At 32.9% G+C, this 72,089-nt stretch overlaps 3 protein-coding genes and 1 non-coding gene across 4 annotated transcripts; 3 read left to right on the forward strand and 1 right to left on the reverse strand.

Annotated features, from left to right (window-relative positions):
• Positions 1-9,554: 9,554 nt before the first annotated feature.
• On the forward strand, positions 9,555-14,389 carry LOC110422413 (Pentatricopeptide repeat (PPR) superfamily protein). The gene is made up of 2 exons (XM_021436301.2): positions 9,555-11,831; positions 11,925-14,389. The coding sequence occupies exon 1, from the start codon at positions 9,928-9,930 to the stop codon at positions 11,527-11,529; it is 1,602 nt and encodes a 533-aa protein (XP_021291976.1). The 5' UTR covers positions 9,555-9,927; the 3' UTR covers positions 11,530-11,831; positions 11,925-14,389.
• Positions 14,090-22,277, forward strand: DPB2 (DNA polymerase epsilon subunit B2). Its single transcript, XM_089784567.1, is given in 15 exon segments — positions 14,090-14,204; positions 14,971-15,286; positions 15,409-15,592; positions 15,679-15,829; positions 15,959-16,090; positions 16,232-16,309; positions 19,947-20,051; positions 20,181-20,261; positions 20,379-20,397; positions 20,400-20,514; positions 20,617-20,711; positions 20,790-20,889; positions 21,153-21,267; positions 21,380-21,490; positions 21,912-22,277. Coding segments are annotated over 15 exon segments (1,794 nt in total). The 5' UTR covers positions 14,090-14,153; the 3' UTR covers positions 22,053-22,277.
• A 20,941-nt stretch (positions 22,278-43,218) lies between these two features.
• On the forward strand, positions 43,219-45,638 carry MYB54 (myb domain protein 54). Its single transcript, XM_021436658.2, has 3 exons — positions 43,219-43,737; positions 44,450-44,902; positions 45,054-45,638. The coding sequence occupies exons 1-3, from the start codon at positions 43,623-43,625 to the stop codon at positions 45,230-45,232; spliced, it is 747 nt and encodes a 248-aa protein (XP_021292333.1). The 5' UTR covers positions 43,219-43,622; the 3' UTR covers positions 45,233-45,638.
• Positions 45,639-69,298: 23,660 nt separating this feature from the next.
• LOC149526786 (small nucleolar RNA R71) lies at positions 69,299-69,405 on the reverse strand. Its single transcript, XR_016351669.1, has one exon. It is a non-coding gene; the product is annotated as a small nucleolar RNA R71 (small nucleolar RNA).
• Positions 69,406-72,089: the final 2,684 nt, after the last annotated feature.

Consider the following 72,089-nt stretch of genomic DNA (forward strand, 5'->3'; position numbering starts at 1 on the left):
AATGAACTAAGTTTAGATTGACTTAATTAAGTTAACTAATTTAAAATAATTAAATAAAACTTACTGATTTCTATGCATTTCTATAAGAACTACGTTAAATTACAATCAAAATTAAGTCCAAATAACTCTATATTAAATAGTTATCAAGCCTATATCTAGAAAGCACTCATCTATCATTGGGGAAGATTTATGGTTTCTACATCACATTAAGAGACAAACTCCCATTGATCTGGCCAGTTTTATTTTTATGGACATGAAGAAAATTATAGTTGGTACTAGATCAAGCCTCATGTATGGTCAAGTCATCACTTGACTTCTAGACCATCTTCATATGGATACATCTTTAGATGATGCAATGTCAAGACCTAAATCTGAGGCACGATCGTTGTAAAGGTATAGATGGGAGTTACCTTCTTAACTCATGCAAGCCTAAGATAAACAACAAACCACTAACCATATGTGCCTTATAAGAACCAACATCATGGAATCATATGCAAACAGATATAAACAAGATTATATCATATAACAGAAATATCATATCAAACCAGCACACTTGTGTGCACATAATGCAAAAGTAACATTGTGAAACTTGTAGTTTATGTTACTTGGATAAATCAGACAATTAACTTGGTGAGCTTAGAAAATGCTTTTGTTGACTTGAAAACCTTAATTTCATCCTTGAGAATTAACAACTAAAAGTTATGGAGGTTGTGGAAGGGGTTTAGAATGGGATTAGGCCTTAAAAGGAATAATTTTTGTAAATTTAGACTTAATAAGTTGACCCTAGTGCATAAAGGGTCGAAGTTGTGAAGTAAAAGTAAGGGCAGTTTAAACATTCTGGTCTAAGGTTGACTATGAACCTTCTATATTCAACCTTGTGAAGGAAAAATAGAAGACATGCAAACATTCTAGTCTAGGGTCAACCCCAGACCATCTATAATTGACCTTAGACTATCTAGTCAGCCTAAAACTAGGTTAAAAGCCCTAAAACTTGAGATTACTTCATTGTTCTCATGTCTCTTTATTCTTCCACCCATTTTCTCTCAAATTTCACATCTTTCAAAACCCTTAATCTCCATCATCAAATCTTGGATTCTAAGTGCTAAAGATAAAGATTTTCACTCCCAAATCTTGGTTTTTCTAATTTTTGTTTTCTCTTTCCAAAAGTTAGGGATTTTTTTAAGCTTTTAAGGTTTGGTTGGATCTATCCATTAAAAGCTTACCAAGGAGGAAAAATAGGTAAAATAGTTGTCTATATATTGGGTATGAGGTTTGGATGAAAGATTGATGGAAATTGTTAGGTAAAATTAAAAACTATAAAGTTTGAAATGGATATTCAAAGTATTATGAAATTATTATGGATTTTTGAGAATATTGATGACTAAACTTCATTTTTAGGTGCTATTGGAGTAATTTGAGTTTGTTTAAAAACCCAAGCATCCTACGAAAGGTGCCAAGAGGAAAAGGCACATTTCAAGATGTGGGTAGATACAATGTTTTTTAATTATTTTGACATAATTAAGCATGCATATTCTATGATAGTATTTTGACAAACTTTGTGATGTGAACAATGGTTTCAAATTTGTTTTAGGAAATCTATGTATATTATGTAGATATGTCATTATGTATCTAGTTTTGAGCATAAGGAATAAACCTTTCAATTGTTTGATGCTCAAAAATTGATATTTTTCTGTGGATAATTGCTTGATTGATGATTTAAAAACTTGGAATGAAAAATGATTAGTTTTTCATAGACCCTAGCATCAAATGAATTTGTCTTTGAGATTGATGATTTTGATTTAGTCTTACTTTGAACTTTTATTGTGTAGATTGAATTCATTCTTTGTTTGGAAATGGACTTTGAACACTTTGACTTCATTTTCTTTTGAATCCTTTGTTCTTGGATGGTAAATGGATTTACCTTTTCATTTGGAAACGAATATTTGGATATTTGGAAACATGGCATAAAAATGTTTTGGTTGAGCCTACTTTAGTTATGGACCTGTAGCTAGTGACAATAACCACTAACCATGTGCACAATGCTTTGTTTTGATTGGGTAGTTGACAGAGTCCTACCCATTTGATTTGGTTTCGTTTGATAATTGATACGATCCTACCACCTTTGATATACGGTAGATGACTATCATGTATTTGACCACTTTGGTTGTCACAAACCAAACTCGGGGGCCGTGATTGGCTCACGAGCCTAACAGGCAAGCCCACTAGACCTGAGCAAACCTCAAAGTACACACTCAAACATACATAGGCCAAGGGATTTAATCATCAAATATTCATAATAAATTCAAGTAAAATACAATATCCCTGGATTAATTCCCATACAATAGTAATAAGGCCATACATTGGCCATCTAAATGGGTTCATACTTATTAAACCTTAATACACCATATAACATGGCACTCAGTGCCTACACATATTATCCATAGGGAAAGGCTTTAACTGACTTAGCGAATTAACCAAAACAGAAAACACACTGGATACCAAAATTGGTCTGTCGCTGGATGACTCTTACCACACAAATCTATGGCCTATTTATCTGCACATGGTATAAAAATGGGTGAGTACTATAATACTTAGTGAATGGTATAGATAAATAAAATCATATATGTATTAAACACATATATGAAATATATGCACTATTCATGCATCTAGATATTCTAGCAAACATTTTCGAATATAGGGTATATCATTATCCCTAAGATCTCTAATGTGAAGGTATATCGTCATCCTTAATGTCTTTAAAGATTATCACACGTATCATTAGGCTTACCCTTGAATTCGATCAAAGTTATTCAAATCATCCTTTATGGCTCACTCTAGTCACCAAAGTATCATATTAAAATCATATCACATTTATCTAAGCCTCTCCATGGCTATCTCACATCATATACAAATTAGATCAATCAGTGGTCCTCCCCTAGACACAATCAGATCACGCATGGTGGCCAATTAGTGGAGAATCAGATCACGCTCAAGGCAAAGCCCCTGACAGAGAAACAAATCATGCATGAACCAATGCAACGGGTGGAGAACGGATCACACATAGCACCAAAGTAGCTGACAGAGAAATAGATCATTGACTGGAGAAATCTCCTAATGTCGGCATCACCTGGAGTAATCTCAATGCATAACTGATTAATAACTTTCTGTTTCAAGCATTGTTTTTGGCTAGCCTCCTTTCAACTAATTAATGCTCCCTTTAACTGATTGAAGATTCTCTCCATTCACCCTTAACTGATTAAAATGGGCTCCAACTAATTAAGAATTCTTTAACTCTAAATCTCTTGGTTTGGCACTTTAGACGATCATCAATATTTTGAATTTGAATTTTGATGCTTCTTGACAATTTAACTTTGACCTTTAACTAGTTAACTCCTTTCCTTTAACTGATTAAAAGGCTTCTACTTTACATCTAACACCCGCTTAACTGATTAAATCTTGTGTTAACCAATTAAGATCTTTTTGTCTATCCTTAACGTAGTGTCTAGAATTGCTTTAATTAATTAAGGATTTGTGTTAATCAGTTAAGACTAATCTATTAACCCATCTTGCAACTGAATAAGCATCTTGACTTGCTTCCAAATACCAAATATATTAATGAATTGAAGCTTTCTCCTACACACTTAAATAATATAATTAGACACCAATGAATGGGAATGTTTTGTTATCATCAAAAATACATTGAGTCAATATTCTTTCTTTCTTATTTTTTATGATGACAAAACACTCCTAGATTAAGAGTGCAATGTCTATGATCAATATGAATACTTCAAATCTTTATGCAAAATGAGGATTGCTCCCCCTTAGTTAATGCATCTAGTTTTCTTTAAAGATTTGGATTAAAATATTTATAATATCCACAACGGCTAAACAAGATATACAATATCCATAGTAGCTAGGCAAGGTATATTGAATATCCATAATAATTAGCACATAATATTCCACAAAACTATAAGTAAGCATCATACACAAAAATTAAACATAAAATCCTGTCAAACTCTATTTAATTAGTCTTCCTTTTCTCTCTTTTTGTCGTTATTAAAAAAGATATTTAAAACTCTCCCTTAATGAGTGCAACTAGATTTTCCTTTAATCTTTAAATAAGACTTTAATGCATGAGAATCATAAGCACTCATACAACTAAGTCATACAAATTTATAGATATAGTTCAATAACTTAAAGACTCAAATTTGTAACTATGTAAGAACAAATGTATGGGAGTTGAATCATTTCACGAATTTGTAAGGATCACTCAAGTAATGTTTAAGCAAATATGATCATTTTATCATAATCAAAATTATAATAATTTTAAAACTAACAAGCTTCCTATAGATAAACAACTTTTTGCTTGAGAACATTTCTTAAGTCTTGGTACCTTTCAAAAGGGTTTGGTCTAGTGAGTTTGATTTACATCCAAGATACATCATAGTGATTGATTTTTAGCAATTTGCAATGTATACAAACATGTTTGAATAGATAAAGCAATTGATAAATAACATGCATAAACTATTTAAAACAAGATTTTAAAATTTTAAATAGTTTTTTCATTACTTTTAATAAAATGATAACTCCTCATATCACCTCAAGATATCTCTACTAGGATTTTCTTAATGGACCAAGATCCCATCCATCTGGTTATGGCCTTGAGTATGCTCAACAAACCATGATAATTGGATTAGGTAGGTAACTGAACTTATCAATTGTATTTTTAAACAACTCCTAGATCAGTTAGGTGACAACACATTGCCTAAACATATCATATATGTTTTTCTTAGCCTTTGCCTCTAGTTTCTATAATAATTAAGTTTCCAAGCATTCGAATTTTATGAAACTCGTTGAGTAAGACCCACCAATAGATCAAACATACTCATGTAAAAATGTGACATTAAGTGTACTGAACAAGTCTCCGATTAAAAGAACAGTTACATTATCTTGCTATATGGTGGAAGGCAACTTGGTCATGCATGGCATTTGACTCAATATATAGTAAGGGATTTTGTTTTTGATTTTATTGAGGTCTCATCTTTCCATGCATAGCATTTATTAAATCACATAAAATAAATCTATCACATGCAACTTACTTTGGATAATTATAGACTTTAATTATACTAATCTCCTTCAGCCATAAAAGGAAAGTAGTTTGGTTAAACTTAGGGGATTACATATAAGAATTTTCAAATGTGCTTGTCTTCCTTGGCGCCTGAGATTTCTATCATCAATTTTTCCAAAATTCAATTCCTAATCTATCCTAATTCTGATTACATTTGAATGTAGAAACCTCAAGTTAAATTAAAGGGGACCAAAATGAGGAAAGAAGTTTATAAACTAAGATAAAGAGATAAGGCAGGACACGTAGGCCTTATTTAAAAAATACCAAGAATATACATTCAACTATAGTGCAATCATATTGGGACTAAGTCAATAATCATCCACAAACATCCATCAATATAAATATATATATGTTTATTTATATAAAATTTAAAACATGTCTTATTCAAATTGCTAACTATTTGAGGTATGTGAGATTAGCAAGTTTTCATTATTTGACTTTGTCAATTTCAAAATTTGAAGTAACCATTTAATTTTATATATGGAAACTTCTTCCATATATGATAAGTGTTACTGATCAAAATTAGTAATTTATCAATTCCTAATCTTAATAGGATTAGAAGAAAATTTTATTATGAATTAAAACATTTTTGATTTGTTGTCCTAAACATTTTAGTGAACTCTTTTACTAATCCAATTTAATTAAAGATTGTATGTCTTCTATTACCTAATCTTCATTAGGTAATTTACATTAAATCTAAGACAAGAAAATATTTAACATAATCTTAGTATCTTATTCAAACCTCTTTCCTTAATTAAAAGAAATTTATTCATGATGAAAGACTTGACTTGATTTATTTTTTACTTCCATAATTCTAGGAATCAAATTCCTTAATTATTGGTATCAACAAAAAGATTTTCAAATATCCTTAATATAAGGAATCAAATTCATTAATTCAAATATCTGAATTTATTATCCTCATAGAACTATTTTCATAATTATTTAATCAGCTTTTGAATATTATTGACTCACATAACTTTAAGAATCAAATTCCATGATTTAAGGGTGTCATAAATTAAATCCTGACATCTTTTATTTAAGAAATCAAATTCCTTAATTCTAATTATGTCAAAATTATCTTTTATGGACCCTTTCCATAAATCTTCAAATAGTCTCTCCAAAATTGTGACTTTTTGCTGCTGATAGCAGCAATGGTGCAGTTATAGTTCTATGCTTTAAAGCAGCTCCAAATCAGGGAGTTTAATCCTTATTTTTTTTTCATGGTCAGCTAACATATGGAGCCTTTCTATATTAATTATTTATAATTTTTGGAAGCCAATAATCTGCCCAAAAAATTCAAAAGCCATGACATATGTTTGTTGGACACAGTCACATTTTCAGCTACTTAAGTGGCATTGACAATGTGAAAATCCTAGGGATCAAATCCCTTGATTTTAAACTTTGAATTGTGGCAACATTTAAACTTTTTCAAAATTTAAAATTTTAGCAAATAAGTGTAACTAATTGCACAAATTTAGGCTCTTTTAAGTTGCCAAAATTTGTCAAAATGGTGGCCTAAAACAGCTATTGGCAATGGTAGTTTTAGCCATGATTTTGTGGCTATTGCACCACCATTCACCTTTTGCCAACAATCCCTCTTGGAACTATTCTAAAGTACATTGCTTCCATGATATTTCTAGAATTTTTAGGGCCATTAGATGCCTTCTTAATACTGAAAACTAAACCAAAACAACTATTGGATATAATCGAATTTTGGCTCTTAAACTACACTAAAACATCATGAACTTGAATCAGATTTTGTGAATTTATGTTGGGCATCTTAATCTAGCCAAATCAGGACACTAAAACTCATATTACTATATCCAAAATTTACAATTCAGTAACTAAATTTGCCTAGAAAATTGAGACAACTCCAAAATAAATTTTAAAAAAATTTAAATCCATACCAACTTAAACTTAAACTCCTAATATCAAATATAAACATTGGATCAACAATAATGAGATGTCATTTGTATTAAAACGAGCTAAGAAAGGCTCTGATACCACTGTCGGAATGGCATGAAACTTAGAGATAACAATTATCGTATGCAATGGAAGATAAAAATTTAAATGTATCATGCCATGCTATCACCCTTGGATCACTTTGGTCATTTTAATACAAACAAAACTAGAAGAAAAGTAACAAAAAAAATAACAATACCTTTACCAAGTGATGTGGATATCAAGCTGGAACTTCTTCATTGTCCAACCCATGAACACCACAAAGGGAATAAACAGCCTGAGGCATTCAAATACTTGGCCTCCATTGGTTGTATACATGATTGCACTTGAATCTTCACAAGAATGGTACGAAGCATGTCATCCATGATACATTTAGCAAGGTCAATACGACAGTCTAATTTGATGTTAAATAAGAACCAAAAGTCCTTTGTGGTGACAGTTGAATAGTTCAAGCTGTGAAGACGAATAGTGTGAGTGATGATGAGGTGCAAGACTTGATAAAAAAAATAGAGCCTTATGCAATTAGTATTGCCTCCATCATTTGGTGGAGTGTGGATAAACACCCACCAAAGGTCATTATTATCAAAGACATAGCGGAGATCTTTTCGAAGGGAAATAAGGTGAAAGACTCGTTCTATTAGGTCACGAGTAACAAGGATTTGTTGTCCCATGACATGGGTGACAAACGTATCGTCATGGTTCACTAGTTGACCTGTTTCTGACTTAGCATATTTTTGTGTTGCATTGAAGTAAAAGTTCTGAACGAAATTTTCATAGTATTTCCTATTCAATTGTAAATAATGTGTTTACCATAAATTTCAAAGTTCACAAGGTTAGGAAATCAATGGACTTTAAGTAATCAAAGTCAATTACATGTCCAGGTATTACCTTGCGTTTGGCGAAATTGGCGTTAAATTTTTCAACATACAATGGATGAGTGAAATTTTACAAAAACGAACTCACGACCGAGATTGAGGATGTTTTGGCTAGAGCAGAGCCACCTGAACCCCTGTTACCAATCACTTTTGTGCGTTATGTCTGTGACTCGTTTTCGGAATTTATGAAATTTGGAGGCTTAGGGTGTTTTGTTCTTAAACAATTCAGTAAAAATGTCGAGGAGGATAAGGGAAAGGATTTAATCAAGAGAATTTCCATCAAAACTCAAGGGAATCCAATAATTGGGGGGATTTAGACCTAGGGTTTTATGAAACCCTAAGCTAAATTTTTAGTGAAATTTAGAAGCAACACTAGATTAATTTGTGAGTTCGAGACCGAAAATAGTGAGGGAAACCCTTCAAATAGTTTAGAATCGAAGAAATTTACTATGAACTTGAGAGGATTTGAGAGAAAGATGGTTTTGGAGATTGCGGTTATGAGAACAAGGAAACGTCATGTATGCTTTTCAGTGAACAATCTATCGATAGATTTTTAAATCTATCGATACATGCCAGTTCGTCTTCTGATTAGTGTACACATCTATCTATAGATATTGATATCTATCGATAGATTTTTAACCATATATCGATAGATATTGTACCGAATTATAAGCAGCAATAGATATATTGATATATCAATAGAGGCTATCACGTGAACATCAAAGAATAATGTTTCACATTCCAACTCATGCAAAAGGGACAAAATTGAGTTTTTGATGAAGAAAAGGTCCAACAACATGATTATTGCATAATATTTTTATATTAGTCAAGTCATAATTCCAAAATACCATTATTATTTTTAATTTTAATAAGTTTAAGCAAAAATAGATATTTATGAATTTTTAAATATTTCAATATTTTAATAGATATTTAAAAAATATTATGTTTTTCTTTAAATGTTATTATTTATTATTTTAATTGCTTAAAATTAAAAAGTTAAATTTTATATTAAAAATTATAAATTTATTCAACTTATATGTTTTTTATATATAAGGGTAATTTTATCAATTTACATTAAATTTTTAGTAAAATGCTTACAAATCAAACGCTACAATGTAATCTTCTTAGCAATCACATTCCTTGCAATTATCACTTTCTGTTATTATACCAAACACTGTAAAATTATATTCCCAACAATCATATTCTCAACAATCACATTCCCAGTAATATATCAAACCTAACTCAAATGTGAAGTTATAATTACACTTTTTTTCATGTACATTTACATTTCACTTACTTTCGTTTCATTTGCATTCCACTTGAATTTTACATGCATTTCTCTAATTTACCCTTAAATCTTTTAATTTTTTTTATTTCAATTAAATCCTTCAACTATTTTTTTGACTTCAATTAGCTTTTATTATTCTTCTTTTATTTATACAATTACAAAATATCCATTTTACACATCATGAATTTATCATAATAATATTTAAATATATATATTTATACTATTATCATATTTAATCATAATTTTTTAATATGTATGTATTATGATGCATCTCATATGCACATTTCTACCAATCATACAAATCACAATCATTCTCAAAATTTGACAACAATCAAATCTCAAATGACCTTCCCGGTGTCTTTCTCAAGCATGTTATTAAGGTATGGGGTGTGACAATTTCTCGACGTGTGAGAGAACAATGGAATCGAAACTCTTTTATCACTGGAAAAGGCAGTCCACCCTTTGTTTTCCCCTTGAAGTAGCTGCCCTATATATGGAACTGAAACTCGCTTGCCTCCTCCGTTCTCGATTTGTTTTGTTTTGTTTTGCTTTGCTTTGCTTTCCGGGGGCTCGATTAGAGGCGTCTCCGCCGCCGCGCCGTCGCCATTCCTATTCCATCTGGTAATTCCGTCTTCCTATAAACCTTCTCTTTCAATACTGTTTTCAACCCAGAAATGAGAAGAATTCGTTTTGCATGTCTATCTGCTCTTAAATCTGCAAACTCCTTTCTCTGCCAAAATAGCCCAATTCCCACAGCTTTATCTAGGGTTGCTCGCCTGCCCATCAATCCCCCTTTTGGGGTTGCCGCATTTTGCTCGAATACAAGAGCATCTGATTCCGGTTTCAGTGATGTGGCCAAGTTCTATGCGACTATTATGGATAACTCTAAAGCATATGACAATCTGGAGAAATCCCTTGACCAACTTGAGCTCCAATTGGCTACTCCTTTGGTTCTAGAGCTTCTCCAAAGGCTTTCTCTCGAGGAGAAGTTAGCATTCAGGTTTTTTACATGGGCAGCCAATCAACATAATTATGCCCATCAGCCTCAAGCTTATAATCAAATGATTGACATTTTGTCCAGTACTAAGTATAAGATTAAACAATTTCGAATCGTTTGTGACATGCTTGATCATATGAAGAGGAGTAACAGGAATCCGGTCCCTGTTGATGTTTTGCTCCTCATTTTGAGACAATATACTGAAAAGCATTTGACGCATCTTCAGAAATTTGCTAAGAAGAAGAGGATAAGGGTGAAGACGCAGCCGGAGATCAATGCCTTTAACTTGCTGTTGGATGCCTTGTGTAAGTGTAGTCTGGTTGAGGATGCTGAGGTTCTGTTCAACAGGATGAAGACTAGGGTTAAACCAGATGCTAATTCTTACAATATATTGTTTTTTGGGTGGTGCAGAGTTAGGAATCCAAAAAGAGGAATGAGGGTTCTGGAAGAAATGATCCAGTTGGGTCATACTCCTGATAACTTTACTTACAATACTGCTATTGATGCCTTTTGCAAAGCAGGGATGGTTAGTGAGGCAGCTGAACTTTTTGAGTTTATGAGAACAAAAGGGTCGACCATGTCTTCTCCCACTGCAAAAACTTATGCAATCATGACTGTGGCTTTAATCCATGACAACAGAATGGAGGAATGCTTTGAGCTTATAGGGCATATGATAAATAGTGGTTGCCTTCCTGATGTTTCAACATACAAAGAATTGATTGAAGGGATGTGTTCAGCAGGGAAGATTGAGGAAGCTTACCAGTTCTTGGAAGAGATGGGAAACAAGGGATACCCTCCTGATATAGTTACTTACAATTGTTTTCTCAAGGTCCTTTGTGATGTTATGAAGAGTGATGAAGCTTTGAGGCTTTATCAAAGAATGATTGATGTGGGTTGTGTGCCTAGTGTGCAAACCTATAATATGTTGATTTCAATGTTTTTTCAGATGGGTGATCTTGATGGGGTGTTTGAGACTTGGCAAGAGATGGATAAGAGGGGCTGTGCACAAGACATTGAGACTTATTGCATCATGATTGATGGGCTTTTCAGCTGTAATAAAGTGGAAGATGCTTGTTTTCTTTTGGAAGATGTTGTAAACAAGGGATTGAAATTGCCATACCCGAGGTTTGACTCCTTTTTGATTCAGCTTTCAGCAATTGGTAATCTCCAAGCCATCCAGAAACTTTCTGACCATATGAGGAAGTTTTACAATCCTGCTATGGCAAGACGTTTTGCACTGAATGAAAAGCGGAAGAGTATGAGATTAAGAGGGAAGTAAGAATATATGACAGCATTTTTGGAACTTTTTCTTTCATCTTAGCTCTAGTCTCTAGAAGTGCCACATTGGATGGTAGTTGGGTACTGGTTAACTCTTTGGAAAGCTTTGAATGAAGAACAGCTAAGAGTTCACAAGACCAGAATAGTAGAAGGATGAGTTGGCTCCAAATGTATCGTGTCTATCGTAAAGAGCTTCAAGCGAGCTCTAACCTTGGACCACAATGTGATTCCACATGGTTGTTCTCATGATCTCTGGCAGAGCTATATAGATCTTATATACTGATTTCATCGGTGATACTACTGGTAATGCCCCCCAAAATTTGTACTATGAGTTGGATAACTGCAAGGAGTTACATTTTGGATTTATTTGTTTTCCCTTTTTTCTTTTCAATTCAGTTAAGGAACCAATATTTCAGAGAAGGAAGTTCAACTTGAAAATTTTGTCATGGCCAAAATTTATTCCTGCAAAAGATTCATGATTGATTCGACATCTATTCATATCTTTTTGAGCCATTGCTTATGTTGTCAGAGCTGGAGAGTGCTTTTTGCAATGTAAGTTAAAATGCATACCTTTTTTCTCTATTATGTCCTAGATGCCACCTTTTTGTTTGTTTAGATCTATTTAGCCTCTGTGTAATCACCTGGCATGTTGTATATTTTGCATTGTAGTAATAGTCTCGTGTCCACTTTATGCATGGAGAAGCTCAGCAGTTGTTTGTGGTAAAATCTTTAATCCTGCATTTTTTCCTGTCATTTCCTCATCTTGTGATGACTAATGAGTTGAACTAATCCCATTAGTGCCACTATTAGGCCAAGTTGTGTTAGAAATGATGCTAGCATACCCTTTGACTGAAATTTATGAAGAATGAGAAGAAGCTAACTGATATTGATGAAGAATGACAATAAGCTAATTGAGGGATTCAGCTACTTGAGATTTTATTTTGTTACTTTGTTCTATTTTGTGGGTTTAATTGTAATTTTCATAAATTTGAGGTTTTTCAACTATTTTGGTTATTTTATTTTAGTTAGTGTTATTGTAAGACCACTAGGTGGTGAGGTTTGTGGGAGTTTTCTGATCTAAATTCTTGATAAAACAAACAAAATTGAATAAAGAAAAGGGCAGAAGAGAAGAAATCCCTAAGCTTCGCACTTAGAGTTCCTTATTAGTCACACCAAAGGTTGATTGTATCACACAATGACGGGAAATATTGCTCAGAAACAGTACATGACTCGTATAGAAACCTAGCATCCCTAATCCTAAAAGAACTAGAATTCCTTTTCCAATTTGGATCCGGCTCCTATCTATTGAAAAGGTTCCATTTATGGGTAGATGTGGTGCCACATCATTAAACTTATAATCAGGGCCTGCAAGTATGCCATGTTATCCAACATAAATTGCAATTTGATTGTTCACAGTTAATAGGAAATTTATTTTCAAGTTTTGTCTCTTTCATAATTGCTTCTTATGAATTTGTTTTTTTTTTAAAAGATCCTTTAATGCTTAGTTACAAACCCAGCCTAAAGGTGAAAATAAGATTGTATAAGTCGCAAAAATTAAAAATTCTAAATGTTCAAATATATATATATATGTATATATATAAAATTTGCTGTAATTTTCATGCTTCATTCTGTTTTTTTCTTCCTGAAATCTCATCTGCAAACACCTGTACTTGGTAATTATATTAGGGTTTAGGATTTAGTTGATAAACACCTATATGATTTCAATTTCAGCAACCATTGATTTAATAAAATTTCTGACAATAATTTTCACACAAGCATTACACTTGTGACAAAGAAAGGCAAAGAAATTGCTTCTTGACGAAAGACTAATTGAACATTACTTACTGCATAATGGAGAATCTATACATTAAGAGTTTCTTGCATATTGATGTAATTTGGTGTTTTGGGGCATAAATTTTGAGTACGGAAATGGTTGCATGACAGAATTTTCTTGTTCTGTAGTACAGATTGTAATTCACAGTATTAACAATGTTAGCACTTCAGACTTGTCTGCAACGACACAAGATTTTGAGCTTAGAAGAAATGGAAAAGGACTTATTCTTGGATTCTGGGATAAATGCAATAACACAGTTGAACAATAGTAATTATGCTAATACTTGTGTGGATATGGTTGCCCAGGAGCCACATGACTTGTTTCTCTTTTTCACCCTGGTTTTTGTTTGTGTTCCTATATGACTGAATCTTGAAATGGTGATCCAAGAAAATAAGTAGTAATAAGAAATGACTGGCGGCAACTTTGCTATTACAGCTCCTTGGTGAACTAATCTCATTGCCAACAGCAGTTGTGATAGTAGTGGCAGATTTCTACTTCAACCATCTTGTAATAGACACAGCAACGGTTGTGACAGTTGTGGTATCTCTCTCTCTCTCTCTCTTTATAAGGTTTCTTTTAAGACCCAGAAGCTTACCAGGATGTCAGGGTTGGGCATGTAAATCCTCCTTTCTTTTAACAGATTTCTACTGCCACCATTGCTATCATGATGCAATCTGCAGCACAGATCCATGACTTTTTTTTTTTTGCATTTATTTTTGTAATGAATTTTACTTATAATAGAAGTTGAAAGAGGTGGAACGGGAGGGAGAAGGGCAGAGAGGAAGGAACCCATGGCCACTGATCTAAATAGAGAAGCAGAGGGAGAAGAGGATATGAAGAAGGTGAAAAGGAAAAGGGCAAAAAAGGGTCTTTAACTTTTTTTTCCTTCATGTTATTTTGTAATTGATGATTTCAATTATTTTTATTTCTTCTTTTTTCCCTTTTAATTAACATTTCAATTATATTGTGAAATTTGACACCTTAAATTTATAATTACTTCTTTTATTCTGATTTTTTTTGTCTCAAAGCTCAGTTTTGGTCTTAATTTTTTGGATCTTGGTGATAGTATATGAATGCCTTGGAAATCAATGACTGGGTTGTACTGAGATATTTTGTATTTAATATTTAAAATTAATTCAAAGGTTTTTTTTTTTTCTCATTAGACTTGTATATATATGAATATTTGATAGATTAAAGACTTCAACGTAGAAGTTTTAAATTTTGGATTTTTAATTTTTCAAATTTATTATCAATTTTTTTATGCTAAAAATTTTAAGGATATATAAATTTATCACTGCAATATACTTCAATGTGTCATTCTGTCTCTATATTTCAATACTTGTTTCAATTTATCTTACTTTTATTTTGATTCATATTTGATAAAAAAGACAAAGAAAAAGTATTTCCTAAAATATTTCACTTATTTGAACTATCTAAAACCATAATTATTATGGCGTAACATCTTAGAAAATAAAATAAAGTTTTTTTTATCTTTTTTAAGTTTTCGCAAATGAAGAAATTTTTTTTTAAAAAATAAATAATAAATTTTAAAAAATAAATAATAAATTTACCATATTAGTAAATTGTCGAGTTCCCGCCATTTTGCAGAAAGGGAGTGAAGATTTTCCCGCCAAAAGCAGCCGCAAAAGTGCAAAACCCTCCTCCCTTTGCCCAATCCCATTTCCGGGACAGAGGGTAAAGAGTGTAAGGAAGAATAAAACTGTGAAGCGAGAAAGAAAGGAAGAAAACAGGGGCGGCAAAATGAGTGGGCAAACTCGAAAGATGATACAGAAGAAGTTGAAGATCAGAGGATACAGCCTGAAGATGGATGGCCTTGAGGAAATTCTTTCCTTTGTTGATCGCTTCCAAGATGCCCAAGATGAAGCCATCGATCTCCTCCTCGATCAGCTCGATCATGAATCCCGTAATTTTATGATTCTGATTGCTATTCATTGTGATTACTGCTCCATCCCTCTTAATTAGGGTTTTTCTCTTTCTTTTTATTTAAAAAACATTATGAGTAATTGGATTTTTCACCGGAAGCAGTGAAATCTTCCATAATTGACAAGGAGGCGGTGCATCGAGTAATCAGTCTTCTACTGGAAGCAGAAGCAGCCGAGGAGGAATGCCCTACTTCTTCAACCTCTCTTTCCCATTCTTCTATTCGCGTTGTTGATGCCTTCCTCGTGCCCAAATTTCGATACGATCCCATCAAGAAGCATTTCTTTCAGTATGTAATGCTTTACTACACTTTTCTTTTTCTTTTCGAAACTATTAGGTTAGATTTGAATTCTAAAAGTTGTTTCATGTTGATAGACATGCCGGTAGTCTGCCGATCCATGGGGATGCCTCTGCGAAATCAACTCTGTATAGAGATAGGTTTCTTTTGTTGTTCCAAAGGGTTTCTCGTGATCAACATTTTATTAAACCCGCATTTGATACTGATGAAACCTCTCAAAATTGTCAGGTGCTCCCTCCTTTTCTTACTCTTCCTTGTTCTATATGTATACAGTGAAATGGAGTTAAATTTCAAAGTTTGTGTGCTCTAAACACCGAGCAAGAATTGATGTTTTCATGTGATAATATTGTTGGACAGCTATCTCCAATACAGTCTCTGGTTGGGCAAAGAGGGAAAAGATGGGTGATGGGTGTCATCTCGCAGCTGGAGGATGGGCATTTTTACTTGGAAGACCTTACTGCTGCTGTTGAAATTGACTTCTCTAAAGCAATATCCTTTGCTTAATTGCCTATCATATCTGCTCATACATTGGTTCTGTTTCATTAAATTTTTAACCGCTTCATAAAATCATTGTTTACTGTAAATCAAAGTGGAAAACAGAAAATCATTGTGTTCTTTGACAATCAATACAAAATAACTACAGGATTTTTCACGGAGAACACCATAGTTGTAGCTGAGGGTGAGATGCTTTCTGAGGGTATTTTTCAGGTGGGTGTTATTTTTTATTCTCTTTACAGGTGCTACATTCATGCTTTACTTTATGATGCCTCCAGGGAAAAAATTTTCCTTCTAAAACTTGTGTGTGTTCTCTGTCTTCTATCTTTTACAAAAGTTTCTGTATATAGAGCAATATATTTTTGGCATGCGTGTTGCGCACCATGTAATGATATTCATTTGGACTTTTATAAAGCAGTCAAAGGAAACTACCAAAGTTGACTCAAACAAGTTCTAAACCATAAAGGGAAGCAAATTAATAGAAACGAACGATGAATCAACCTTTAGACTTGAAATTTTCTGATTTCTAGCTAATTTAGAAGTACCAGAAACGTTTGTGACACAAAACCATTGAAAACAGAACAAAATGTAAAACTTGCAACTATTAACTTGAGGAAACATGAATTGTTTTAGACTTATAATATATCTAATCTAGATTAAATAATGTCCTAATCCAAGCTAATAACAAATAAAGACCATATTTCCAAACCTCCTGGATCTTCATTTTCCTCGAGCACTTTTGTCTATGTCATGCTCCCATTGTTTGAGCATAGTTGTCCTTGAGATGCTGGGGTAGTAAAAATCCCTTGAGCTAATCCTTGCATTCTCTTATGGGTGGGATAGGATGTTAAACCACTTGTTCTTCTTTGTAGATGGCAAACATGCTGATGTCAATAGGGCTATTCTTTTGATTGACTATATGAATTTTTAATTGAAATGGTAGAGTTTATTGTTAGAATAATTTTAATATATAGCCCAATATAATCGTGATCATCGTGGTTGAACTTCCTCATCTCCTTTATTTTCTTTGTTTTTTTGCATTCATCCAACTGTTCTTGGAAAGCATTGGTTGCAGCATCAACCTCTGGTTTCATCTCCTCTTGGGCCTCAAGTTTTAATGGCTTGTAATTCTAGGATCTTTCTAGCTAAAGAATTCGAAACACGTGCAACAGATTCCTTAAGTACTCCAGCTGGGTGATTGAAGCCTGAATTTTTTTGTCATCCATGATTCAACATTTCTACTTTTTACCTCTTATCTTTTGCGCTTGAATTCCTCATGGGCAAAAAGCGGATAGCTTTTCTGGTTTCTTCTTTTCTGTTACTTTCTGATTAAGTAAATCAACGCCTGATTGATGTTGCTGCTGTGCTGGTGAGTAATTGTAGCATTTTTCTTTGGACTTTTTTGAAAAAATTAGTGCAGAAGTTGTTTGATTCATTGAGACTGGAATTTAGATGTAAACTAGAGCTCTAAAATCCCCATTTTAATAGTTATACCTACATTTTCTTTTGATCTGGAATAGTGTAGAACTCTTACAACGTCTTCTGAAGTAACTCATCAAGCTTAGCTTTCTCATTTAGCTTCTAATGATTCTACTTGTACTTATGTTAAAATCTACTTTGTTCCTCCATGATTTTGTTGAAGAGCTTCAACATTGGATTTTAATACATCTTTTGCAGGCATTGTTCAAGAATCCATACCTTTGTTCAATTTAATTTCAAATTTCCCCCACCAACATGCTTTTGTTGCAAATATGACCTCCTTTTTGTCTTTGTGGTATATATTTCTCTATAGGTTTATTGCCTCCCTTGTATGAATTGTTGGCCAACCTAACCTAGTTATACCTCTTTCAAATCCATACCACCATCTTTATGCCAATCTAACTAGTTCTATCTTTGCAAATTTTGTCCTACATGCCTAATCCAATTAATCCAATTAGAAGACAACATAGATCTACCTTTCCTTCAAAATATGGAACCACAATCTGGAATTTTCAGTCCACACTTAAGTCGAGCAATAATTTGTATTTTTATCTCCAATAACCCAACATGACCTTGTCTGCTTCCTGATTTTCTAGATTGTTTACAGACAAGTTTCCTCTTTCAAGATTATAAAATCTATCCCATTGCATCAAGCTGGGTGCATGGAATCTCCCACAAGGTGAAAATGTCCTGGAGAAAGCTCAAGCAAGAACACCAAATTGACATAGGAGGGGAAACTGGGTTGCATCAGGTTAAGAAACATCTGGCTTTAAGGTGGGCAAGAACTTTTGTTTTACGTTATTACTGGATGGTAGAAAGTTATTAGCAGTTGGTTTGTTTACGAAGGCAAGAACTTGTTGCTTTATGATGTTATTGGATGGAGAAGATAATTAGCAGTTGGTTTGATCAGGAATGAAGGCGAGAACTTGTTATTTTACAATATTATTGGATGGGAGAAGATATTTAGCGGTTGATTTGTTTAGGAAGGAACCTCAGTTTTGGAGGAGAAAAAGGGTTAAGCCTACTTGCTCTGGGTGTGAACAGTACCCATGAACACTAAATCAAGGTTAACAGTTAAAGCTCAGATGTTGCTTTGTGTGGATTTGGTTAGAGTTTGATATATGGCTGTTCTAGGGTTTAAAGGGAATGATTTAGTGCTGGTTTTAATCTGAAACGGAGCTGGAAAATAAAGAACAATAAGACCAAGATTCAGGTGTTGCACCTAAGTCCCTAGAGGTTTCACACCTATGGGTAGGAATTTCCTTACCGAATCCCAAAGAGGCCTTAAAATCACAAGATGTTCATAAAATTTATATCTATTCAGTGAGAGACTTATTATGCATCGATTTCAACTATTCTGACTCCCACAAAGATTAGTACCAAACCTGACTCAGAAAAAGCCATTAATCAGAAAGGAAAAGATAACAATGGAAGTAAAACTTACAGAAAGCCTTAGACTTGAATTCTAATATTTCCAGCAATTTAGAATTACCTGAACATCTCTGACATATCAAACCCAAGCAAAGGGAAAATGATAAAACTTGGAAACCTAAGAAACATAAATTAAGACTTAATAAGTAGTATCTTTTCTAGTGTAAAAAGGTCCTAATTCTGTCCAACATCAAAGAAACACCACAAATCCAAATTTTCTTGGAACTTAATCTTGACTTACCTTGACCACTTAATTGTCAGCAATGAATTTCTTAACCGTGGCTTTCTAAGCTATTTCTTCATGGTGCCTAATGAGTTAGCAAATCAACCTGCTGAATAAATTCAGGAATTCCATTTTGGAGCAGTTTTGAGTATTCGTTTCCCTTTTTTGTTTGCTTTGAAACTGTTGGAAAAGAGAAGAACAGAAAATGGAACTTCCTTTTTCTTATTCAACTAGGAAAGTTTGTGTAAAGGGTTGTAAGATTCCTTTTATTGTAAATCTCCAGACATTAAAAGAACAAGTTCACAAGTCACAAGTCAGAGTTTTGTGCCCAGGCAGAACAAGAGGAATTTGTTTTTTAATTTTATGCAAGTTTGTAGACAATATGATTTAACGTAGTTGCATAGTTAGTGAAAGCAGTATCTATGTTTGGTTCAAATATTCCTTCATTGGAGCCTACGAAGATCTGACCTGGCTTGCTATCTCAGCATCCATCTATACTTTTAACAGGGAAAAATGGAAGGCTGGCAATAGAACCCTATTTTTTGAAGCTCAACGCAGACATTGAAAGACATGTAACATCATTGCCCCCCTAAGAAACTATGTAATAAATTTAGTGAACATTTGTGAAATTACATGGTTTTGATGTTATATATAATTTGAAGATATCTATTGAAATTTATTTTTTCTGGATGCGCTAACTATTGCTCTGTGATGAAGGTAATTACATGTGGGTTTCCTCCCTTAGAGGACAGAGATAAATCACTCAAAATACTTGCTGGGCATGACTTCTTTGGTGGTGGTACACTAACAAAAGAGGAGACTGTATCCTAAATTATTCCCTTTTTGATGTTTATTACTTGGAAAAAATGCCTGAACTCTTTCTTTGAAGATTCTTTTAGTGGCTTGAAGTCACTACAAACTGAAAATAGTTTCCCTAAACCCTTTTAATAGCTCAGACTTGCAGATCTGGAAAAGAGAGCAGTGAATGACATGTTTGTCATACTGTCTGACATTTGGCTGGATAACGAAGAGGTAATTCACAGTCTCCAATTCTTTTCCTTCTCTCTTCTTCTATTATTTTAGGGTGCTGAAGGTCTGATTTGTTTGCTGAATAACTTGACATAATTTATAATACTGTCTTGTCCATAGAGAAGGTCATGGAAAAGCTGGAGACTGTCCTTAATGGATTTGAGAGTGTGGAAATTGTTCCTTCCTTATTTGTTTTCATGGGAAATTTTTGTTCTCATCCATGTAACCTCTCCTTTCATTCTTTTTCAAGTCTTAGGTGAGGAATAATTAAACTAAGTCATTCTAGTTTTTCTATACAGTTGTCATTTTGGGGAAAAAAAAGATTGGCTGGAGAAATAATTGCTACTTTGATGTGCAGATTGCAATTTGGCAAATTAGGCCAAATGATTGAAGCCCATCCACGGCTTAAAGAGCAGAGTCGGTTTCTGTTCATTCCAGGTCCTGATGATGCAGGTATATTAAAGTATTACCTCATGACAATTGCTTGTTCCCTAAATGAGTTGCATCATTTGAGGATATAATCATTTTCAGGTCCATCAACGGCTCTACCCCGGTGTGCTTTACCAAAATATCTAACTGAAGAGCTCCAGAAGCATGTTCCAAATGCCATTTTTTCTACTAATCCGTGCAGGTTAATCTCTTTAATCTCAGACTGTTTAACATATGATAAAATAGGCTTAATAGTTTGTAGAGAGCTACGTCTGAGTCCGTGCAGACTTGATAGAATTCAAAATTGTGTTCTGTGATTCAATAGTCAGTTACTAATGGAAGAATGAGAGGGTGATCTTTGAAGAGCTCATTTTTGCACCTTAGAATGCGGGATTCTTATTGCAACTGCTACAGCAATTTGTGTCTTTGATTTCTTAACTTGCAAGTGCTATTGCTTAAATGCAGAATAAAGTTCTACACCCAGGAAATCGTCTTCTTTCGTCAAGATCTGCTGTATAGGATGCGTCGTTCCTGTTTGATTCCCCCTTCTACTGAAGAAACGGATGATCCTTTTGAACATGTAACTTTTCTTCACCCCAGACCTTCCCCTTCTGCTTGTTAATTATTTCTAACTATTCTAATTACTTTTTCTCACATTGACGTGTGATTGATTAGTTGAGTTTCTTTTGCAGCTTGTTGCAACCATAACCCATCAAAGTCATCTCTGCCCACTCCCTCTCTTTGTACAACCTATTATTTGGAATTATGACCATTGTCTCCATCTATATCCGACTCCACATACGGTGATGCTCTTGTAATCCCACTTCTTTTGCTTCTTTGGGTTGTTCTCAGGCATTTTGAAATGTTATATTGGAAAAAGAATGACACTGGGATTTTGTGTTTGCATCATCCTTAAGATCTTGAAGAATAAAAGCAAAAACTGAATGTAACCAGATAACTTTTTAGTTTATGAGAATGTGTAAAAACCAATTGTAACCAGATAACATTTTTATCAGTTGAGCAAGTTCTCATCCTATGTAGAAACTACCCTAGGTCGCCGTTATTACCTTGCCAGATAGATGGGGCATTCATTCGAAGAATGTGTATAATAATAATTTTTAATAGCCGATGAGTGTAATTGGAAGAAGTCAGATTCAACTCTGTTTTTATGATTGATACTGAGAGCAAAGATCTGACAGTTTCCTCCATGGCTTTTCCATGCAGATCATTTTGGGTGACAGAAGTGAGCAGAAGGCATTCAAATACACTGGAATTACTTGCTTTAATCCAGGTTCCTTCTCAGATGATAGCACATTTGTTGCATATCGTCCTTGCACTCAGGAAGTTGAGTTTTCAGCCTTGTGAGTTTCAAAAGTTTCCTTTAGAATGCAGAGAATTGAACATGCGAAAAAAGAAATGCTATCTTTTTTCAATGTTCATTGTCTAAATTGTTGAGATTAATTTATTAATGTCATAGCACTTGCGGATTAACCTGCCAACTTGTCTTTCTGTTGTAAAGTAATCTCCATTGTTTTGGTGGATGCATATTACATCCATTGCCAAAATAGACGAAAATTACATTTTTTATTAGTCAAACTTTGCCAAGTGAATATTATTTATGTTAGTCAACATCAACTACTCTATATGCACTTTAAATAAATTGTGGAATTGAATATGGAAATTTCTATTAAGCTTTTGCTACAAAATAATTATTTCACTTGTAACAAGCACTTTCTTTAACTATTTCATCACCATGCATCTTTTAAGTTTCTAATTTGACATTACATGCATCTTTAATATTCCACTTAGTCATCATTCCTTTTTTTTTTTTAAAAAAAAATCTTTCTTATTGAATAAGAAAAAGGTGTTTGAATTTTCAATGGTAACTCATATTGCTTGTTCCACGTTTTGTTTATTGAATAACTAAGACAAACCTTAATTCTTGTCATGTTCTCAACCTCCTCATGTCATCTGAAGCACATTGAAAGAATTAAAATTTCTTCATCCTTGTTAAAATAAATTTAGGGTTTTAAACAAATTTAACTTTGTTATTTGGATGACTTAGCTTTTCATTTAAATTTAAAATTAATATTTTAATTTTATTATAATAAAAGCACCCTGTAATTAATTGACACCATAATATAATTAATAATAACCTCTTTTATCTCTGCATATTCCTTCCGGTCATTTGTTATTATTTGCTCTCCCTTCTTACAGGGCTCCAGACTACACTTAATTCATTCTTTTATCTCTCTCTCTCTCTCTCTCTTTTGTTTTTTCCTCTATTAGTCTGCTGCCCAGAACCAGAGTTAGGTCTTCTCGTGTCCTGTGTGATTATCCTTGTATACCAACTGTATCAAACCGACTGGATAGCCTATTTTCTCTCTCTAGAACACCCAAAGCTTTTTCGAAGAGAAAAGAGATAAAGTCTTACCTGAATTGCTAGAGAAAAAATGTCTACTGATCAATCAAATTGAGGAGGAAAAGCAGTAGTTGAGATAATTTATTGACAGTGCAAAATCGGAGTGGGATTTGTTAAATACAGGGTGCAAAAAAGTGTTTCAAATGTTAAATTTTGGATATTTAAAACCCTCTCACAGGTTTGATTCAATTGCCTTTGGATTTTAAAATCCAAATGCAAATCGTTGGTCCCCAAATGCAGCATTAAACCATTAAAGCAACTTTTAGTCATGCTGAATTGACCACAAGTCGATTGAATGAAAAAGTAGAGACCTAGATGGCTGCAACATCTAAAGGCAGGTGAATGTATCATCAATTAAAAGGCACATATGTTGAGGATGGGTGCATGGAGTTTTGAAGAACCGATAATGATGGAAAGAAGAATCCCTGTTAAGCATAGATGGGATAAACAGACAGTAACTCAAAACCATCAACTGCCAAAGGGGCTCCTGTATGGTTACTTTCTTTTGTATCATCGAATGCCCTGATTCTAGTGTTGTATTTTAATATTCAGTGTCATATATCATTGACAACTACATACATAAAAAAGGAGGTTGCGAAACAAGAGAGCTGTGGGTTTTGCGTCGCCTACACGCGTGTGTAATGATTTCTGGTTTTGTGGACTGCATTCTCAATGGAAATTTGACAAAATTTGAACTCTTGAATACATTGAGAGTGTATCTGTCATCATATTATAGGACAACTAGTGAATGCCGCCGCACGTTTTGAGTACTTTTGATGACCCCAGATGCTATTATTCCCTTGTGATCCTCAAAGTGCAGAATGTTATTGCTATATAATAAAATATACATATCTTATGTTGTAGTCCATCAGCCAAGTTCTAAACATGACAAAAGGTTGCCATCATCATCGTTGACATGGAGTTTTATTGCATCATTCAACACTTGAGCCGAAAGAAATGGATCATATGCGTTATGCTCTTCATTATGTTGATAAATTTCCATACTTTATACTAATAAAGCAAAAGTTTTCTTCAATTACACGCCCTATACCATAGCAGGTATGCTATGTTATATTTTTCTTTTGGGAAACGTAAACTAAAACATGGTTGCCGATGAGGCATATTGGATGAGATGTGCCTTTTTTGGATGGTTAATACATACTTCATGTGGTTAATATGACTCTATCAGATGAGATATGTTCTTCCCAATTAAAAGCAATAGAAAATCCCATTGCTTTCACCCTTGGGGCATGTCTTAAAAGGGGGCATTATTTATTTGCTATTATATGATGCAAAGGTGTAATATTCCATCAAGTTAGTATGGGAAATCCATTTAAAGGAACGTATCCATGCCCAAATAGTTGACATTTGCATCCTTACCTAATACCCCACAAGCCTCAAAAAGTGAGTTGCACTCAAGGGAACTTTCCCGATTTTACTTGCATAGTTTCCACGACAAAAATAGACTTGTGATTTCCTGAAAGCGCAAGGACAAAGGCATTGGTGAAAGGGTACCTTGTTTATCTGCAGAATAACCAATGGTTACATGATTGATGGAGTCATAAGATATCCAAAAGAAGAAAATCATAGGGAAAGGAAAAAGGATGTTAGAATAGAATATGCATGGTTTGGTAGGTAGGTGTACTCTTCTCCAGTTAAGCTCAAGCAACAAAAGGAAGCCTTTGAATAGTTACCAGTTAGTTTTTGACAGTTACATAGATGACAGGCAAGAGTTTTATCTGGAATCAGACATGTAGAAAGAGGAAGAATCTGAATCTCTCCTCCTATCATGGAGGTTGTTTTGTTTATATTATTGTGGCTTGGCATTTGGGAAAAAACAATAGCATTGGGCTATTTGATTCTTGAAAAGTAAATAGTTGAGAAATAATTCAACGAAATTCTTGAAAATTTCTCTAAAAATAAGTAAGAAAAATCTTATGTTGCATAGTCTTCTGCACAAAACTCATTTTATTAGTTTAGCTAAAATTAAAAACAAAATATAAATAAAACGTTTTTCATGTGTCTCAATTTATTGTAAGACTTTCACCTTTGAACCTTCAAGCAAGATTAGTGTGTAGGTGTGTGTTTTTCCAAACCAAAATAAAATTTCATCTTCAAGGAATTTATCTTGAAAATTTGAGTATGTTTAGTTCGACTGGTATTTTTATAAAAGTGCGTTTTGAATAGAACTTTTTAGACATAATATTCATATAAGTTTTTAATTTATTTAAAAAAATTTAAAAATTTAAAATTTCTTTTATTGTGTTCAATCAAGTTTTTATAAAACTATTTTGAGTCAAATAAGTCTTTATGATTAATGATTGATTAATTGCTATTTGTTAAAATACTTATTGTCATTTTATATTCATATGACACTGATATGACGTCAATGCGAAGGATAAAAAATATCACTTAGTTATATTATCATACCAAATTAGCATATCACGTTATTGTCAATGTTGATATATCATTATATTACAGCATCATTAATTAAGATATGTTAACATGTCATATTAACACAACACAATATAAAATGATAAACGGTATTTTTACTCAATCAATCGTTAGTTATAAGAGTTTATTTGACTTAAAATAAAAGTGCAAGAGTTTATTTGACTCAAAATAAAAATATAAAGTTTTGATTGAATGCAATAAAAGTATAAGGACTTATTTAAATTTTTTTAAATAGTTTAAGAGCTTTTTAAGATATTATGTCAACATTTTAAAAATGTTGTACAAACTTAATGTAAAAGTATTATAAAATGTAAAAAATTTATTTGATAACATTTTTATTTTTTTAACAAATGTAAAAAATAAATACTCAAATTTATTAAATCAAATTATAAGTTTTAGATTGAAGGAAATGAATGGAACAAGCTTTTTTATTAATTAAAAATGAAGCAAAATAAGTTAAACCATGAAAAAGAAATTAGACAACGTAAAAACTATAAAGTGAAAATAATATAATTTTTCTCATAATTTTATAGATTAAGTTAAAGAATAAAGTGATCAGAATGTAAAAATTTTTCATTAAATATTTATTTGTTATAATACATAGTCAAAATTTAATATTTTTTAATAAATTTGATGTTCCATAATTTTTAATACCAAAAAGTAAAAAAAAATCTTGAATAATAGATTTAACTATTAAAAAAAGTAAAATTATTGGATTAAGGGGAACAAAACACATAATTTTAAGATATCAAAAAAAGAAAAAATAGATAAAAAAAAAAACCACAGGAGGGAGTATTTGCTATATATAGCTAGTCTATGGGTAAACCTTTGGACATAAATTCCATAATACAGTTGTTAGAAGACACTTTCAAACATAAGCTTAATATTCTAAATTGAATGTTGACCAAAAACATGTGCCAAGAAAAAGGAAACCTTGTTCTACAACCACCTCCACTTAGACATTCATTATACCGCCATATTCTTTCTTTGCGGTGGCAGCCCTAACTCATCTAAGAATATTGAAGATACTAATTTTAGAAAAGTTTTTCCTTTCATTGATATTTATATTATTATTTTTAAAATTTTTGAATATATTTTAAAATATACAAAAAGTTTAAGATAACAAATTAAAACATTTTATATTCATTCAAAGACATCCGATAAAATTGAAATAACATCAAAAAGATTAACATGATCCTAGGTCATACATCTCATATCAATCAGAGATGAAGTGGATCTTGAATATATAAGCATGAGTTTTTCTTCACATATCAAACATATGTTTTGAGTTGAAAATGTGAGTTTATAACACTTGATAATACGTGCAAAATCAAAAATTAATCTAAATTTTTTGTTTACATGAATTAATTTTGTGATATTAATTAGTATTGAATTTTTTGCGAAAACAAAGAGTAGGATATATACAGAGAGAGAGAGATGAAGCAATTGGGAACTGGGTTGGTTTGTAGTTAAAAAGGAAGAATACGTATCGTTGTCGAGTGTCGTTAGTGGTTAGGAGAGACTGAGTGCCGCAGCAAGACATCCCATGGAGAAGTAGGTGAAATTGGTGAACAGTCAAGTGAGGGGAATGGAGAGGGAGGCTCTCTGTCAAGTTAAGAAATGGCCTGCCATGAGTCGTTCAGGTTTAGACTAAGCCTCTAAAAGGTCATAGAGTTGAAGAAAACAGCATACCAATGACAGTTACCACTCCCTCCAGGTAGCTCTTCACCCGTAGACAAATGGAAAGCCCTCACTTTCTATACAAGCAATTTGGGACAATGGTAGGCCAACAGTCGAACCAAGACCTCATTAATAATAAAGAGATTTACTAAAATGTAATATTATGCTTTTCCGATTTAATTTAAAAGAATAAATATTCGTGAAATCATTATTTGTTACCTGTAGAGTATTTGACAAAAATAGCGTTACCCTAATTTATCAGCAAATTATGATCCCACATGGCCCCGCCGCCACGAAGAATCAAAGCGAAATTGGCTTTCTTTTTGGAACTCTCCTTTCTCCTTACTTCTTAAGCCGTCGCTGAAATGTTATAAATGTGAAAAATGGGGCACGTGTGAAAGAGGTGGAGGCTGGGAGAAGGGTGGTTTTGTGAATATCCAAAATTTTAAAGGTTATTGTTGTAATTATGATGATTAAAAATAGGTTAAGACAAAAACCCTAGTATATTAGTTGCTGCAATATATATATATATATATATATATATATATATATTATAAACTGTACCAATATATTAAACATGCTTTCCTTATGAAATACTGCTGAATTAATTATTCCAAAATTCCTTTTGTCCTTGTTCTTATATTCTCTGCATATTTGGGAACTTACATGATATCAAGCCCTGCTTTAATTTCTAGAATTTTTTTGTTTGTTTGTATTGCATTTAAATGTGGTGCGTCCACATACTATGTAATTTTGTTAATTATTTGTAAATAATTAATTAATATTAGATATTATTTTGATATTTTTTAATTGAATAATTAAAAATAGTTTAAGATAGGATATAAATTTAAATTTAATTTGTTTAAATTTAAATAAGAATTATCTATCTATTATATTTAAATTTAATTTATTTAAATTTAAAATTAAAATCCTATCTCCATTCCCCTAACACATTTATAAATAGTAAACAGACGCACTAGTTTTTTACATACAACCAAGAGTGAATGTGAGTTGTTTTGTAAATTAGAAAAATCAAAAACTCTTTTCTCTTTTACTTTCTTTATTCTTGAGGCAACATTAAAGGTTAGAGGGTTTTGGAATGTGTAATTTCTTGGGGAGGGCTCTAATAGCTACTCCATAATAAAAAGAGCGAAGAGATTATTGTATGCACAAAGGAGGATTTGTAAGGCAAGCATCTTCAATCAGAAAGGGAATGGAATATATATTTGAAAAGGTAGGCTCACCTCTTAATAGTGGTATTAGAGCAGGTTTCGACTTGCTTTTATCCTTTTAATTGGTGTATATTTTGAAAGCATGTTTTGGTCATGATTTTATTTAATTTAGTATCTTTTTAAAGAGCAGGAGTTACTTGATTATCTGACCAAAGAGATGAACTCACTTAAAGATGGAACCACTACCTAGCATTGACTTAACCATAAGGCCTATGACACTTGGCATAAGAGAAATTGTAGTATGAGCTTTGCCATGTTAAGCTGCTTGCATTATGATCTCATTGGGGAGTTTAAGAACTTCTTAACTGCCAAGCAATGGTGGGAACAATTGAAATTCAAGTATGATGGAACCATCGCTACGAGGTTTCATGCCTTGACACTTAGGTTTAATCAATATGTGATGGACTCCAAGCACGCTATGGCTAAACACTTAAAGGTTGTGTCAACCATGATAAGAGAGATAAAAGCAACTAACTATGATTTCATAGATGAGCAGTAGGTCTTAGCTATCATTAGGTCACTCATTGAGTCTTCATAGGGACATATTAAACTTGTATTAACACATAATTAAGAGATAAAGATTTTTGATGACATTTTCCACCATTTAGAGCTTGAGGTAGAGTGTAGAGAAGCTATTTGCAACACTACCCTGATAGCTAAAGCTAGAAATAATAAAAGGTATGTTCCCTAGTGAAAGAGACAACAAAAGAAAGGAAAGATTGGAAATCTAAGGCTTAAAAATGATGGAGTCACCAAGCGCCAAAGAGGCAAGCATGGTGAGAAGAAGGATAAGTCCAAGTTAAAATGCTTTAACTATGGTAAGAAGGGACATTTTGCTTAAAAGTGAACTAAGCCTAAGAAGGTTCGTCTTTTAAACTGCTTTAGAACTTATGCATGTTCTCATGTGTTTATAGTTCATTTTTTCCTTAGACTGATTGTAGATATAGGAGCAACCAAGCAAATAACCCGCAACCATGCAGGATATGTAGATTACCATCGTTTACCAATTGGTAGACACTTTGTCATAATGGGGAATAAAGAACAAGAAGAGGTCTTAGGAGTAGGAACTTACCAACTCATAATGCATAATAGGCGAAAATGGCTCTTACATGATATGCTTCATAATCCGTTCATACAATGTAATCTATTTTCAGTTTTAACGTTGATGAGTTTAGGATTTAATAGTTTGCTAGTTTTCTTGAAAACACGTTTTTTGGTCATGGTTATTTTGAAGACAGTTTGATTATGTTAGATTTGGATTTTAATAATGATGTTACTTTTGTTTCAAATTCTTCATTTGATGTTATAAATGATTCTGTGAAATGGCATGCTAGATTAAGGCATATTGGGCAAAATAGAATGCCTAGATTTGTTAAAGAAAGGTTATTAGGCTCACTCACCAAAATGAACCATGTTTTGTTGGTAAGTCCAGCAAAAAGCCTTTTAGGAAGGTTAAAAGGGCCACCTATATTTTAAAACTTGTCCATTCGGACATTTATGAGCCTATGAATATAAAGGCACATAATGACACATCCTATTTCATTACATTCATAGATGATTACTCACAATATGGATCCATGTTTCTGTTGTCTCACTATTTTGAAGCTTTGAATATTTTCAAACACTTTATTACAGAGGTTGAGAATCAGAAAGAAAGGAAACTTAAGGTTTTCACATTAATAGATGTCATGAATACCTATCTAATCAATTCAAAGAATTATGGAAGGAAAAGGGAATACTTTGACAATTAACGATACCTAGGACTCTGCAATAAAATGGTGTGTAAAGAGAAGGAATTGTACCTTGTTAAACATGGTTAGGTCAATGATGGCACAAGCCAACCTTCTAATATGCTTTTGGGGGGTTCTTTTTTGATTGCAACATACATCCTTAATCGCGTGCCTTCAAAATCTATTCCCACAACTCCATATGAGTTATGGAATGAAAGTAAGCCTAATTTGGAAGGCGTATGTCATTGGGGAGCAATAGGGTATATACATCACTCATCTCGTAAGTATAGGAAACTTGGCCCTAAAGCTAATAAGTGTGTAGTTATTAGATACTCAGAACATTTTAAAGGCCACATGATGTATGGGGAACAACTTGATGGAGGGATGGAATCTCGTGATTGTTGATTTTCTAGAAAATGACTTCCCAAGAATGAGTGAGTTTAAAAAAGGCCTTGAGCTTTATGAGATGGAGGAGCCTCAAGAAAGTGTATCCCAACATAAAGAAATGAATGTGGAAATACATCCTATCTAAGAGATTGTTAAGCTCAGTGGGAGTACACCACTTGAACTCCACCAAGATTCACAGTTGAGAAGAAATGAACATGGGCAAATACCCCATAAACTATTCAAGATAGAAGGTTAGTTTTTCTTAGGTATTCTTAGGGATATTGATGAATTATTTTCCTACGAGGAAGCTTTAAACTCACCATCATTAAGCAAGTGGCTTATTGCTACGGAAGATGAAATAAAATCCATGACTGAAAACCAAGTATGGGAGTTCGTTGACTTTCCACCTAGGTGCAATGCCATTGAAAATAAATGGGTTCTAAAGGTAAAGCGCAAAGCAGCTAGATCAATTGAAAAATATAAAGCTAGTTTAGTTACAAAAGGTTATACCCAAAAAGAGGATGTGGATTATGAAGAGATGTTTTTTCCTATGATGAGATTTACATCAATTCTCCTTATCTTGGCTATAATGGCACATCTAGATTTGGAATTATTCCAAATTGATATGAAAATTGCATTTGCAATGGAAAAATCAATGGGGAGATTTACATGAATCAAGCAATTAATTTTCAAGTCGAAGGAAAGGAACACAAGGTGTGTCACTTGAAATGTTCTATCTATGGCTTGAAACAATCATCCCAACAATTGTATCTTCTTTTTCATTAAGCCATCATTTTCATAGGCTTTGTGATGATTGAAGAGAACCATTATGTATATGTCAAGAGATTAAGGAATAAGTTCTTTATTCTTTCATTATATGTGGATGATATCCTATTAGCTTGGAATGACATGGAATTAATTGTCACCACTTATAAGTCGTTGTCTTTCATTTTCGAGATGAAGGGCATAGAACATGCTGAATACATCTTCGAGGTTAAGATCTCAAGAAATTGTTCTAAGAAGTTCTTGAGTTTGTCTAAAGAAAATTACATTCAAAATGTTTTAGAAAGATTACGTATACAAAACTCCAAGCCTATAGTCATTTCAATGGAGAAAGGCTTATATCTCAGCATGGAACAATGTCTTGAAGTTGAAGAAGAAAAGAAACAAACGGTAAAGGTACCATACATAAGTGTTGTTGAAAGTCTGCTGTATGCTATGATGTGTACTCGACTAGACATAGGCTTTACGATTGGTTTGGTTAGTAGGTACCAAAGTAATCCTAGAATTGCCCATTGGGCTGTAGTCAAAACGATACTATAGTATCGAAGAGGAACCACTAATTTGGCTTTATGTTATCAAGGTGGCAGTCTAAAATTGGTCGAATATAGTGATATTGATCACATCAGTTATAAAGATGATCAAAAATCTACTTTAGGATATGCTTTTATACTTGGAGGTGGAGCTATCCCTTAGAGTAGTAAGAAGTAGCTTTGTATTGCTCTACATATATGGAAGCAGAGTATGTAGCATGTTATGCTATAGCATAACAGGTGGTTTGGTTAAAGAGATTCTTGCAAAGCATGAATATTATTAGGCATCTTAGTGAAGCTATTGTACTTTATTTCAACAACATAGTTGCCATAGCTTGTACAAAAGATCCTAAGTATCATGGAAAAACCAAATACATTGATACTCACTATCACCGCATTCGTGACATCATTGCACAAGGTCTTGTTGTGTTGAACTACTTTTCCACAACTAATATGTTAGCAGACCCATTCACTAACCGCTTGCTAGAAATGCTTTCCAAAGCATATTAAGGGTTTAGGGTTATTGCACATTTGATATTCATATACTATTCATTTTTGAACAATTGATAAATTAAGTCTGTGTTGACTTATCTGATCAAATGTTGTTAATTAATTAGGGCACATCTCTAAGGTAATTATTGTCACTTGGCTTTATAGATAATTCCTATCACATGGGATAATCGCCCCAGCACTATGGCTGTGTGTGGGATAAGACTAAAACAATCGCAAGGTACTAAATGTTTTGTGATCTCTTGTCACATGAATTGTGAGGAAGGATCTTAGCAATGTCACTTGACTTTGAGTCAAGATGAGGCTCATAAAAGTCGAACATGGAGATTATCCCTACTCTATAGAGCCAATGATAGCTGGATTTGAATCTTAGGGGATTCAAGTCAATCCTTTTTGCAGGGATTGGACTAAGATCCGTATGGTGATTTTAACATTACAAAACCTAAATGGAAGATCTACCATAATGTACATTTCATACTATATGTGCTATTAGTGATTGGTGGAAGAGAGAGATTGAATAGATCCCTATTTAATCATTGTGTGAGCCTTAAGGACTTATGTAATCCAAATTTTATACCTTTCGGGACTTGGATCTATGATATGAAGTTGAGATTTGGTGTTACTACTTTATCATGATTTTCAAAAGGTCTAAAATGATACGATCTAGTGAAACATGACCAATAAAGTAATCAGATCTTAATGGATTGACATGAATATCCTAGGAAGAGTTATTATACATCTTACATACATGGTTTATAACTCATTGCTTGAGTGGTTGTAAAAGCATTAGTTGTTAGATATAACCATGAGTTTAGACACATAAAGAGAGTCTACATCGCTTTTACATGTAGAAGGGATCAGAGATGCAAAATCTCGTGTGTTTAAAATGATTTGAGGTATGACGAGAACTCGAGCGGTGTTATGTTAGTAAGATAGTAACTTAATATCTGATTGCTCACCGGTACCTTTAGTTTCTTGTTGGTCGCACATTCCATTTTCCTTGTATGACAATGAATGAAGAATGAGTTAAATTGAGAATGATATGAGTTGATGCCAATGTGTACAAATGGGAGATGTTGCATTTAAATGTGGTGAGTCCACATGGCATGCAACTTTGCTAATTATTTGTAAATAATTAACACATATTCAATTAATTAATGTTGAATATTATTACGATATTTCTTAATTGAATAATTTAAAAAAAAGTTCGAGATAGCATATAAATTTAAATTTAAGTTTTTAAAATTTAAATAAGGATTAATTATATTTAAATTTAATTTGTTTAAATTTAAAAGTAATATCCTATCTCTATATCTGTAACATGTCTATAAATAGTGAACTAACGTATTGTGTTTTTACACATTACCAAGAGTGAACATGAATTTTTCTAAAAGTCAAAAAAATCAAAAACTCTTTTCTCTATTTTTCTCTCAATTCTTGTGGCACCATCAAAGGCTGGAGGGTTTTGGAATGTGTTATTCCTTGTGGAGGACTCTAATAGCCACTCCATAACAACGAGAGTGAAGAGATCATTGTGTGCACGAAGGAAGATTTGTAAGGTAAGCTTTTTTGATCAAAAAAGGAGTGGAATATTTATCTGAAAAGGTAAGCCCACCTCCCAACAGTTTGTCTTCCAAAGATCCGTTGGAATTTTTCTTTAATCTTAAGATTGATTTTGCTTGTCTTTCTTTTTTAATCAAATCAATTTTTTATTTAATAAAAAATCTTTAGCCTTCATTCAGATGACTTCCTCATTCAATTCAAAATTAGTTGTTTCTCTTTTTGATAATCCCCAGTTGCCATATTTAATCAACCATTTTGACCACCACGATTCAATGGTGATTATCCTCAAACTCATAACCAATAGTTACATTGATTGGAGTTGTTTTTTCCTTTTTGCACTCTCTATTAGAAATACATTTGTAACATCGATGTTAGTATCCCAAAGCTAAAGATTTTTTATGCACTTTGTGTTCCTAGACAAGGTGTGATAACCTCATTGTTTCATGGAGTCATTTTCGCTGCCTATTGCAATCACAATGTTTTACATCAACTCAATGGCTCAAATCTAGGAGACATTGAGAAAAAGAATCTCTGAACTAGATGATTCCAAAATATGTAACTTGCAATTCACCCTTTTTAACCTCACTGAATGTGTTCGTATTGTTGACTCATATTTTATTGAACTAAATGCTATCTGAGCATAATTGAGGAATTTTATGCCTATACCTCATTGTAAGTGTGGTGAATGTAACCCTCATTTTTTTGAAGAATACATAGATTTAATTGTTAAGGATAATGTTTTCAAGTACTTGGATGGGTTAAATTAGTCATATGCTACTTTAAGGTCCCAAATAATTTTGTTGAAACCATTTCCAATCCTAAATAAAGCTTATTGCTTGTTAATTAGAGAAGAATCTAAGAGAAATTTACTATTGCAATCTCTACCCTTTATTGAGAGTTCTATTATAACAAGTTTTAGTAATGGTAGAAAAAAAGTCATTAAGTCAAATTTGGTTTGTAGGAATTCTGGAAAGTCAGGTCGTGTTAAAGACAAATACTATAAATTGATTGGTTTTCCTAGTGACTTTAAGTTAACTAAAGATGAAGGTGCTCCAAAGAGAACGGTTGCTTTAGTGAACAGTTTTGTGGTTGATAATCATGTTGCTAAATAAGAGGAATCCATAGGTGCTTTGCCTCATTTCTCTTTTACGAAGTCTCAATATCAAAAAATCATGATGTTAATCAATGAAGAGAACATTTATTCTAGTAATAATCCACCTTTTTTATGGTATGAATACTATCAACATAAGTCTTCAATTATCAATTTATTAGTGGTGGGTATGATTGCTAAACCCTATTGTTTCAATTCACATAATGCTTTATAGGATGATTCTTTGCATCATAATAATTCTAAAAATGATCCTTATCTCTAGATAATTGATTCTGGTGCTTCATATTATATAGCTTCCACTTTAAAATTTTTCATTTGATCAAGACCTATTAAAAATATTACTATATGTTAGCTTTATCCTTATTTTGAAATGACAAATTGATTGAACTAAATATGCTTTGAAAATGAATGAAAATGTTTTTGAATTTGAAGAAAATCCGTAAGGATGTTTTGAAGCTGATCTTACAAAGAAAGATATCTTGAAACGCTAAGATTGATTGAATATACTTTGAAAGTGAATGATAATTTTTTTGAACTTAAAGACATGCTTATAAGTTTTCTCAAAGAGCGTTTGTTTTTAAACTCAAATTGCTAGCCTAAGAATTGAATTCGGAAATGTAAAAGTTTAATTCTTAAATGAGAAGAAGGAAATTTTATTTATTTATCATAAGAAGAATTGATTTTGAGAGAAGAAAAAGTCAGTTCTTGGAAAAAAAAAGCTACTAGAATTGAGAAGAATTGACACCCCAAAATGAAGGAATTAATTTTGGGAGAATAAAATGCAGAAGCCAAAAATGCAAGAAGAAAAAACTTGATTCTTTATATAGCAGAAGTCGATTCTAAGTGAAGAGTGAACCAAAGAGCACAAGTCTGAAGACAAGTAATTGATTCTGCATGAAGAAGATATTGGTTATTGAAGCACCACAAGCAAGAATTAGAAACTTGATGAACAAGGAAAAGATGGTGTAAATGGATAAGATTAGAGCGTCAGAAGCCAAGTTGAAATTCAAATTTTGACGCAGCCAAAAGTTAAGAATTGACACCCTGAAGAAGAAGAATCAATTCTCTAAAAGTGCAAAGGTGTCACTTTTGAACCAAGTTAAGGAAGAATCGACATTTTAGGAAAGAAGAATCGATTCTCCAAAAATAGAAAGTTCTTGACTTTATGAAGAATTGACATCTTAGAAAAGAAGAATCAATTCTTTAAAAACAGAAAGTTCTAGACTTTATGAAGAATTGACAACTCAATCAAAGAATTGATTCTTTATGTGTGACAGAAATGTGCAACCTGACTTGAATGTATGAAAGTTGATTCAAATTTCACTCTAACGAGCAAGAAATCACAAGACCTATAAATATTCACTTCGATGACGTTAAAGGTGAGATCTTGAACAATTTTGAAAAGATTTTAAAGTGCCAAAAAGAGAATAAACAAGTAAGAGAGAGAATAGTAAAAAAATATTATCTTTGAACAAGAGTAGAACCGAACGATCACATTTTAATCTTTCAGCTAACACTTCTTGAGCCTAAACTTCATTTCATCATTCATCATTCTTGAGAAAGCTCTCATCTTTCTATACTAAAAATCATTATCAAACTTCATAAAGGTATTGAGCTGCAGATTCTTTTTGAATCCATTGTTGTATTGGTTATACCTCCACACAAAAGGTAGAGGGATTTTTCTTGATCCTTAAAAAGACTATATCTTGTGTAAAAGTTGTGCTTGAAGTTGAAAAAGATAGTGTTTTGGTTAAGGTTATGCATGATGCTGTGAAAAGGCGTGTTGTGAAGGTTACGTTTGACCTTATTAAAAAGCATGTTGTAAACATTACACCTGACCTTATTGAAAAGGTAAGTTGATAGTGGATTTAAACTCTTTGTGCTATTAAGGAAGAGGATGTAGGAATTGGAAGGCCGAACATCCATAAGAATCTGACTAAGTACTACTTATCTTTTTTGCATTTTACTTGCTTAGCTCATACATTGTTTTTGCTACTCAATTTCTTATATTTCTACTGCATTTTCAAAGTTCTCTTAAAAAGAATGAATTTTTAACTCATAACCAATTCACTTCCCCTTTTTGTTACTTTACTTTAAGCTTATCTTCCTAACACTATACAAATTAAATGCCAAATAACATAAGAGTTGCAGTCACTCATATAGGATTAGTTAGGTTACTACCAAATTTGGTTCTACATGATGTGTTATATGTTCCTAGCAAGTATTAGGTTTAGTCTAGTGTCACTAAGTAAGTAAACTAAGTCAAAATCACATCAATTGATTTTTATTTATTCAAAATGCATTATTCAAGACACCAAGTCCTGGAAGATGGTTCGTTTTGCTAAGGTTAAGGCTGGATTATATATCTTGCAAACTAAAGATGGTGCTCTCCTAAATGATCAAACTACCTCAGAAGTCTATGTTGGTTTTCTCCCAAATAATGGTGTTTTCCAAAATAAAGTAATTTCGTTTTCTAATGTGTGTGCTATATATTGTAATCCTTTGCTAAAAATTTTCAATGTTTCGCATTTTAGGTTACAACATATTTCAATAAGGAAAATGCAAGCAATACATGAAAAAAAGTTCAACAACATCTTTCTTCCAAACTTAATTTGTGAAATTTGTCCATTAATTAAACAAAAGAAATTGCAATTTCCAATTCATATTAACTCCATTATCCCATGTTTTGAATTGGTCCATATGGATATTTGGGAACCTTATGCAATAGCTTCTTTGAAAGGATATCATTATTTTTTGACCAATGTGGATTATTTTAATAAATTTATATGGGTTTACTTAATGAGAGCTAAACTTGATGTTTTTTTTTCTATAGTTCTTATGTTTTATATTATGGTTTTGACTCAATTTGTTAAAAAAAAAATCAAGCATATTAGATCTAATAATGAACTTTGAAATTAATATATGTGAGTTTTATTCATCAAAAGGCATCATTCATCGAACTTCTTGTGTGGAGACTCCTCAACAAAATGGGGTGGTAGAAAGGAAACACAATCCATATTTATCTAGGGGCTAAGGAAAGATGTCACATCTTTAATAGCTAAGTATTAGATTGTGGATTATAAGTAAGGGTATGCCCTTTTTCGCTGATGAGGTGTCTTTTCGTAAAGGACAACATTATAAGGACAAGTCCTAAAGTGGACAATACCTCATAGTTAGATACAGTCCAACAATCCTTGTATCAATAAATGGAATTGTTTATGGGAATCCCATACTAGCCTTAGAGAAAGCACATTCCACCTTTGATATGGGGGCTAGTGTTGAAGGGGAAAGATTTCACATCCTTACTAGCCAGGGATCAAGTTGTGATTTATAAGTAAAAGCATGCCTATTCCTCTATAAGGCACCTTAAAATGGGGGCTAGTGTTGAGGGTGAAGTATCTCACATAAAAGAAAACAAAATCCACCTTTAACTAAAGGCTAGTGATGAGAGGGAAAGATCTCACGTCCTTGATAGCAAAGGAATGGATTGTAGCTTATAGGCACTTCCCTGTACTAAGGTGTCTACTCTTAAAAGAAAACACCATGAGGGCAAGTCCTAAAGTGGACAATACCTCATAGTAGGACATAGCCCAATAATCCTTGTATTAACAACAAATGGTGTCGTCCATGGCAATCCCTAAAGACCTTTAGAGAAAGCACATTGCACCTTTTATTGGGGGGCTAGTGTTGAGGGTGAAAGATTTCACATCTTTAATAGTTAGTGGTCAAATATGATTTATAAGTAAGCCTGTTTTCCCTAAAGAAGTACTTTTTCTTAAAAAACAATCTTGAGGGCACTCCCTAAAATAAACAATATGTTGTAATTTGGTGCAGTTTACCAATTCTTGTATCGATAGAAAATTTTGTAAAGGAACCCTATTTATATATCCTTAGTGAAAGAAATATGTTGTCACTATTTAAAAGTGCTCAATTATAAAAGTTATCTCATATTTACTAAATTAAGTTACTAATTTAATTGCTAAATTTATTTACTTATTTTTAAGTTAATTATATAATTTTCAATTATAAAAAGGATGTAAGAACCTAATTTTACAATTGTACTTGTACTTTTACTTTGGTTCAAAAATAATAAAAAGTTAACAAAAAAAAAGAATATTCTAAAACGAAGTAAAAGTATTTGATAAGAGAAAGAGACAAAGAGAGGTCAATCCAACCATTGGATTTCATACTTTATTCATATAGATCATCCATGATAAGTTTGAAGTTAACTTGAATATGTCTAACTATTTATTCGATAAGAGTAAATTTTCAATCGATAGATATTGTTAGCTTTATTAGCTTTAAAATGACTATAAATTTTCAATCGATAGATATTGTTAGCTTTATTAGCTTTAAAATGACTATACTTTTGAAATGATAAAAAATTATCTTTGAACTTGTTTGAGTGATCCTTGAACTTGTTTGAATGATTTTTGAAGTTGTTTGAATGTGTTTTTCAATTTAATTTATAACTGTTAAAATTGCCATACATTTGCTTTTGAAATGCCTAAGTGTTTCCATGTGAAAAATGATCAAGATTACTTTAATGATCTTTAAACTTATTTGAATTATTTTTAAAGTTGTTTGAATGAGTTTTTGAACTTGTTTGAATAGATTTTAAACTTGTTTAAATAAGTTTTGAAGATCTTAAGTGTTTCCCTAAGAAAAAGTTTCAAAATTGTTTGAACATTATTTGAGTGATCCTGGAAATCTACAGCCTTGATTTAGATGTTTGGGTGTTGAATTTGTTTAAATGAGCTTTATATCTTTCTAACACTTAATCTTGAGATGCTTAAGGGTTTGATTCCCAGAATAGGTTCATCAAGTAAAAAGGCAAAGGAGTGTAAAGCAAAAACCAACTAAAAAAAATCTTTAAAAAGCTTTTTGTCTCTTATCTATCCTTAAATGTTCATCATCTACTGATAGATGTTCCACATCTATCGACAGTTGTGGTTTTTCCTAGTATCTATCAATAGATACACATGAACTATCAATAAATATTGACTGTTGGACACAAAATTCAAAAGGAAAATGGTTAGTTTCTTCACCAGCTCCAAAGATTTTCCAACTATAAAAGGTACTTCTCCAGCACATTTAGAAGGTTAGAAGAGTAGAGAAAATATCATTTGAGCAAGAATCAAAACTTATGAGGAAAAAAAAGAAAAAGAGAGAGAAACCAAGTTAAAGCAAGCAAATTAATTTCTTTGCTTCCACTTAGCTTTTAAGTTTTCTTGTGCTATAATTCCTTTATGCCTTCATTCTCATCTTTTGTAATCATCTTTATCACTATCATACTCTTCCAACTTTGTATTTACTTAGCAAAATCCATCTTCAAGAGGTAGATTTGCTTCAATCTTGTATGAGAGAAAAATTTAGACCTTAACCTCTTAAAGGTAATGTTGAAAGGTTGTACTTGATCCATAAAAGGTATTATATTGAGAGGTTGTGCTTGATCCTTGAAAGGTATTGCAAAGGTTATGCTTGATCCTTAAAAAAAAAGTATTTTTTATAGTAGATTTGAAACTCTTTAGCTTGCTAAGGAAGAGGACATAGGCACCTATAAAAAGGGCCAAACCTCTATAAATTTTTTGTTTCTTTTCTCTCTAGTTTTTACTCCTTGAACTTGTGCATTTCATCTTGAAGAAGTTTTAGAAATTTGTCTACAACTTACTTATTCTTCACTTTTACACTTGTGCATTTTACTTTGAAGAGTTTGAAAATTTTGTTTTCAATGTGTGTGTTCATTAAATTGCTTATTAAATTTCCTTTGGCATGTTTCAAAGTGAAAAACAAATTTGAGAAATTTGTCTTCAAGCTTGCCTTCATTAAAAGTTTAATATGTTGAAAAGAATTTTTATAAATCCAATTCAGTTCTCTCTTGGATATTTCCTCATTATTATTGAATTAACATTCCTAACAAATATATATTATAAAAGACTCGATTGATGTGATACAATTATTGGATTGACTTAAAAGTTCACGTGCATGATGAGTACAAATAGATTGTTAAATTCAACGGTAAATACTAAAAAGATTAAATTATACATGAAATTATAAAATGGTGTAAAACTTAAATTAAATTTAAACTAATATAAATGGTATATCCGTTTGGTTTGAAGAAGAGTAAGTCATCCCCTTTTTATCTATAGTCGGTTTTCTTCCCCTATTTTCTTTTTTTTGGGTCTTGTGAAAACGAAGGTTATTGATATTTAACATAGAAGCAGTGTTAGGTGCTTGCATGCATTCGTGTTTGAGAGAAGTCTTTCAATAGTTGTACCAAAGAAGTAAAATACATTCCTAATCTTGACGAGAATGATAATATAAGATAATTTTTGTTATCAAACCCCAACACTATATCGAGAAACCGAAAACTAAAGAACTTTATCAAATCTTTGTTACTCAATGACATAACAACTAATAAATCTTGCTGTAACTTCTTAAGCCTAATGCTCATTGTGCAAAGTGACTGTCATGGCGATGGGGTCTTATTTTAATACTAAGGAGAATTTAAAACTTTTAAGTCTAGATTTGAGTTTCACCTGAAATATGCTTCTTGTGTTAAATTTATAATATATTGTTATCATGTTACATTTATCCATCATAGTTGATTATAATTTCTATTTTTTATATGTAGTCTTGTACCTAGATTGTTTTGGCGCAACAATATTCTTGCCTTGGCTTAGTTAATATCTGGAGCTATAGAGTTTTATTTTCGTTAAATTATGCTTTTAATCCATTTACTTTATAAAAAAAGATGAATTTAGTTTTTATATAATAATTTGTGTAAATTGAGTTATTTTATTTTTGAAATTTGTTAATATCAATTCTAACACTAATATCGTTAAGTAGTGTGCCCATGTAGTGCTTGACCAAACCGATATGATATTAATCGAGATGACATGATTAATTTTTTTGTTCGTTAATTTGACTAAAAGAAAGAAAAACACATAATCCTTGAATTATCAAAATTGAATATCAAAATAAAGAATTGTGTTTGGTTGTTGGAGGCGAGGAAGAGAGAAAACTAATTGAATTTTCTGGTTTGATAAAATAGCAAATTGATTAGAGAAAATTTAAGATTGACACTTAATAACACTCTTTCTAACTGGTTAATGGGATAACTTCTCTCTTTACTGTGTTGTAGTAATTATTCCTAGCTTTTACTGTTTGGGCACTTTATCAATTACCGGTAGAGTGTTTCCAGATAAGGTTTATAAATAAGTATGAAGGTGGTTCGGCCAAGTGTTGTGAACAAAGTGGTGGATAGGAAGGAACAGATAGAAGAATTTTTTTGGAATTTCACCTTTTCCACAGCAATAAGAAAAGGGTGGGACAGTGCAGGCTTTTGACTGAAAAAAACAGTTTTAAGTTGTTAATTAATTAATCATATATATGGAAAAAACCCAATCCAAAGTCTCCACGTGCAACAGTCCTCACATCCCCATTTTAGCCAATTAAGCTGTTAGTGTTAGTTAGGTCTGAAAGGTTATCAAAAACCTAAAATCCCCCAATACTTGCATTACATGCCCATCTCGTTACACATAAATATCCAACAAAAACAATACTAACACCTTTTCTTTCTATTGCTGCATGTTATCTCACACACACATACGTATATATTTATATAATTTAAGTTTAAATAATCAATTTTGTAATAAGAAGATATTTAATTTATAATAATTCTTATATATATATATATATATATTCTCATAGCATTTGATTCATTGTAAGTATATATCTGTCTTCTTATATTAAAAAATTTATTTGATCAAATGTAAATACTTATATATATATATATATATATATAGCTTTATTCTCATTATCCTTGATTAAAAATCCTTCAAGTTTTAATTGGAATTCGGGTGTATTACTATTAGTACTTTGATCTATGATGGAAATGCTAGAAATTAATAAATTAAGATATAATTGGAAAGGTAGAGAAAAAGAAAAATAAAAAAGGGGTATGTATAAATGTAATGCTAAATGGTAGCTAGGTGGGTTATAAGTAGAGGTTGTAGGTTGGAAACTTGTAAAGACGTTGAAAGGAGAACGAAATTCACCCCACCAAGCAACCTCTCTCTTTGTGTGTAAAGTTGTTTTACTTATGGGCGTTTGTTAGCCTAGACGTTGCATCAATCGCTGAACTGGTCTGTCCAAACCCTCCAACTCTCTAACGGAAAACACTTCCCTCATCTCCTTCCCTTCCCTTATATCTTCTCTTTCCATCTACTTTCTCTTCTTGTCTTGTTTGCCCACCCGCAACCATCTTTTTCTTCTTTCTTTTCTCCATCAATAGCGCCCCTTCACGGCTGCACCCTTCCCCGTCCTTTATATGTTTTTGCTCCCATCCTTTAATCACTTCAACTCTTTCTTTGGTGCTGACCCATGATCATCAGGTTTCTGGAGATCCATCCAGCACCAATCTAGCTGGGGTATATATATATACACACCTCGGAAATACATACGTAGTTAATAGCTAGGCTAGGGTTGCTTGGATCTTACTACATAGCTTGTTGTGATCAGCAAAGATCAGATGTGCACCAGAGGCCACTGGAGGCCTGCTGAAGATGAAAAGCTCCGGGAGTTGGTGGAACGCTATGGCCCTCATAATTGGAACGCCATAGCCGAAAAGCTTCAAGGCAGATCAGGTGAAAGCCCTAATTAGCCCGGGCGCCGGCGCGCCGGGTCCGGCCGGGGGGGCGGCGGCGGACGCCCGCGCGGGGGGTCGCGGCCCGGGGCGGGGCCCGGGCGGCGGCGGTTGACGCGGCGCGGGAGGCCGGGCCGTGGTGCGCCGGGGGGGGGCCGGGAGGGCGGGGGCGCCGCGCGCGCGGGCCGGGGGCGGGGCGTCGGGGCTCGGCGAGCGCCGCGCCGCGCGGTGGCGGGGCGGGGGCCGCGGCCGGGCGGGAGGTCGGCCCGGCGGCGGCGGGTGGCGGGCGCGCAGGCCGGCGGGGCGGTCGAGGGGGGGCGGGCGTCGCGGGGGCGCAGGGGGAGGCGGAGCAGAGGCGCGGGGGGGGGCCGGGTCGGCCTATGGGGCGGAGCGGCCGGGGCCCTGGCGGGCGGTCCGCTGGGGGGACGCCGCGGGGCGTGCGGCGGCGGGCGCGGGCGTGATATATACTAGATATAGTAGTTGGTTTCTTAATATAATTAACCCATAGTCTTTTTCTCGTACGAATATGCATCTCTTAACAAGACCTTCTTGGCTAGGGTTTCAATTTTCATGTTAATCGATAACATCCGTACCCAACAATCCATATGCTTTGCTGCTAAATGAAAAATAAAAATGATACTATTATAAGTCTGCCTCTAATAAGTAGTAGTTAATTAATTGCTAACAGAGGAGGCATGTTCTGATTGAATCAGGCAAAAGCTGTAGGCTGAGATGGTTCAACCAGTTGGATCCGAGAATCAATAGAAGCCCTTTCACGGAAGAGGAAGAAGAACGGCTTTTGGCTTCTCACAGGATCCACGGGAACAGATGGGCTGTTATTGCGAGGCTTTTTCCCGGTCGCACTGATAACGCCGTAAAGAACCACTGGCATGTCATCATGGCACGTAGATGCAGAGAACGATCCAGGCTTTATGCCAAAAGATCAGCTGGCCATCACTCAACCACCCTACCCGACCATCGAAAGCCTTCCCCTAAACCACTCCATCAAGCTGTTCACTCCGAGTCTGAGATAACGACTAGTTTTGCTCCACTTTTCGACAAATACAAGCAAGGATATCCCTACCCCTACCCTTTCCCTCCCCATTTTTTCAAAGAGTTTTACGCTCGCGACTGGAATCCAACCCATTGTAGGACAATCACGGAAGGTGCGTAATATGTTTGTAGTGAAATCTTTCCTTAATTATAGCTGTGCTGTGCGTATAAACCTAGAAGATGTGATGAACATGTGTTTCTTCAGATCTTCTAGCTATCCCATGGTCATGTTCCCTATATAATTAACAATAATATATACTGCAGATAAGAATCGACCAACCGAATTCTATGATTTTCTTCAAGTAAATACAGACTCCAATAAAAGTGAAGTGACAGACAACACCAGGAGAGATGATGAGGAGGTAGATCAGGAAGCTATGGAGCAGCAGAGCAAGGCTGGGGCTTCATTCATCGATTTCTTATCGGTCGGAAGCTCCTCGTAACGTTTTTGTCTTGATCACCCTTCACGATCATACATAGATATCATTGCGAAAGAATCATCAACTTACATCAACACACTGTAGAAAAAGACAAAAAAAAACTAATTACAAGCTTAATTTGCTAGCTGTTGCCACTGCATCGATTGACACAACATATTTAAGAAAATTTATCAATTATCTAGGCGTTATATAGAAACCAAATGACATGATTATGTGTGATATAGCCGAGGCTTTACGCAAAAAGCGCTGCTGTAAAACCCTTGTCAGTGGATCTCAGGAATGTTTAGCATTAAAATCATCATGTTCTGTGGTTTTTTTCTCCCTTGTGTTGGCCTGAAATCATGTTCCTCAGATACGTCATTAATTTGCATGATCTATTCTCTTCTGTAAATGTGTACCTTTTTCTGCTCTCTCTCTCTCTCTCTCTCTACACACACACACACACACACACACACATTGATCTCCTTCTTCTTTGTTGCTTGATCAGCTAGTTTCATTGAGTCTTTCCACCTCAAAAATGGGAAAATCCTAGACGCATGTCTCTACAGAGGTTGACCATTGTATATATATGTATATATTTGCCCAAAGAAAAACTTCTCCTTGTCTCTCTTTCTCTCAAAGCAAATGAAAATTTTGTGATTATAGCAATAATAATGGTCATGACTATATATTCCTGTTATCATTTTTATAACAAAACCCAGCATTTCAGCAACTGTATTTGCTCCATTTTATTATTTTAGATGTTTCACATATATTAGTATTGCGCTCTCAATACATATACAGCTCTAATATGTGTCAGAATAAAAGTTTGCCTTCTCTCTCTCTCTTCTAAATTTTTCAATAAAGAAAATGTCCTTTTCTGGCTGGTTGTTTGTTTGTTAGAAACCTTATTTTCTTGAGCATTGTTTAGGTGTAAAGTTTTCCCAAGATATAGTGATGCAATATAAGCCATCCACAATGACTTTAGCAGCTGATAAGATTCAATCATGGAATGTAGGATAATTTAACTAAAGTGATGGAATTTTGGACTCAGAAGTATGATCTGACAGGTCTATCAAACAACCCAATACATTTGTCACTCCTTTAATTGTTCATAAGCCACCATAAAGTTGATAAAATACTTGATTTATTTGTCTTGGGATTGATTGTGGCCCTTGTTCAGTGACATCGGATTGAGTTTACTATTTGCTTAACTTGATCTCAAGAATATTTATTGAAGAATTTACTTCCATTGGATGCGCATGGAACATTAATCAAAACTTGGGAGCTAGAGCCCTATGCAAAATGGATTTGTTGTAAGCATTAATACCTTAATTTATTCCCAATTGGACTTCTCTCAATGGTAGGAACTTGAAATTTTTTTACTTTAAGGTTTTAGATTCAATGTGAGAAGAAAGCAAATTTTCTCTCAACCTTGTGTAGCTTAAATCCCAATGGATTTTCTCATATATAAGAATGAAGGGAGCAATATATTTCTTTATTTCTCCCACGTAGGAAGATCAACTGATTTAAAAATGATGCTCCCGCCTCACAAATATATTTCTATATATGCTTGCACATAAAGTTTCTATAAGTTAAACGTTTCAGAAATTGTTATAAGAAAAAAGAAGAAGAAAGAATGAGGATAATAAAAAGGGGTCTTTTAGTACGTAGGAGCGATACAAAGGAGAGCAACGATTTTGTCACGATCCATTTTTCGGTGGGTCATGATTGACACAAGGACTTACATGATTATGGCTCACTAGACCTAAGCAAACCTAAACAATGTTGCTTACTAAATTACTAATATATTTCCCTCTGAGATTTTCACAATTAAACAAAAAAACCATAGATGTGCACATGGTCATCAACAAGTATTACAGTGATAAGAAAGGCTATCGATCCTTCAACGTTGATTCCAAATCTATGTTAAGTACTATAATTGAAACAAGCTAATTTTATCCAAATACCCAAAATTTTAGAAATGATTAAAAGTAAAACTAAGTGACTAATCTAAACTAGCAATTGCAAACCAATATTGATGTAAAAGCTGTGGTGTAAAGCCTACGGTTATAGGTTCAATTAGTATTTCATTTGGATGCATGATTGGCTAATTACTCACTTCAATGGAAATTGATACTAGTTTAGAATCTTCAAGCATGTACGATTGTCCATCGAGATCTCGTACAATGACCTAACTTAATTAAATATCTATTTGCACATTTGGTTCACGAAATAGATAGAAATGGAATAGAATAGTGATTTTGTGAGAATAGAATAAGGTGGGAATAGAATTGAATACTTATTACGTAGTTTCGTACGATAAATGAAATAGGGTAAGAATAGATATTATGGCTTATTGAAGTGTTTGGTAAGTAAAAATAACTTTAGAATAAGAAGAGAATAGAATATTAAAAGACAAAAATACCTTTTATTATATATATGACTAATTATTTTTACGTTATATTATTTTTTAAAGATTAATAATTTATAATTTATTTAAAATATTAATATTTATAATTTATTTAAAATGTTCATAATTTATGATTTAAATAATAATATTTTATTTATAATTTAATAATTAATATTTCAAAATATTAATATTTAATTTATAATTTAAATGTTATTATGATTATGATTATTATTTTATTTTATTTTATTTTTTAAATATTAATAATTTATAATTACTTTTAAAATACTAATAATTGATCATTTAAATATTTATATTTTATTTATAAGTTAAATAATATTATGATTAAAATATTAATAATTCTAATAAATTTTTAAATTTAAAATATTTTTATAATATATTATTAAAATTGAATTTTTTTCTTTTTTATAATAATATTAATAATTGATAATTTAAATATTAATATTTCATTTATAATTTTATCATTAACATTTAAAAATATTAATATTTTATTTATAATTGAAATGTTATTCTGATTAAACATCAATAATTCCATAAATATTATGTAATGGCCAAGCACACTCTCCAAACTACATACTAACATCTGCCATAACCTTAGAAATAAAAATTGAGCTCAACATATTCATAGGAACATTCAATATCTCAAAAAAATGAAGCATTTTTATAAAGAAAGATAAAGAGAGAAAATCAAATCTAGTGAGAGAAAGTATTTGGTGTAGCTTTTGCTGCTCAATCTTCAAAGATTTCCTCCCCTTTTCTTCTTTTTCTCAAAGCTTATTTTTCGCAAAATGGTGTCTACTCTAGCCTCCTTTTTCAAAGTGAAAAGCTCATTTTTATACCACAAAAATAGCCCTAAGATTTATAAGATCGGATGGTGTAGATTTGTCAAGGTATGTGCTGACCTCTCTATTTGGTGTTGAGTTTTGGCTGAACAGGGGTGGTGTTGCAATGCTAGCCCTTGAAGGTTGCAGTGTTGGCTTGTCTACCTTCTTGCTATGTAGTCTGCAACAATCCTTCAACTTACGCAATTTTGACCATGATCAAATTAGAGCTGGATGAAGTGCTAAACATCAAAGTTGTAGTCATTTCTTTTAACTTTCCAATGGTTCAAAAATCTCATCAATCATACTTCTGTAGCTTAATTTATGCTCAAATTACTGCAGTATGGTTAGAAATCTCCTTAAGCATCTATGCATGGCTCTTTGCCATTTAAACCTGATGCATAAGCATCTAGGATTGTATTTTAATTAATTTAGTTTTTACTAATTTTATTTGATTTAGGAGTTTATTTTCTTTATTCCATTTAGATTAGGATTCTTTTCTTATTTTTATTAAGAATTTAATACTTTTAAGAATTAGTATTTGATTAGGATAGTCATGTTCTATTTAGGTATAGAACGCCTTTGTTATTTAAATCTCTTATTAACTACTCTAATTATATTACACAACTAGAAGTAGAGTTTTGTTAGGATGTAGGCCTATAATACTATACATAGGACCTTTAGACTTAGTTATGACACATTCAAGTTAAGAGTTAATAAATAATATTTTCTTAAGTAAAAGTGCTTATTTCTCTAGGCTCTTTTTAAATAGTAAGAGGTTTTAGTATCTCTGACCTAGGCAAACAAAATGGGATTTTGGTTTTTTTTTTTCACCTTAGTGGGTTTTTCAACCTTGCCAAAATTGGTGATTCTCTTTAGTGGGGTTTCCAACCTCTCCACAATTGGTGCCTTTCACAACGTCCAGGTGTCTTTACAACGTCTCGGTGTCAATTTGGTATCAGAGCGTGAGGATCATTGTTCGTTGCATAAATTCAGGTTCGCTGTCGAGTTTCGATACTCCCTGTTCGGGTAATTTTATTTATTGCATTATAGTTATATCATCAATTTGTTTCTACATCACCACATCATCATTGCCATACAATAAAATGTCACCAAAACATCAAAATTGTCAAAGAGATAATCATGAGATCGAGATTGCAGAACTATGTCAACAAATTCAAGAATTACCAGAGCAACTCGTAAGACGTGATACCATTCAAATCAATAAGAGCAGCTCTACTGATGAAGAGAATGACATTAACCCCATTTCATCAAAATTCATCCTCCGATGAAGAAGTTCCTATTCGTTGCTTGAGAACTGTTGCTACTAGAGATTTCAGAATCAAAGTCGACATTCTTGAGTTTGAAGGAAGACCTTATCCTGATGACTTCCTTGACTAGCTCTACATAGTGGAAAGAGTTTTCGAGCTCAAAGATATTCCCGATGAAAAACGTGTGCAGCTTGTGGCAATTAAATTGAAGGAGCATGCCCTTATTTGGTGGGAAATCTCAAACAACAATGAGAAAGAGAAGGTCGCAATAAGATCAGATTATAAGATAAGATGCGTCGAGAACTCAAACGTAAGTTCCTTCCTAAGTATTATCAATAAGAAATTTTTATCAAATTTCATAACTTGAGGCAATAAACAATGTCAGTGGAAGAATATACAATGGAGTTTGATCAACTTCACATGAAGTGCGATGTCCATGAACCTGAAGAATAAACTATAGCTCATTATCTTGGGGGTCTCAATGCTAAAATTGTAGATGTTGTTCAAGTACAACCATATTGAAACTTAAATGATGTCATCAGAATAACATTAAAGGTTGAGAAAGAACGATTGTGGAAAAGCTCAATGAGTTCATCTAGACAACAAGAATCGACCTCAAACCATGAAAGTCAAAGTTCAACAACTATTTCGCCTCCAAAGGTATACTTTTCCAAAAGTGCAAGCAATAATGGTAAAGAGAGTACTTCTACTCGTGTTTCTAATGTCAATAAAAAGTGCTTCAAATGCCAAGGATTTGGGCATATTGCTTCTAATTGTCTGAATTGAAGAATTATTTCCTTAGTAGAAAAAGAAGATTATGTGGATTGGGAAAAATTAGAACCAGCTTATGATGAATATGATGACAAAATAAAGGATGAGCTAGAAATATACAACAACAAAGAGATGGAAGAAGTTTCTGCTAACCATGGAGAAGCTCTTATCGTTTGTCATAACCTTAACACTACTATGATGACTGAAGCTGAAAGTTGGCTTTGTCATAAAATATTCTATACAAGGTGCACATCCCAAGGGAAGGTTTGTAATATCATTATTGATAGTGGGAGCTGTGAGATGTTGCTGCCAACTACATGGTGGAAAAGTTGAAACTTTCAATTGAAGTACATTCTTATCCTTACAAGCTAGAATGGCTGAGAAAAGGAAATGAAGTTAAGGTAACAAAGTGCTGTTGTGTTCATTCTCTATTGGAAATAAGTATGAAGATGAAGTCTAGTGTGATGTTATCCCAATGGATGCATGCCATTTGTTGTTAGGACACCCATGGCAATATGATCATTGAGCTCGCCATGATGGATACAATAATACTTATTCCTTCATCGAGGATGGAGTAAAAATTATGTTGACTCCATTAAAGCCAAAAGACAGATCAAAGAGACAAGAGGAAGATAAAGCACTCATCATTAGGTCTACCTTAAACAAAGCTTATCGTGAGTCAAACCATTTATATCTCTTATTAGTCTATAAGGAGAATGAAGTATCTTCACTTTTATCTAAGCATTGTCAAATAAAATTGGTCAACAAAAGTTTGGAAAACTTATTGAGAAGCTTTGTAAACAACCATGCCATTAACAAGATTGCAGTTAAGTATGATTTTCCTATTCCTCGATTGGATGACATGCTTGATCAACTTATTGGTTCTAAAGTGCTTTTGAAGATCTATTTGAAGAATGGATATCTTCAAATTAGAATGCGACCTGGAGATGAATGGAGGACACCTTTCAAAATAATGGATGAATTATTTAAATGGTTGGTGTGGACTATGACAAGATGTGGATCCAAACATGGAGTATGTTTAGGCCTACTCATTGGAGTTGAGTTTTTCTAACTTGCGGAGAATGACACAGGAGCGTCTGGGATTGTATTTTAATTAATTTAGTTTTTACTAATTTTAGTTGATTTAGGAGTTTATTTTCTTTACTCCATTTAGATTAGGATTCTTTTTTTATTTTTATTAAATTTTAATACTTTTAAGAATTAGTATTTCATTAGGATAGTCATGTTCTATTTAGGAATAGAACACCTATTTTATTTAAATCTTTTGTTAACTATTCTAATGGTATTACACAACTAGAAGTAGACTTTTGTTAGGATGTGGGCCTATAATATTATAAATAGGCCCTTTAGACTTAGTTATGAAACATTCAAGTTGAGAATTAATAAATACTATTTTTTTAAGTAGGAGTGCTTATTTCTCTAAGATTTTTTTAAAGAGTAAGAGGTTTTAGTATCTTTGGTATAGCCAACTAAAGTGTGATTTTGGCTTTTTTTTTTCACTTTAGTGGGGTTTTCAACCTTGCTAAAATTGGTGATTCACCTTAGTGGGGTTTTTAGCCTCGCCATGATTGCTATCTTTCACAACGTCTAGGTGTCTTCACAACACCCTGACGTCAAAATCTCACATGTTTACACACCTTTAATAGCACATGACTAAATCAATAGATGTTAAAAACATGACTTTTATACTGAAAATGAGCTAAAAGAACTCAATTAAAAAAAAATTCAAACATTCATTAAGCTAATTAATAAAAAGATGTAAAAACTACCTAAAAATGACTAAAAAGCAAAAGGACTTCAGTCTTTTTATGCTCAACAAAGCATAAGATAACTCTATAAGATAGAGTATCACACCCACAAACTTAACATTTTACTGGTCCTCGAACAAAACTTAAAACAAAGAAAGAAACATGAACATCGAAAACATTGAACTATAAATCGGTTGCACCAATCCAAAGATCACTTTTAATTCCTCGTAAGTCATCGTATTTCCTCAACATCCTAAGCAAAGTATAAATATAATTCAAGTTCACATTTCACTACATTACAAGCTCATTTTCAAATGAAATCCTGTGTGTCTGTGTGCGCATGCATGTGTGTAGTTTCATGCAATGAAAATCATGCCATTTGATAAGTTTATGCTTATGAAAAAATTTAAATTAGTCAAAAGTTTCATATATTTGCTCTTCATCTCTTTCTCTCCACTACTATAAGTTATTTACTCAAGGATCCTTAGGACTTTATCAAGCTTGTAATGTGTGGCAAAGGTCAAGGTAGGATTTAAGAAACTATGTAGCTTAAATCACCCTAAGCACATAATCATTCTAAGACCCATAATGAGATTTATTTCTTATTCCTCCCAATCAGCCTTTTCTTTCTTCAACCTTCTCATTCATCAAAAACTTTATTCTTTTTGATTTTCAATTTTTGCTTCTTCTTTTTCATTCATAATTTAACACCCCCAAACTTATTTCCTTTTATGTTAGGTAGTAGGGTGAATCCTACATGACCTTTTGAATTTTTCTCCATTTTCAACTTTTCTACTTTTGTTTTCATTTCTACCTCACTACACTCCCTAAAATGATTTTTGTACTTAGGAGTGATGGGTGTTAAAGTGAAAATTTATTTATGGTTAAGGCTTATTTACTATGTGTTTAATTAAAGAAAAAGAGAAAATTTTGGCTCAAAAAGGGTGACTAAGGATAATAGTATAGAAGTGTAGACTCAAAAAGCTCAAACGATCTAAAGATAGCCTAAGTCATTTACCTAATTAAATGTAACCTAGGATTTCACCTCTAGAGAAACTCAAACAAATTCTAGAACTCAATACTTTATTCAAAAAATTACACTTACATAAACATTTTCAAAATGAACACAATTATTCAAAGTAAGACACAAGTGCTCAATATGATAGAAATTCACATTCTATAATGATGCTCAACAACAAAGTTCAGCATAATACTCAAACAATATTTACATTTACTTGGAGAACAAGATAACAAGACAACTATTTTTCTTCATTGGATAAGTAAATCAAATCAATTGGTGCAAATAATCATCATAGACAACAATTTTAGAGAAAACAAACTCACTAAACTTTAAAACTAAACAACTTACTCAAATTGAAACTAATAACATGAAATGGTAAAATAAAGAGAAATGTGTAAAATTTTAAACTTCCCACTGAACTTAAAGCTAACATTTTCCTCAATGTTATTAAAGGTTAAGGAAAGAAAACTCCCTTGATCTTACTCTTCTTCCTCCTTCTTATCATTATCATCAGTTATGGGATTATTTAGCAAAGATGGAAAAGTGGCCATGTCCATCCCTATATGTAGTGCACAAGCTTGCAATATCTGCTCTATTACCTTCACACACTTTCCCTAGTGTGCCACTTTGTGTTCAAGATGCTCAACTCTTTGTGGTATGGTGAGGTTGGTATGGTGTGGTGGAGGTCTTGGTGCAGAGGATGAACTCCCACCAGCAGTAGAGTGCTTATGAACATTGAATCTTTGAATGATACATGGGTCTAATGGTACTTTCAAATGCCAAAGTTCTTCATCATTGGACCAATGCACTCTCGCTTGTTTTCACAAAGCCATGATGAGTCATGGTTACCACAAGCCATTTCTAGCTGAAATAGCAATGTGAATGATATTAGCAAAAATTAACTGATCAACATTAATGGACTTACTTGTGATGATGGCATAAAGCAAAATTGCTCTATCCTTGGTGACGTTGCTCAAATGCTTTATTGGTATTTTGGCTGGGAGGAAGGGATACCAAACCTTGAAAAGGTTATTCATTGTGCTAGCCTTGAATGAGATCGATACCTTTTTAGAGATTTTTCATTAGGGGCCAAGTTCGAAAAGCAAGTTAATAACCTCATCCAAATTCACATTGCCATTCAAATATCGAGTATACTTGTCATTGTATATCTTTGGCAAATTGTAAAACTAGTTAATGGTGAGGCTATCAAAAGGCACTTGCTTAGCCCTACAAAATGTAACACCATTCTTGTGTTCATAAGCATTTGCATAAAATTCACGCACCATGTGAAACCCCACCTCTACGTGGGAGAATAATTAGGAAATCCTTAAGTGGGCATGTAGAATTCATGTTTTGAACATAATTTTAATCATCAAAATGAATTTATTGTCACCTTGGCTGGCTGTCATTGTTGAAACAAAAATTTTTCTAAGTTTGGATGGTCAAAATATGAGATTTTTATACGACAATCTTTTGAGAATAAAAAATGGCAGTAATGGCTCCTTTGATATTAGATAACTAAAAATGATTTTTTCACAATTTTTGGAGTATGTTTGCTATGAGAAACTAGAGCTGTAACTTTAATTTCAGTTGAACTTTTTCGATTTTGTTCTTGAAACCAAAACTTAGATTTTTATTATTTTAGATTTTGATTTTTTTGATATTTTTATTGAATCCAAATGAGAGGGTGTTTGCTTAGTATTTAATGTAAATAAGCTGAACAGGGTTTTGTAGGCAATCTATCTCAAAAATTGCATTTTGTCTCAAATATATTGATACGTGTGCATTATGTATTGATGCATTTAGCCCAGAAAGGGTTTCTGATGAACATGTATCAATACAAATTTTCCAAAACCAGAAGTATTGTACATTTCTTAGATTTTTGAAAAAAGAAAAAGGGTAAAAGGGTATTTTTACATCCCATAGTATAAATATGACCTTACTTCAAGGTTTTTTCATTTTAAGCCTCCTCTCATCAGTTTTTTAGAAACTCTAAGCTTTCTCATATACATTTTCACCCCAAATCATTATTTTGGAAGATTGGAAGCTTGGTTTTGGGTTTTTCAAACAAAGGTGACATCTTTCAACTTCTAAATCTTGATTTATGAAAATTTCCAACACTAAAAATATTATTTTTATGCCAGATTTTTTTGTGGAATCCTAAAGGTCAAGGTTTGTGATTTTTTTTAGCATCAAAGCTCACTTAAGGTAAAGATGAAGGATTTATAGGTTTTAAGTAATTATTATGTTAAGTAATAACAAGTTTAAGTTAAAAAGTTAGTTTTAATTAAATCTTAATAGTTTTGAAAGTGTTTAGAATGATTATTACTAGATTGATAGTCTGAGTAATGGTTGTAATAATTGTTGAATGATTTAGGTGCCGTCAAAACTCCAAGGAATTTGCTGGAGTAAGGTCTTACTTATTGGTGTAGGTCAACACTTCGAAGGTAAGTGGATACACATTTTGAAGTATTTTACTATATAAAGTGAGCATGATTTTTTATGAAATTAATTTATTATGCATCAAGATATATTACTTTAAGAATGGCTTATCTAAGGATTTGAGCTATAATGTTTCAATTAGATTTTGAAATGCGTGATTAAAGGATTTGATTTGATGATGATTTATTATGTGAGATGACACAAATGATTTTCAACTAGTTTACCAATCTACTATGTATGTAAATATTCTACTATGTATTAGTTTTCAACAAAAAGGGAATAAGCCCTTTCAAACATTTTACTTTAAAAACTTCAATTCTAGTATGACTTAAGAGAAAATGAGAAATGTGTATAAGTTCATGGATGACAAGTGGATATAAGTTCCTACCTTTATACTTGATGAAGAGCATGATGATTGAGTTTTTTTTTGGAAGAATATGATACATGGTAATTAGTACCTAAATTGTTGTTATGGAAAACAATAGAGATGAACGCTTAGGTGTAGGTAGACATTCCCACTCTTAAGCTTATGATATGCTTTATATGAGGAATACTAGAACATGTTAGTCATGGTTCCTTGGGATAATACGTGATGTAGTGTGAGGTAACATGAATCTACTTGGATTTTGCATTGATGATAAATTGAGATATGAAATAATACTTTGCATGTGATTATTTCCCAGAGCTTTCACATAGTGTGAGGTAACATTCCACATGTGGTGAATTGCATCTAGTATGATGATGATAGTACTTCACACAATGTGAGGTAACATTCCACATGTGGTGAATTGAGCCTAGTATGATGATGATAACATTCCACACAGTGTGAGGTAACATTCCATATGCGATGCGAGTGCATAGAGATATGAGTAAAGCAATCCCCACACATGGTGACACAAGATTCCATTACATGTTAGCAACTTTCCACTTGAGCGAGGCTGATGTGCCACTCAAAAACCTAGACGTGGGCCAATACTCAGTAGATATCCTGCATTTATGATTATTGCATATTAGTTTTGCTATAGTGATGCCTTTTGTGAATGTTTCTTGTGTTTGTGATGTTTAATTGAGTTGTCGATTAAAGTCTGATCTGTATGATAGTTATGATGGGTTAGTAGATAGAATAAATTTGTGAATGGTTTAGTGGAATCATTGTTTATGACCATTGCCTCCCAAGGAATCTTTTCTTACACAGTAGTTGTGGACCTTGTGAGTGCATTCGAGAAGGTGAATGTAAAACATTTGGCAAAGTAAAAAAGGGAAAGACGTTAGGGTGAAGGGCAATATGGGCAGAGGAATGGTTGTAGTTGATGTAGATCTTTATTCCCCTAAAGGTTAAAGACAATGTCAAGGACATGGACAACCCCGCCTTCCTTGTGGGAGACCACACCGAGGGGTGTGCCACAATGTACATAGACCTGTTTAGAGAGACATTTTGATCCCTACATATGAGAAGTGACACAAGGGACCGTGTCTCTGTAAGATGAATAATTGTTACATTTGTCGCCAATCAGGACATAAGAGGAAAGAGTGTCTACAGTCTCGACAACCCCATAGATCACCTCTTATTTCCCCAGAACGTACTTTAGCTCTGGCCCTAATGACAATACCACCTAGCGAGAGTGATGATGGAAGTAAAGGCAAGGATGTGGTAGGCACTTCACAAAATGTGGTATTGGAGTGTGTGACACAAAATGACTGGGCCTTGAAAACAACTGATATAGGTATGAAGTTAGATTCTTGAATAATTATGCTATGCCTAATGTTATTGTTATTGTAACGACCTTCTTCCCGGTCGTTACTAGTATCCGAGAATTGGTAGAGAACTCGATAAATTTTGAATAAGCCTTAGTTGAGATTCTTATTAACCAAATCAAACATTTTAATATGTATATGAATTGACTTGGATTTTCTTATAACGTTCTGCTTTGTGACGATTATTAAAAATTCTGCCAACTTGTAAAAATACTATTGTTTACTTAAAATGAATAAGAAGCCTTAATTAAAATGCAGCAACTAGATAACAATATCCAATTCTAGCAAGCTTCAAGATACATTCAAACATCACACTTAAAATCCATTACACAACCTCAAACTTTCTTAACAATACAAGTTCAATAAACTAATAAATTTTATAATTCTAGCTGTTCTACACAACATGACCTCTATGCAGTGGAGCGACTCGGAGTGAAAGTCTAAGAGATGCCATTACCTATGTCACAACAAGTCAAAATATGCTGACGCAATGCACCTAAGCTAATCACTTATTTGCAAAAAAGGAAAGATAAGGAGGTGAGTCTCACAAGCTCAGTGATCATCGGTTCCATTGGCAGGGCGTAGATGGGAAACAAGACAGGGGATAAAAATTTGAATATTAAAAACATAAGAATGCATATAAACAATTTAAACTCAAATGAAACATTTGTACCTTACATATAACCCAAGAATTTTGATGTAAAATAATAATTTCAATTAATGTATCAAAACCAATGCAAGTGAAAGATTTCTACCATCGAAATCATTTAACATCCTTTACTCAAATCAAACCAGCATAAGCACGCATGCTCTCGTAAAGTCAAGCACTATAAAAGCTTATACACAAGCTCATAAATCACCTCATCCTTCAAGAATTAAATACAAAATCATCATATAAATAAAAGAGCTACAAAAAAAACTGTATTTCTCACCATGCGAAAGAATTTGTGTTTGAAAACCAAAAGAGATATCACTCTCGAATAGGTAAGCATAGTAATCAACTCATGGACCCACTTTCACATAATAACATCTGAGAGGCCCCCCTCCATCAAATTCTCACAGCCATGGCAGTATAGACAATATTGATCGAAATTGGAGAAATCATGTGGTCACAACCATGTATATCAACCTGTGGCCTAGCCACGTATATCAACCTATGGCCTTGCCATGTATATATATCATAGACCATGGCCTAGCCACATCCAAAAGCCAGTTGGCAACCCTAAGGTTCTCTAGCTAGAGCTCACTTGTGCACAAGGGTCACACTGTCTTGATGTGACATTCGACCTACTCTCGAATCCCCCGGTTTGACAAAACCATTTATAACCAAGTTAGGTTCTCAAAAGTTTATTTTAAATCTATTTCCAAAGTACCAATCATGGTGATGTGATAAATCCATTTGTAAGACTTCATGTTGTAAAATCAAAGCATGGTGAACATAAAGTTTATTCATGAATGCACATCACAAAGATATGTAAGGCTCATTTTGACATAAATCGTGATAAAAAGCTTGTTTCCTAGTTTCTAAAACCCTTTACATATATAACTTATATATATACAAAATGTTTCTAAATCATGGCATTCACAAGTGCCTAGCATTTTAACAACTCGTGCTATCCACAAATGCATTTAAAGAAAACTGGCAATGTTTACTATACGTATATCATTATTTATAGTTAATGGAACTTTAGAAATAGACACCCCTTACTCACCTCACAAGACCAGAACGCTACGTCGCTACCTATTCGAGTGCGTCTCCAGCTAATTCTACTTGCTGGTCACCTGTTACCTCCTCTAGTACACCACCACAGCAAACCTTCCTCACTTATACACTTCCTAGAAGCAAATTAAATTCAATATACTTCGTGAATGTCACCACAATTCAGCTTGTATTTGCTGCTCTATATACCATATTCTTAGTTTTCTTTATTTTCAAAAATTCCTCACGAAAATCTACCTCTTCGTATGTCTACTTTTGTATTTATATTTAATTATACACATATACGGGCAACATCTTAATCAATGAATCTTTAATCTAATTTCATATTTTTCATCCTTATTATTCACAATAATCTAACATGTAATCTATGAACTTTCAACCAACCAAGTCCAATATAACATAATGTACCCATATTGCATGCTTACCTTTCGATTTTTATCTTGAATTCCACATATAGCTCACAATCTCTTCACATCCTTGGTCACCATTGCTGCCACAAGCATAAATAATCAATACACGTCTTATTTTTCCTTTTCACTTATGATCACAAGGTTAAAAACACTTACCCATCACTTGTCTTACTCAAAATCACCATACTTCTAAGATCAATCCACATGCATGCACCCGGTTCTTTGAATCCTTGAAGATTCTTGCTACCACAAGCATAATCTCACATTATAATTGGTTCACAAGGCATGCATTCAACAAAATGACAACTTTTACCTTCCTTACCTTTAAATCACTAAGCCGAACCGCCAATTTCTCCTTCAAGCTTCAACAATGGCGAATGGAAGAAAACTTTGCGATTTTTCTCCAATTTCCCAAGGTCGAACCTTCTTCAAACTTTTCTCTTCCTTCTTTTCTTTCCTTTCTCTTTCCTTCTTTCTCCTTTCTTTCTTCTTTTTGCTTTCAAAACTGATTCTCTTCTTTTGCTCTCAAATGTGTAGTTTTGCCAATGTTCTCCAAACCTTTCCCCACCTTTCTCTTCTCTATTTTATTCCTCACTTCACATTGGACCAATTTATCACCCACTCAATTTTCATGCACCGATTTTCTCTCTTGTTCATTGGCCTTATATCTATCCTCATTTACCTTCTCCATCTGTCACCTTCACTATCTTATTCTTTCTTTCTTCATTCTTTATTCCATGCACCACCTTATTCCTCCAATCATATTTCATGCAATACTTTTACTTTATATTTTGTTTGGTCATTCATTGAACGATTCAAGTCGCATGCATTTCACATTTTTCTTTCCTCATTTGGCCATCTAATGCACCAATCTCATTACATGCAATAGGATTTATTCTTATTCTTCTTTTTACTTCACATGGTAGGGGTCTCACATGTTTCCCACTAACTTTCTTCTTTTTACATGAAATCATTTACATGTAATAGTGAATCCACATGCACATTTCATTATCCCACATATCCTCATTATCTCAATTAATTTTCCATGTCTCCATTCCTTCCAAACTCACATGTATTATTATTAGTACTTACATCATTATAATTTCACTTATTAAAATACTATTCTAGAATCAATAAATTAATATTTTATTCATCAAATCATCAAAATTATGTTATAGTTTGCCCACTTAAGTTCAATGGTTATACTATGTGAGTTTATCCACCTCTCACAATAATAATATCTCAATATTATTTTAATAATATTTGACTAATAAATTATTATTAAATTTCAAAAATTTTCATTTGGCTTTCGGGGTTCCAAAACATTTTAGTTTATCTCAATTTAGCTCCATCGCTCCTTTTTACTCCATAACAATGACCTTAATAAAATATTATTATTTTATTACATATGAAATATTTTATTATAAAATATTCCATTCCTCCTTCACCACTCCTAAACTCTTGAATTGACCTTTATTAATCTTAATCTTATTCTTAAAGTTGTATTAACCACTGTTCTCGGTCATGGGGTGTTATAGTTATGATATCGAATTGAGATCTTTGAGTAATGTGATGGAATATCAAGTTAGATTATTTAATGATAGACAATGATATACCTACTCATATGATAAAGGAATTTGTTAGAATAGATAACATGTTGAGTTGTGATTATAATAAATTTTGGTTGGCACAAATCATAAGGGTGGAGGCTAGCACCAATCCTTGAAATTTGGATGCTAGAATGATACGTTAAAGTGTTAGGAAATGCGAATGGCAAGATTAAATGATAACGATGATTGTGGTTAGTGATATAAAATAAGATGCATGTGAATGTGCTTGCCAATAGTGGCATTGTTGAACTAAGATACTATGACAAAGCCCCATGTGGGATTGATAGTTGTGTCATTGGAAGTGTCAAATGGTGAAACAGGTATAAAGGATTGAATGATAGATTGCATTCTAATTTATAAGTTAGTTGATGTATTCTGACTAAGTTAAAGTGCATCCCAGATTAATAATTAGGAAAGGGTATACTAGCAACTTATACATGAAGCTAGAAATAAAGTTAGAGTCAATTTTTAGCAAAACCATGGTGGGTGGATTTGCTCAAAAGATTATGACTAAGTATAATATGAAGAAGTTGAAAGATTGATGGAACTTGGCTTAATTCAAGTGAATCTTAAACTACATGGTTGTCCTTAAGTGTATAAGAAATATTAAAGAATTGAAATATGCATAACATCTAGAAAAGTACATTTTATGCCATATGTATCGATACGTGAAGAACATGTATCGATACATTTGGAATAAAATGCCCCAAGAAGCATTTTGTGTAAAATGTATCGATATGTTCCCTAAATGTATCAATACATTCTCTTTAGAATAGTGCTTTAAGTTGATTTCACAAGGTTTGCAAGGTGTTTAACTTTCCTTGCATCCTAAATGATGTTGCTTATGGTTCATCTTGATGGTTGTAAGTTGGTTTGATCTAGAGATGAATAACAACATAGTTAATTAATGATGAATTTTGAATGCTTGATGAGTATAAGTTTAGAAAAATGACAAAATTGCTACGTGAGAAATTGGTCTATGGCATTGGGAATAGTGATATTTATGTGAAATTGAGAGATAATTAATGGATTTAGTGAATATATAATTACGTTCACTAGGGATAAAGTTAGGGAAGTTAAATTCGTTATAGTAAAGATATCAATGAATGAACATTGATCAATGCTACTCTTCATGGTGGGACACCTAAAGCCTAAATGTGTACATAAAAGTTAGAAGATATGAATAGTATTAAAACTTAGTATGGTAGATAAAGGTAAGAGCACAAATGGTCAAGTAAGAATAGGTAGGTGGAAAAGAACGATGAAGCCACATATGGGGAGCTAATACATTGTGAAGAAATTATATGTTCATTGTATATGTTTGTGGATCCATTGTTGATAGGTAATTAAGAATGTAACACCCCTAATTTTTTATGTAAATTAAGTTAATTGAGAATGAATTATTATATATATGGTACTTTGAGGACTTTGGTGATAAGTTATGTATGCCAAGTGTTTAAGGGTGTATAAATAGACACTTAGGAGATTTTTTGGGAGAAATATGAGATGAATCCTATGATTTGGAGTTTTGATTTGTATTTTATGTGATAATTAAGGATGTGCTTGTTTGAAATTAAGTTATATGAATAATTTGAGATGTTTTGGTTGACAAGAGGTGAATTTGAAGCCTTAGGAATGAATCTGGAGGCTTGAAGAAGTGGAAATGTGCATTCTGGTTACATCTATCAATAGATTCAAAGATAAAAGGCTTGGAAAAATAAGATGGATGAGCATCTATTCATAAATGACTGCCCAATAGCTCTGTACAGCAAAAAAGTAACCTTTCAAAGGACTTTATGGCTTGATTTTTAGCTTTCAATATGGTGTTTTGTTATCTCCTAATAGTCCTTCAAAAGGTTATTTTTGTAGGGCTTTGAAGTTAGACCAAGTTGGGTGAAGAAAGGAGTCAATTCCAATCAAGATTTCTTAATCAGGATTTTTGTAGGTAAACATGAAAGTTGTATATTTTTCTTTTATTTCCAATGGCCCAAGAATCATCTCAATTGGAACTTTTTAAACAAAGTTATGATCGGGATACCAAAACCTATGCAGTGGAAGTCTACACCTCAAAATTGCTTTCCTTCTTCCATTAAAAATCTTCCTTCATGAAACACCTACAAAAGCACAAATAAATCAATAACAACCTATCTTAATCACATTAACACCAAATTAAGTATAAAATTAACTAAGATTAAATTGACTCGCTTAAATTAACTAATTTAAATTTATTTAAATAAAACTTACTAATTTCTATGTATTACTTACAAGAACTAAACTCAAATACTATCAAAATGAAGTCCAAATAACTCTTTATTAAAGAGCTATCAATATATTCGTGAATTTATCAATAGATGACCAAATAAGAAGGAACAGAAATAGGGCTTAGGCACAATCTATTGATAGATTCGAGGAATCTATTAATAGATGAAGGTCAATGGTGACATAATTTAGTGGCATCTATCAATGCATCAGTCTCAAAATGTAAAAATAGAAAAGGGTTTATGGGCCATTTGAGTTATTTTCACCTAAAACTCTCGTTCTCTCTCTAGAGCCCAAAATCTTAACTTCTCAAACTAATTTTGGGAGCCGTTTTGAATGGATTGGAGCTTGGTAATCACTTCTGGAGGTAAGATTGAGCACTTTTACCAATTGATTTTTAGTTTAATAGGTTAATAACTTAGATTCGATTTGGTCCAGTTTTAGTGAAACTTTCTCCTCTAAGTTCACTAGGGATTTAGAACTAGGAATTCAATAGTCTAGCTTCTAAGGTAAGGATTTAGCTCATTTGTTGAAGGATTGAACTTATATATTCAAGTTGGTTATTTTTGAAAAAGCTAGCTTTTTTTAAAAGCTAGGATTTAATTAATATTTTGATGTCCTGATGTGTTTGTAAGGGAAATAAAGTTAAATCCACTCGTTGGTGAGTTGAATGATGATTGAAGGCTAAGGATTGAAGCTTGGCTAGGAGTACGTCTAATTTGTCACTGTAAGTGGTTTAATTAAATGCATGTAATGCATAACACATGGAAAATATGCTGCACTAGTACTATATTATGAATGTAGGCCTAGATAAACATGTTTAGGCTAGAGAACAAATGATTTAAGTGCAAGCAAGTATATATGTATAAATATGTGTGTATGTACGTATGTGTGTGTGTAAATGATATGTGTTGAGGTTATGTGCCTTAGTGCAATGCCACATAGATGGTCTATATTGTGTGAACCTAGACTAGGAGGTTTAGAGGTTATGATAAACCACTAGGAGTAGATCACCCTAGGCAAATGAGATGTTAAGAGGATATGATCCAATGATGCCTTAGATACATAAAGGCAATTAAAACCTTAACCGAGCTTAAAGGCAATTGAAGCCCTATGAGTGTGAGTTGTGGTTTGATGAGGAAGTGTGAAATGATAAAGGCATGATGGCCTTATTGTTGATTTGTATTTTTGTCTGAGAGATGAATTTTGAACATTGATTTGATTTCTAGTTCAGTGGAGATCTGTTCCCTAATGATTATGTGTGTGCTTGCAGGGATAGTGGTAAGTAGGGATGGCAGATTAGTCTTGCTTGTGATTGTTGCTTGTAGTGTTTTAATGCCACTCATTTGAGATTACTCTAGATGATACTGATCATCGGGAGATTTCTTTTGTCGATGACTTTGATTTTACGCCTGTTGGTTTGACTTGTGCATGATTCATTTTTCATGAACAGCTTTGCCTTGAATGTGATTTGATTTTCTGCCAGTTGGTCACTAAACATGATTTGACTATATCCAGGGGAAGACCACTCATTGATTTGATTTGTATATGATGTGAGATAGCTGTAGGGAGGCTTAGATAAATAAGATATGAATATGTTGTGATACTCTAATGACTAGAGTGTGCCGTGGAAAATGATTTGAATAACTTTGATTGGCTTCAAAAGTAAGTCTAATGATGAGTGTGATGATCTTTGGAGACATTGAGGATGATGATATGCCTTCACATTGAAGACTTTAGGGATAATGATATGCCCTATATTTGGAGATGTTTGCTCGAACATCTAGATCCACAGATGTTTCATATATTTTATATATGTGTTTAATATTATATGATTTTCTTTATCTGCACCTCTCACTGAGTATTTGAGTACTCACCCATTTATATACCATGTGTAGATAGATAGGCCATAAAGCTATGTGGTAAATGTTGTTTAGTGATAGATCTAGCTTGGCATTTGATAAGTCTCTACCCGTTGTGTCACTCCGCGATATCAGTCACCAGTTTTCACTCTGTTCTTAATTTTTTGTGTATGTAGGCATGTTGTGCCATAGGTCATGTGTAAGGGTTTTTATGTACAAACCTAACTTGGATGGCCAATGTACAACCTTATGAATATTTGTATGGATTATGGGCCAAGGATAATGTATCCTATTTGAATTTTGTATGAATATTTGATTACTTGATCCTTTGACATTTATGTTCCATGATTTTAGACTCTAAGGATTGCTCGAGTCTAATGGGCTTTTCTGCATCACAGACCCCCGAGTTGGGTCATGACAAATAATGTAAAGGACAATTAGAAGTTTGGTAAGGTATAGTGGTAACCATGTACACTATGTTATAAGCATAATGATGTTGAAATGGTGTGAATCATAAGGATAAGTTAGGACACAAAGTGTAAATGGGGCATGTCTGGAAAAAATGCCTAAGAGGACGGATGAATTCCATCCATAAGATAATGATTGTAAAATGGTAAAAAGTCACCTTTACATGTAAGCTAGGTGAAAGATTAGAGTCACCTTTTATGAGAAGCTGAGAATGGGTGAAAAAAAAACCCATCTATTGAAAGTGTGAGTGTTGAAGAGTTCAATTCCCACCACCCAATGAAACAAGTGTGAATGGATAAATGCACATCATTAAGATCATGAAACGAACATTATTATAGAGTAAGATTATGCCTTAATGATGTTTTAGTTATGGATATGTTGATCTTTCATGATTATGGAGGCCAAATATGAGGTGATCACCACACGGGTATAAAACCCTAACTTTAAGTGTGTCGATGTTCACAACAGATATGAATAGTCATGAATTCACAACAAAAGTGATCAAGTTATACATTAGATCATGGTCTAATATATATAAAATGATATGAATAATGGTACCTTTGTACTATCATCAAACTTAGAGGTATATGAGTATGCATGAAGCATAAGTAATGGTTGATGTTGAGATTAGTTGAAGACATAATTGAATCTTGAAAATTTGAGACTTGGATCATTATGAATTTAATAATAGATTAAGGAGTGCATATGTAATAATATTAAGGATGGTTATGAAATGAAAGACCAATTAGAAATACTTAAATGTTGATTTAGTTGGTGCCACTAATGCTCTATATTTTTATAAGTGTCTTTTTTCATGAATCCGATACTCTATTTTCTTTTCCTTTTTGATATAACAAAAAAGAGGGAGAATTATAATGAGTAAATTTGCACTTAAATTTTCATTTATGTTGGCTGGAATTTTCAAAAATGTTCTCCAACATAAATGTAAATCTTTTTAAAAAGCTAAAATTTAGGGGGATCTTTACTTGAGAAAAATATTTTGAAAGCTTGAGCATATTTTTTGGTTCGAGTTTTCTTCAATGACCAAATTTAATTATTAATTTTATCATATCAAAAGGGAGGAGAGTGTTAGCTTTATTCTTGTTTTAACATGACAAAATTGATTGAACTTAATCAGTTTTGAAAATGAATGAAAAATATTTTTGAATATGAAGAAAATCCTCAAAGGAAAGATATAGTGAAATGCTTTGATTGTTTGAACTTGTTTTCAATATGAATGATCATGCTTTTGAACTTAAAGAAATATCTATTAATTTTCTCAAAGGTCTCTTATTTCAAAATTAAGAGTTCCAGCCTAAGAATCAAGTTTTCAGAAGAAATGACTTGATCCTTAAATCAAAAGAAAGTGATAATTCTATTTTATAGAATTATTTTTATCTCAAAATTTTCTTAAAAGTTAGTTAAGTTCTTGAGTTTAGATTAGGATTTAGTTATTTCTATAATTAGTTTATTTTTGTTAAGTTATTTTACTTTATGTTTATTTGCCTTAGTCTAGTTGTTATTTATTAGTTTTTATGTTTTTGTAGTACTTCAAGGGAATAAGATAAAATTGGTGAAGAAAGGTGTTAAAGGAGCCCAGACCTTGTTCATACATGTCACGGTATTTTACGCATAACTCCTACTCTTGATGTCCAGATGAGGTGATTCTTAGACCACTGAAAAGCTACAAGATAGATAACTTCGCTAGTTCTACCTTGAAGATATAGAAAATCATATTGGAAGTTGACAGAGTGTAGTAGTCAACAACTGTAGCTTAGTGGGGTATGCTGTGGGAAAGAAAAAAATGTGGGTTGATTTAAATCTTATGTTTTCTATAGTTATTCTAAGCCCAAATTAAGAATCAATAGGCTGAAATAGTTTAGTTTTGGGAAAATTAGGTTTAGTTTTGAGTATAAGTAGATAGCTCGATGAAAAGTTAACGGTAAGAAGATAACCCCAAGAGAGATTCAAGAAGTTCGAAGTTGAGGTTGAAAATTGAAGATCAAGGCTGCCAAAATTTGTTTTTTTTCTTCTTCTTTAGGTTTTGTTATTTTTGTTACTCTTAATGGCTAAACTTCATATGCTATTATTTTTTATTGCAATTATGAACAGCTAAATTTCTTTTTGTAGGATTGCAATTGAACTCACATATAGTCTAAATTTCTAGTCTTTTTCTTGCTTATTTTCAATGCAATTAAATTGCTTATTCAAATTTATTCTTAATGCTTTTAATTGCTTAATCACGGATTAAATGGATTTAGAAACCTAAATATAACTAGGGAAAGGGAGTTTAGTGTAGCCTAAATTTGGGATAGCATATGATAATATTTATTTGCTTGGAAGAATAAATTGATTTGTGTATAGGGTAGTGATATACCTAGAGGCCATATGTAGCTAGATTAGAGCCTAAACTTAATGAATCTATTTTAATTGCAATTCACATAGGAATATAGTGTTTTGATTAATGTAGATATTTTATAAAAGTTTCGGGAAAGCCTTATAAATAATTGAGGACTCTAGGCTAGGAACTCAACCCATTGGAATAGGTTAGGGAAGAAAGATAAGATTTAAATGAGGTGTGAGGGATATTGTAATCCTAAGTTCGTTTGATTTGATTTTATTCTTGTTTTGATTTTTAATTATTTTTAATTAGTTTAGCTTTGTTAATTAATTTCTAGTTTAATTAATTATCTATTTTTGATTGTTTGGATAAAACTAAATTGCTTTAATTTTAGTACTTAGTAAAATTTTAGATCAATTGTCCATGGGATCAACACTTTGCTTGCCAATATATTATCTTTTTGATATGTATACTTTCATGTGTAGAATTTAAATAATAAGTTTTGGCACCATTGCCGAAGAATTGTTTTTTAGAATTTTTACTAATACTAATACCAAGCAAATTTAGTCTTAATTCAAACCTTATTTTTCTTGTTTTCAAGCATTTTTGGTCATTGTATGCAAAGAAAGAACTTGAATCTTATTCCTTTTGGCAAGAACTTTTAGAAGACTTCAAAGGGAAAATTTGCAAGTTCAAACTCTAAATTGGACAATGGCTGAATATAATAATAATAACAAAGGTAACAATGTTGTTAATCAGGTTATTGAAAATAACTAAGCTTTGCAAGATTATGCTATTCCCCATTTACAAAGCTTGTGCCAAAGCATTAGAAGACCTCCTTTCAATGCAAATAATTTTGAAATGAAGCTTGCTTACATTTAGATGATTTAGTGTTTCATTTAGTTTGATGACTTACCTAATGATGATCTTAATTCTCATCTAGTTAATTTCCTTGAAATCTGTGATACTTTCAAATATAATGGGTGATTAATGATGTTATCAGATTTAGACTCTTTCCTTTTTTACTTTGGGAAAGGGCAAAGAGCTAGTTAAATTCACTGCCCATTAGATATATTACTACGTGGGAAGACTTAGCTTAAACATTCTTGGCAAAATTCTACCCACTTGCAAAGATTGCAAAGTTGAGGAATGATATAAATTCATTTAGATAATTTGATGGTGAATCTTTATATAAGGCTTGGGAACGATTTAACTATCTACTTAGAAAATGTCCTCACCATGGGCTTCCTCAATGCCTTCAAGTTCAAACATTCTATAATGGGTTGGTTAGTTCAATCAGATTTACAATTAATGCCACTATTGGTGGGACATTGATGGGTAAAAATCTTGATGAAGCTTATAATTTATTGGAAGAGATGGCATCCAATAATTACCAATGGCCTTTAGAAAGATCTAGTTCTAGAAAAGTTGCTGGTGTTTGTGAAATTGATGCACTAAATGCTTTGATTGCACAAGTAGCTGCTTTGACAAAGAGATTTGATATAATAGGAGTTAATGTTGTCCAAAACTCCTTTATAATTTGTTATTTTAATGGAGATAGCCATTCAAGTGATCAATGTCCATCTAATCCTAAATTAGTCCAGTTTGTTGGGAACTTCAACAGGCAATAGAGTAACCCATATTTCAATGCCTATAATCTTGGTTGGAGGAACCATCCAAACTTCTCATGGAATAATAAACCAGGACCTTCAAATTCAAGGCCAAGCATCCTTCTTGGCTTTCCACAACAAGCAAAACCCCTTATCCTTGAAAAGAAGCCTACCTTAGAGGAGCTTCTCATGCAATATATTGCAAAAAATGATGCCATTATTTAGAATAAAGCAACATCAATTTGCAATATTGAGACTCAAGTGGGACAACTTGCTAGCTCCATTAATAATAGACCTTAAGGTACCTTGCTAAGTGATACTTAAGCCAATTCTAAAGGTAAAGAACAATGCAAGGCAATCACTTTAAGGAGTGGAAAAGAAATTGAAGGCATAAGTGAAAAATCAATTGAATCTTCAAAAGTGCATGTGGGTGATGAAGACGTAATTGTTGAGAAAGAAGTTGAACTCGAGAAGAAAAATGATGGGAAAGCTAAAAAACAAGTGAAGGCTGAAACAAGTTATCCTCTACCACTATTTCCACATAGATTGCAAACGAAAAAGCTTGATAAGCAGTTTCAAAAATTTGTCAAAGTCTTCAAGAAACTCCACATAAATATTCCTCTTACAAAAGCTTTGGAACAAATGCCAAGCTATTCCTTTGATAGAAGAATGTAGCGTATGTTGGCTCCATTAGTTTTTGATGATAATAAAACATTCCCCATTTATCTATGTCTAACTTTCTACTTGAGTGTGAATGACAAAAATGTATGTTAAATAATTAATTAATCATTCAAAAGAAAATATCAAAACTCATAAGAATAAGGAGCTACAATGGAGCAATGGAGTTGGTTGGATAAAACTCAAAAGAGAAGTTGGCAGGTTCAAGCAAATTGTGAGATAGAGAACACTTAGTCGACCAAGAGACAGTGCTAGTCGACTAAGAGCTTATTGCCAAAAATTAAGTTCAGAGATAGACACAACTTAATAGACTAAGAAGTTTTGTTAGTCGACTAAGAGCCTACTGCCAGAAACTGGGTTCAGAGACAGAGACGACTTAATTGACTAAGTAGCAATGTTAGCCAATTAAGAGCATTCTATTTGAAAATTTGAATTGAATGCTACAAGACAAATTAACAACTAGAATTATCTCCAAGCTGTTTTCAATTATCAGAATCTGTCTAGCAGCCATCAGAGTTGATTTTCAAGTATAAAAGACACTCCCAACAGCTATGAACAAGTTTAGAAGGATTCCAAGATCAAAAAGAGCTCAAACCAAAAGCAAAAACTCTGCATACTTTCTGCACTTCATTCCAATCTTTGTAATAGAGTTAAGCACTTCACTTTGTACCATTCAGATCAGGTTAGTGATCATAGGTACTTCTTTATTTCTTTTTTCCTTGATTACTTCAAGTGTGTATGTCATTCTAAGTGGATTAATCAAGCTTGGGTTAGCTTGATTGAGTGTATAGGTTCTAACTCAACCTAGAAAAGTTAATTTTAGGTTTTGGTTGATCCCAAGAAAAACCATTGTTAAAGGTTGTGGTTGAGCTTGTGAAAAGCCATTGTAAAAGCTTGGTGAAAGCTTGAGAATTTTACCGTTTATAGTGATTTGGTTTGGAAAATCCTTGGTTGAACAATCAAGGTAGTGGATGTAACTCTTTGACTGAACCACTATAAATCTTTGTGTATTGTTTGCCTCGATTTATTTTTTATTTCATTCTTTGTTAGATTATTCCTTCATCTTGCATTTAACCTCTCATCATTGAACTTTAACTTGCCTCTAATTAGAGGTCAAATTTAATAAGAGCCAAAAAGTGCTATTCACCCTCCGCTAGCACATTTATTTGGGACCAACAACGTAATTTGCCAAAATCAATTGCCACCATAACTCAGAGGTCTTGGTAATTTTCACAATCCCTTGCATTATTGGTGATTTATTCTTTGCTAAAGCATTAAGTGATTTAGGTGCAGGTATCAATTTGAAGCCATTGTCAATCTTTGAGAAACTTGGTTTGGGGGAATGCAAACCCACTTCTGTTACATTGCAATTAGCTAATTAGTTATATGTTTACCTAAGGAGAATCATTGAAGATGTTCCTATCAAGGTTGACAAATTCATTTTCCTAGTTGATTTTATAATTCTTGACATGGAGGAAGATAGGCAAATTCCAATCATCTTTGGAAAACCTGTTTTGGCAATAGCTAGAGCTTTAACTAATGTGAAAAAAGGTGAGTTTACTTGGAGAGTTCAAAACCAACAATAACATTTCATATTTTTAGATCTTTAAAATTTTTCATGGAATCTGAAGAATGTTTTCCT

The sequence above is a fragment of the Theobroma umbraticum genome, unplaced genomic scaffold, assembly GCF_002168275.2.
Source record: "Theobroma umbraticum cultivar Fairchild unplaced genomic scaffold, ASM216827v3 scaffold_146.0, whole genome shotgun sequence".
NCBI classification, from domain to species: Eukaryota; Viridiplantae; Streptophyta; class Magnoliopsida; order Malvales; family Malvaceae; genus Theobroma; species Theobroma umbraticum.

Coding starts and splice junctions, on each gene's coding strand:
- LOC110422413 (XM_021436301.2), top strand. CDS start 9,928: ATGAGAAGAATTCGTTTTGCATGTCTATCTGCTCTTAAATCTGCAAAC.
- MYB54 (XM_021436658.2), top strand. CDS start 43,623: ATGTGCACCAGAGGCCACTGGAGGCCTGCTGAAGATGAAAAGCTCCGG. Junction 43,738..44,449: donor AAAGCTTCAAGGCAGATCAG/GTGAAAGCCCTA, acceptor TGATTGAATCAG/GCAAAAGCTGTAGGCTGAGA. Junction 44,903..45,053: donor TTGTAGGACAATCACGGAAG/GTGCGTAATATG, acceptor TATATACTGCAG/ATAAGAATCGACCAACCGAA.